We start from the raw sequence: 72,089 nt of genomic DNA, 5'->3' as shown, positions 1-72,089 counted from the left end.
TTTACCAAACAAAGTTATTCCTTCTAGTCTTTTTTTATTAAAAGACAACTTAGTCAACAAAAATTAATGTATTTGAATTATATTATAAACTAAATAAATCAATTTTCATTGATTTAATTGTCTTTTATACAAACCACTGGAGGTAGTATTTTTTAGTGGGATTGCCGAGGTTGGACCAGATTATCTCAATTCATATAAAAACTTAGGAAATAATGTTATTTAATTTCATTCCTCTATATATAATTGAGTTTGTCACGGTATAAATTTAGATATGGATCGTCTCCACTTTTTTTTATGTTCAATTCTCTTTTATTTTTTCAATTTAATGGTTAATTAAACTCAAAAAAAAAAAAGAGAAGAGAAGAAGAGACAATGTTCGATGAATGATTAAGATTAGTTAACCATATATGATAAGTCAATATACAACCCAATAAAAAACGCTATATCAAGACACTCCCTTCAAGTGCAGAAATTGCCCATCTCAAACACGATCATATAGCTCAAGAGAACTATTGATAATTCCCGTCATATGGTAAGCTCAAAAAAATGATTTGGGAATGTGATAATTGTAAAAGTCTCAGGCTTGACGGCGTCTCTTTTGAGTTCTTGAAAGATTTTTGGGAGGAGTTAGAGAGTGATTTTCTAAGATTTTTGTCTGAATTTCATGAAAACGGAAAGCTAGCAAAAGGGATCAACACCACATTCATCTCTCTAATTCCTAAAACGGACAAACCCGATTAAAGTGGATGATTATAGACCAATATCATTAGCGGGTGCATGTATACAATTCTTATCAAAGAGAGCTTGGTTGATTCAATTAAGACTTTTTAGTTGTTCATAATGAAACCCTAGCGGCCTTATGTTTTCTCCCTTTCTATGAAACCTCAATGTTAACGTGGTATCAGAGCCGGATTAAGGACTACAATGTGAGCATTTCACCTAGGCCCAAGCTAGGCGTGAGGGTGGGTGTTGAATATGTAGTTGTGATATTGGAGTTTGTTTGAAGTCTCACGTTAGTTATGTTCCCGGACTGTTGAATGTATAAATATGTTATATAAATATGTGAGGACAACTTTATCCTATGATCAGCTTTTGGGTTTCATTACTCTCCCACGTTAACATTGAGGTTTCATCACTCTACTTAGATGTTACAAATTATAAATTTAAAGGACCTATTTATTACTTAAAAAATCGTAAAAGACCTATTTATTACAAACGTAAAATACTTAAAACATATATGTTACAAAAGTAAAACTTAAATGACGTCATGTATTTTTCCTAAAGTTTTTTTTTATAGACGAAATCATAAAGCCATTGAAAATTCACACACACAAAGTGGAGTGAGGGGTTCGAACCTCGATCCTGACGTATGACACTAGCAATTTCAACATTTCTGCCGGTTGAGCTAGAATTGTGGACTTTTTCCTAAAGTTTTTAACAAGACATTTGATGTTGTTGTTCGTTTCTATTAAATTGGATTTTGAAAAAATCCGCACAATTTTTATTTGTTATGCTTTTTTATTTGAATAATAATATTAATTGATTAGATTACATGCTGCAAAATAATAAGAGGGAATTTAAAGTGCTAACATAATTAAGATGTTCGTTGAGTATGACTCATATGCAAGAAGAGGCTTTGGTTTGCCCCCTGCCCTTATGGGCTTGGTCCAAATGTTTTGGGGGGCGCTAAGATGTGGTATGGTAGGGGTATTATTGTTGTTATCTGGATCAAATTATTATTATTATTATTATTATTATTATTATTATTATTATTATTATTATTATAAATATAGCTTATAACACTAAAACCCTAATTCATTCATTCATCTAATAGAAACTAAACTATAGCGACTTCTACAGTCAGAGACGTATCCACTACTTAGGAAACTCCGTTATCAAACTTCTTGCATGTTCATTGTTTGCTTTATTCGTTATTCGTTTTGTTACTAGTTGATCCAATCTTGTCTTTCGTTTGATGTCTTTGCACTCTAATTTTTTATTTAAAAATGCCATGAAGAGAATAATATAGAAAATCTTGTATACTTTCTTCTCTCTCTATCTCCTTCATCTAGTTTCTTTTGGGGGGATTACCATTTTATAGCACCCTTAATCTCTATTCTTCTAATATAATCTTGTAGTTTTTGTTAACTTCATAACAAACAAATATTTTTAAAGTAAAAATGAGTTAATTAAAAATAGTCATTTAAAGAAGAAAAAAAAGAGTAAAAACAACATCAAACAAATTGCACTTCATTCAAAAGTTATGTAAAAAACACTTAAAAGTTATTTATCCAACTATAGCCTTGGAAGTTATTGAAATTCACTTGATCATTAAAAGGAATTGTTTGTTACTCTCTCCTGTTGTATTCACTCAAAGCCAATTGCTTGTGTTGATATTTTCAGTTCTAAAGTTTTTTTGGTTTGAGAAACTCTTCTAGTTTTGGTAATTTAAATATCAAGATTTGTGGTAAAAAGAAGCAAACAAAGGATTGCCATACCACATGGCAAGGACCTAACTTTGTGGGAAAGAGATGGCTGGCTAGGGAACTTGTCTTTAAAGGCAAGAGAAAATTGGTACACACATCTCAAAAGCAACCTCTCTTGGATGTTTCTTGTTTCCAAAAAAAACAAGAACAATAACTGGTTAGTTATTTTTCTACTTTGAAAGCAACTAATCCTAAAAGGGTTCAAATATATGAGTATTCATTTTTGTGTCCAATTTTTCATCACTTTTTAGTTTTTTTTTTATTATTACACCTTTTTAGTTTCCTAGTCATGATACGATCCTATATTCACGGTCCAATTAATAATAGGTGCACAAGTTTCAACTAAAGATTTCCATTGTAAATGTGTCTATTGAATAAGTAACTAGAATGTGGTCCTTCATAGTTACCATTTCTTTCCTTTTGTACTTGGTTGCCTCATTCACTTGTCAAAACAAAACAAAAAATTCAAAAAGAGAAGAAAGTAAGCAATTATAAACAAATAAATAAATAGTATTTTCTAAAGTAAAAAAAAATAGTGTTTTCTTGATAATTCTTCTCCCCTTGATTTAAAAGTTAAATGGTAACGTAGAAAATTTAGTCAATTAAATTTAAGAAATAATAAACTTTTTATTTTATTAAATCTTAACCACATACTTAAAGAATTCAAGATCCTTACATTCTAATCAATTCAGAAAAAAAAAACATAATCAATTTAGTCTTTCAATCAAATATATATATGGTAAAATCTATCAAATTGCAAACCATCCATTTTCTTTTTGTCAGGTAACATAGTGGTTAGAAACTCTATCTTTAAGGTGGATAAGTAGAGTGTCCGGAGTTCAACCCTGATCCTTACATATAAAGTGTGATATTCTTACCAACTGAGCTAAGCTCACAGGAATAACCATACAATTTTTTTAATTACCAGCAAAACATACTTAAATAATCTCTTATGCACGATGTCTATAAGTTGTAACTTAGTTGACACCGACAATAACAATACTATTAGGTTGTATGCTTTTATTCGAGTTCGATCCTGTAGTAACCTTACATGGTATGTTTGTTTGAGTGGTAGTTTACGATTTTGACTAATCTCTTATGCAAGATGCATCAAATTGAATAAACGTAAAATACTTAAAATTGTTGTACTAAATTTAGAGAAAAACATAAATTGATTGACATTGATCCCTTTTGGATTGAGCGAAGGACTTTCACGAGAAGAAGCCTTCCGTTAATGGGTTAATGTATGTATATGTCGTAGTGAACGGTTAAAACTCTAGAAAGACAAATACTGGCTAAAGGATTAAATTGGTATTTCATAATAATTTTTATTTTTGTTTTGTATAAAAAAACTTTGGAAACTCAACCGACTAATCTAAATGACCTGGACAAGGCCTTAGGCCCAAAAGCAGGGAGATCTTCCTCCTCAGACCGTGGAACACGACCCAATTGATGAAAAACCCAATATCGCCGCCCCTCCTCAACGGCTCAGGAAGCCTTGTCTTCGCCAACATTGGAATGATGGACATTTTCTTCCCTTCAAGGCTCAACCCTCACTCGTTTTTCGATAGTCGCTTGATGGAATTAATATGCACATCAAGGGCCATGGCCCAACGACGGGAACTATATATACCCCTCTGATGTAGAGGAGTCGGATACATTCTATTATATCTCTTACAACATCTGCTTCACGCATTTCACTAACTTGAACATCAGACCACCTGCAGATACAAAATCCTCCTCTTATTCACTAGAACAGAAGATAAGCACCACAGACAAATATCGACTCTAGTCCTGATAAGATTACTAAGAGACAATCTCATTGTCTATTACAAATGAGTTGACGTAGAAAGAGTCGAACTTGTGAAAACTAAAGAGGAGCACTTGGACTCTAAGCCTACACCAAATGTCAACCCTGTGTTGATATTTCACAAATTTTATTACTAAATTGACATCCTGATACAAAATTAAAGACAAAGAATGTTAAATAAATAAATTAACAGTATGAAAAAGATGTGTGCAAACAATCGTTGGTTTTTTGTGTATGATGACAACTAACATGTGCAGTGATGCCTACGTATGGAATTGGTGTCCCAAGCCACCGACCGAATCCAAAGCTTTATATATTCAAAATGTGCGGCGTCATTCATCATTAAGTACTTGGTTGCATGCAACTTGCAAGTTTCTTATTTCTCTATTGTAACAAAAAAAAAATAGCAAGTTTCTTCCATAATCTTTATAAATTACCAAGTAAAATGTTAACATGTGTCCTTTTTAAGAGTACTTTATGGTTTATAATTTCATATAAAAATATGGTAAAAATATATGTTTATTTTAACTTGTTAGTAAGAAGATGTGAGATTCTTGAAGTGAATCATTTTGATAAGAAGATGATAAAAGCTAGCTAGATATGACACTTTTCTGAAAAATATTGAAAACATTATTTTTTGTTTTTGTTTTCATTTTCATTGTTTTCAAAAAATGACTACAATTGTTCAATTTATGAGTCTATTTTCTCCTTGTTAATAAGTAAAGTCAACACAATTTTTCTTTTAAAAAAATAGAAAATATTATCACAAAGAAAATAAAAGCCAGCTTAAATTTCCTTACGTTTTGTTTCAGAAAACATTAATTTTAATTTTTTTTGGAACATCTAGAAAACTCAAATTGATTATTTTGAAATATAACTTGCACTAAAAACTCAGTTTTAAAAAAACAAATTTGAATTTCTTTTCAAAAGTGTGTTTTGTTTAGAAAATAATTAGACAACTAAATGTGTATTTTGGAAAACTGAAGTAATAGGGATGAATATTCAAAGAAATTATTAGAATATTTTAAAGTTAAGAAGGATTTGTTTAAGAAAAAAAAGTGTGGGGGTGAAGGGAATGCATGGGCGGGGAGGTATAGAAATTAGAAAGAGCTTTCCTTTTATTTGTTTATTTATTGGGTGTGCACCGTTTTAGAACAAAGCAAGGTTTTTTGGGTCAACAATAACCAACAATTGAGAATTTATCAATTCATCCTTTAAACGCTCATGTGAAATTCTCTTTCCACCTCCCACAGTTCTCGCATACCTCTCAAATTTATTTATTTCACCAAAATTTACTCCTCCTAACCAATCGTTAGTTGGTTCAGTTGTGATTAGCGCTGAACTTGGTAAGGAGGACCGCAGTTCGATCCCCCGTAACTGCGATTGGGAGGGGACTGAAACCACTTGATGCCAGAACTGACACCCGAATCAAATTAAACTGATGGTGAAAGGCAAAAAAAAAATATATACTCCTTCTAGATTCAAGATTTTTTTTTACTAAAGAGTGAATTTGGCACAAATTGTGGTAAGATTCACTACTCAAAGTCAAGTCTTGTACATGGGAACCACCATTACAAAAACAAAAAACTTCCCTTTTAGTGCTCTAAAACAAAACTAACAAAGGTCTAAGCTATCCAATCAAGAAAAATAGTTAAGCGTATAATAAGAAAAATAATATTAAATATTTTATCAGTAATGTAAAACGACTTATAATTTGGTATAATTTTTTTTTAAAGCGACTTATAATTTGGTACGGATGGAGTATCATTTTTTTCTAACTAATTATTTTTAAAAACAATCCAATATCAAACTATTTACTGTCAAATATATATATATATATATATATATATATATATATATATATATATATATATATATATATATATATATATATATATATATATATATATATATATATATATATATATATATATATATATAGGGGGCTGCTAATTTAGACCCAGTTGGGTCTAAATTAGCAAGGTGCACCTTTTGAGTTGGACAAAAATACCCTTTCTTTTTATAAAAAAAAAAAAAAAACATATTGGCGCTGATCCAGTGTCGCGCGCCTAACGCAGGACCACCGTTACAGACCGTTGATTTCCATCAGACGGCCAAGAGATGATCTCATCATGGCTGTCGGATCAATCAGACAGTCTAGATCATCCAGCTCCATGATAAGCCAGCGCGTGCACCACACTAGATCTGCGCCTGGAGAGAGAAAATTTTATTTTAAAAAAAGCAGGATACGTGTCAACTGCTGGGTGGTTGGCGTGTTTTTTTTTCATTTAATAATTTAAACTCAATTATTTCGTTGTAAATTAATTTTTTATTTTTTTATTTTTTTATTTTTATACCAAAATTCATAATTTTTTTTTGTCTACAAATAGAGACTTGGTTCGTTTGATTTGGACACAAAAAAAAAAACTCAATTTTTCACTACCTTTAATTATCTTTATATAATACTGTGAAACCATTTAGCTGGTAGAATGGTTTCACAGTATAACTCTCTGAAACCATTTTACTGGTAGAATGGTTTCAGTGAGTAATTTCTTAATTGTTTGCTTCTGAAACCATTCTGAAACCATTTAGCTGGTACAATGGTTTCAGAGCGTTGTACTTTGAAACCATTTCACTGATAGAATGGTTTCAGGGGAGTTGATTCTTAATTGTTTGCTTCTGAAACCATTTTACTGCTAGAATGGTTTCACAGTATAACTCTCTGAAACCATTCTTCCAGCTAAATGGTTTCATAGTAATATATAAACATAATTTTTCACTTCCTTAATCTCGTTATTTATATGTTCTATTGCATTTTAAATTATGTGTATCGTACTAAGTACGTTACTTGTGTGTTGTAATTTAACACGCACCACTCAATCAACTCACTGAAACCATTATACCAGCAAAATGGTTTCAGAATATAACTCTCTGAAACCATTCTACCGGCTAAATGGTTTCATAAGCAAATAACTAAGAATCAACTCAATGAAACCATTCTACCAGTAAAATGGTTTCAAAGTACAACTCTCTGAAACCATAGTACCAGCTAAATGGTTTCAGAAGCAAACAATAGTTTTTAATTACCGTTTTATCTCATTTAATTAACGAAAAATAGTTTCAGGTCTCCAAAAATTTCATAAAATATACCAAAAGTTCCAGAATATTATCTAATATTTTATTAGAAACAAATAAAAAAACAATTGGTTTCAGAGTACAAATCTATGAAATTATTATTATTATTTGTTAAATGGTTTTAAATAATCAGCGGAATTTGTGAAAATAATTTCATGACTTGAACTAGGGAGAGTGAGGTACACAAGAGGGTTCTAAATAATTCATAGTACTTTACATAAAATTTTGGAAATTTTTTATGGAATTATAATATTTTTAATTACCTTTTTAATCATTTAATTAACTAAAAATAGTTTCAGGTCTCCAAAAATTTCATACAATATACCAAAATTTCCAGAATATTATCTACTATTTTATTATGAAAAAATAAAAAAAAAAATAGAGCCTCCCTGAGGCCGCACGCGCCCCCACGCGCCTCCGGTGAGAGTGGGCGTGGGCGACGCGCACTGTTCATCGTCCCCCCACCCGTTTTATGCAGAAACGGGTCGCGCGACCCGGTTTTTGACCCGGTTCGATCTCCCTCAATACTCAACGAAACTCGACGTTCCTTATATGGATTTTGATCGTTTTTAAATTTTACAAAGGTTTCCGGTTTTAGTTTTTGAAATCGGCGTTCGATTCACACGTAAAATGAGGTCGAAATTTGGAAGAAATTTAAAAAATGTAATAGTTGTTGTTGTTGCATGGGGGGCGCGCTATTTTGGGGGGCGCGCTATTTTATGATGCAAATTACATACATGCCCCAGTTGCTCTATTGTTTCAAAAAAAAAAATGGGTATTTTTGTCCAACTCAAAAGGTGCACCTTGCTAACTTAGACTTAACTAGGGTCTAAGTTAGAAAACCCCATATATATATATATATATATATATATATATATATATATATATATATATATATATATATATATATATATATATATATATATATATATATATATATGAGTCAGGATCCGTTGACACCAACTAGTTTGACACCAAATATTACACCTCTCAATAACGTTTTAACCGATATAAATTTTATAAAATCCACCGTTGGATTGAAAGTTTACATCATATAGATCATTTGTGTAAAATTTCAAATAAATCCAAAATCATTTGATATGTTATTGAGATACATCAAAATTAACGGTTTTTTGTATTTTTTTAAATGCCGTTAATCTTTATGTAAACTTTCAATCCAACGGTGAATTTTATAAAATTTATATCGGTTAAAACAAGGGACGATAATGCCGCGACCATGTGCATCTCACACAAGTGTCTAACTAGTTATATATGAATTCTTTTTGCATTGCATCGAAATAGGAACATTATGTGTTAACATACTCGAAGGAACAACTGGTTAGGGAGTTTGGTATGAAAGACTTGGGACTAGTAAACAAGATTTTAGGGATGTAAATTCAGAGACAAAAAATAATAGGAAGATTTGGCTTTCTCAAAAGAATTATCTAAGGAAAGTCTTGCGTCACTTCACTACTAGAAAACTCGCCTTTAGCGACCGATTTAGAGACTGATTTTCATCAAAATCGGTCTCTAAATCCATTAGCGACCGATTTTGCGACCATCTAATATCAGTCTCAACGACCCTGGTCACTACTCTGTTGTGACCATGCCAGCGATGTATGCCAATATCTACCCTGTTTCCTGTCAATTTTTTTTTGGGTAGAGGTTTCCTGTCAATTTTAAATTATCCTCAACTATGAGTCCTACTAGCAATGAGGCGGAGAGCATAGAATCGAGTACTGTATGCATCGGCGGTGGGAAATCTTATGTATGACATGATATATATATGTACAATGACTAGACAGTGCACAGACAATGGGAATGGTTAATCGGTTTATGGAGGATCCGAGTAAAGAGCGTTGATTTTTTTAAAAGAATCCTAAGATACATTAAAGGGTCGAAATCAATTGTCAAGGGCTATGTTGATTCATACTTTGCATGTGATCATGGTAAAAGAAAATCTAATACTCACAATGTTGTGTCCCCTAAAGCTATAAATATTGTTTTTAAGAGAATTGATTTTATTTTACCATTAAAAAAGGATTAGCGATGTCTTATATTCGTACGTAATTATCCTATATTTATTAATGAATATATGTTATTTGGTCCTAAAAAAGATACTGGCTATGTTAAAAAGTATTGTAGCTTTGTCAGCCGAGTACATGGAAAGCTAACCAGACATGCAAGGAAGCTATTTGGAAAGAAAGGTTAATGGAGGAACTCCAACACAAGTAGTAGAAATTTCCTTGAACATTGCAAGGATTTCAGCCTTGTATTGTTCAGTCAATTTTCCTTTTCATGTCACTTACTTTCTATTTGTTCACGTCACTTTTATTTGTTTATTTGTTTCATATGTTTTATTTTTTTATCATATAAATGTTTCATTTGTTTCATACGTTGTTCACGTCAATTTGCTCTATATGTATATATGTTATGTTATTTTATTTCTGCCATGAAAAAAAAATAGTTATATAGAATTTACTTTTATAAATTGTTGGAACATGTGAAACTTGAAGTTTTTTTGGCGGTAATCAGATCGCGAACAAAATTATAATTTATAGGATCATTACATACGAATGAAAGATTGGGTTTGCACATAGATAGATGTTAGAGAGGAAGAGAGTGAGAGAATGAGAAAATAGTTTCATCAATGAGCATTAATTTTATTGATCATGAGATACAATTTATAGAGATACAAATTGTATAGATTACTTGGTTTAACAAGTAATCATGGTTAACCACTAACTAAGCTAACTACCAACTAACTCAATGTAGTTAGTAACTAACAAACAACTAACAAAGTAGTTACAACAAACTGTTATAACTAACAAACTAACAACTGACTTGCAAAGCAAGTAACTAACAAAACAGAGGGATAGGTGATAAACATCTGGTGCATCTGATTGAATTGTTCTTCAACACTCTCCTTCAATTCAATCTCTCTGCTTTCACAATACCCAATATGTTCCTTAGCTCTTTAAACCTGTCAGTCCTCAGTGGCATGGTTAAGATATATGTTACTTGAACATTGGTTCTGTAGTGAACCACAATTAGTTTCTCCTTGCTGACTTGATCTCTTAGGAAATGATACTTGATCTCTATGTGCTTTGACCTTCCATCTGCAATGGGATCTTGGCCAAACTCATTGCAGATTTGTTGTCAACATTTAACCTCATAGCCTTCGCATAATTGATCTTCAATTCATCAAACAATGATTCAAGCCAAACTACTTGACATGCTGCTTGTGCTGCAACTACATACTCTGCCTCACAACTAGACAATGCCACTATGTTATGCTTCTTTGAAGACCACGAATTAGGTGAATTTCTGAACCTGAACCAGTACCTTGGTGTGCTCCTTCTATCATCTTTGTCTCCACACCAGCCAGAGTCTGAAAAACCTTCAAGTTCTATTTGAGTTTCATTGTTGCTTGTTGGAAAAGCTAGCCCATAGTCCTGTGTACCCTTCAAGTATCTCAGGATCCTTTTTGCTGCAATCAAATGAGATGTTTTAGGCTTGCTCATAAACCTACTCACTGATCCCACTGCATAGTTAATGTCTGGTCTTATATTGCAAATGAACCTCAAGCTTCCAACTACTTGTTTGAACAAAGTAGCATCAACTGCTTGTTCATCTTCACTTTTTGACAACTTCATATGAAATCTTTTTAGTACATCTGCAATATACTTTCTCTGATGCAATACAATACCATCTGAAGCATAGTGAAATTCTAACCAAGGAAATAATTGAGTTTGCCCAAGTCACTCATCTCAAACTCATTTTTCAATCCGCCCTTGAATTTCTCAATGTTAGCTACATTATGTCCTGTAATAAGCAAATCATCTACATATAGGCAAATAATTATAGCATCTGAGATATCACTTCCCTTCATGTATACACCAAATTCAACAATGCATTTTACAAAACATTCCTTTTGCAGAAATTCATCAATCCTTTTATTCCAAGTTCTTGGAGCTTGTTTGAGGCCATATAAATCTTTATCAAGCTTGTACACTTTATTTTTCTCTGATTCAACCTAAAATCCAGGTGGTTGCAGCACATACACCTCTTCTTGCAATGGACCATTCAGAAAAGCAGATTTTACATCCATATGGTATAGTGACCAATTGTATGAGCTGCTATTGCAATCACTAACCTTATGGTTTCCATTCTTGCTACCGGTGCATACACCTCAGTGTAATCAATTCCTTCTTGCTGAAGAAATCCTCTTGCAACCAGCCTTGCCTTGTGTTTCACTATGTTACCATCTGGAGGTAGCTTAACCAGTTTCCATGTGTGATTCTTTTCAATTGAATGAAGTTCTTCTTTCATAGCTGCATTCCATTTTGAACTTGCTACTGCTTCTTTCTAGTTGATTGGCTCAGAATCTGCCATGAATGCAAGATGTACTAAGTCACCATCTTCATTTACTTCACTATCTGTGTTGATTTCATGATCATTGAGCCTGACAGAGGGAAATCTATTTCTAGTTGATCTTCTTGGAGCTTGAGCAGGCACTGATGATAATTGAATTCTATCATCATCATCATCACTTGATGTATTCATATCTTCTTCATGATTTGTGCCTTGATTTTGATTAACTATTGGTTGATATGTGATTGCAGCACCATTCACTCCATCTTCCAGTTGCATTGTAACTTGCTTATTTGTTTTTGAGCTCCATTTCCATTGTGATTTCTCATCAACAATCACATTTATGCTAATCACAACTTTCTTACTGGTTGGATTATACAGTTTGTAGGCTCTTGTGTCATTATAGCCAATAAGGATCAGTTTTTAACTCTTGTCATCTAGCTTTCTTCTGTTTTCATCTGGAATGTGTCTGTAACATAGTGAACCAAAAATTTCCAAGTGTTTCACACTTGGTTTGTGGCCTGTCCATAATTCTTCTGGTGTGTTGTCCTTCATTCTCTTTGTAGGGCATCTATTCTAGGCATGACAATAAAACCCATGCCCGTGGGTACCCGTCCAAACCCTACCCGCTTTGACAGGGAAAACCCGAGATGACTGGGTTTGGGTTCGGGTTTGGGTTTTCCCCGATTTCAAAAGATGGGTTTGGGGCGGGTAATGGGTACATTGATACCCACCCCGAACCCGTCCCCGAACCCGCCCCACTTATACTAAAATTATATTTTACCTATTTTACATTAGAAACTCTTCAACAATCTCTTAAATTACATTCATATGTTTATATTTATTTTTAATTTGAGTATTAAACAAACAATTTTCTCTATTTTTTATGTATTTAAAAAAATATTGTTGAAACAAAATAATTTTGGACATTTAACTTTTTTTTTTGATAAAAAAATACTAAAATAAAATTCAAATTCATGTGGAAAGATGCGTAACGGGGATACCCGATCCCCGTTGGGTATGGGTTTGGGGTTATACATTTTATCCCCGCTCGAAATTGGGATGGGTTTGGGGAAACCCAAACTTTTATGGGTTTGGGGAGGGCAATATCCGTCCCCGCCCCGCCCCATTGCCATGCCTAATCTATTCAACACATATGTTGCAGTGTTTACAGCTTTACCCCAATAACACTTTGGTAACCCTTTACCCTTCAACATACATCTAGCCATATTGAGCAGAGTTCTATTTCTTCTTTTTGCTAAACCATTATGTTGAGGTGTGTAGGGAGCTGTTACGTCATGAATTATACCTTTCTCAGTGCAATAAGCTTGAATTTCCTTAGAATTGTATTCTCCACCTCCATTAGTTCTAAGTATCTTTAGCTTATTTTCACATTGTCTTTCAGCTAATGCACATAAATTTTTGAATTTTGAAAATACTCCACTCTTCTCTTTCAACAGATAAATCCAAACTTTTCTAGTGAATTCATCAACACAAGTTATGAAATATCTATTACCTCCTAGAGTTGAAGTTTCTATTGGTCCACACACATCAGAATGAACTACATGAAGTGGATTCTTTGATCTAGAGTACACTGAATTCTTGAAAGAATTTATGGGCTGCTTGCTTACAAAGCATCCTTCACACAACTTGTCTGGTGTGTGAATCAGTGGTAACCCTACAACCATATTCTCTTTACTCAAATGATTCAAACTTTTGATGTTTAAATGTCCATACATGTAGTGCCATAACCATTTCTCATCTTTAGTGATCAAACTTGAAAAACATTGAACTTCAGATGCTTGAAAATTCACTTTGAATGTTCTATTCTTTGACAGTGGAGCTTTTATAATCAACTTGTTCTGAGAGTCAAAAACTTCAATGCAGTGATCTTTTGTGGAGTAATTGAACCCTTTCTCAAGCAATTGTCCAAGACTTAACATGTTATGCTTCATAGTTGGTACAAACAACACATCAGTGACAAAAGTATGATTACCATTCTTCCTTTGAACCATCACTTTGCCTTTGCCTTCTACTGAGATAGCGCTGTCATCTGCAAACTTCACTTTGCTTTTGAAATTATCATCAAATTCCAATAACCAATCTCTATGCCCTGTCATATGGTTTGAACATCTGGTGTCAAGATACCATAGCTTGGAGTTATCACTTTTAGAGTTTGTAGTCACCATAAGAAGGAAACCATCAAAATCTGACTCATCATGTCTTGCATGATGTGCCTCATTATCTTGCTTCTTATTTCCCTTGCTTCTGCACTCAGAAGCACACTGACCCCACTTTTCACAACTGTAGCATTGAATCTTGCTCTTGTCACTCTTCTTTCCACCATTCTTGCCCTTGAAGAAACTGTCTTTCTTTGAAGATTCAGATTGATCTTGGTCACCATTGTGATCATTAATGAACCCAGCTTTTCCCTTATTCTTATTCCATTTATTCTTTCCCTTTCCATTCTTATTCCATTGACCTCCATTCTTTGCATACAAGGCCTGTTCTTGATTGACTTTGTTGTCTTTCTTCTCTTTCCTTTCTTTCAACCTCTGTTCACGTGTGCCTCAAGTGAACTTTGCAACTGATTCACTGACATTGTAGACAAATCTTTTGATTTCTGAATTACTACTACTATGTGATCATATTCAGGGTTCAAAGTTCTAAGCACTTTTTCAATTATTTATTCATCGGAGATTACTTCACCATAATTTTTCATTGAATTTACCAAAGTCTACAATCTTGTAAAATACTCACCAATGGATTCCTTATCCATCATGCCCAGCAATTCATATTGCCTTCAAAGAGATTGAAACTTCACCTTCTTGACTTTATCTCCTCCACCATGAGCATTACTGAGAATATCCCAAACTGCCTTTGCAGTTATTGTCCTTGTTCTTCACTTCTCTGAAAGTTGTTTGTTGCGCTGCTGTTGCATTTTCTGCAAGAGGTTCATAACCAGTGGTGATGAGATCTTCAACATCTTGATAGCTGAAGATTACATTCATTTTCACACACCATTGGTCTCAATTCTTGCCATCAAGAATTGGAAGATTTGCATGGAAAGAGTTGTTGTTATTCATTTTGCAGAAACAAATGAATTGAGGAAAGAAAGAATCGTTGAATGCTATGTGAAAGGGAATTGGATCAAAACCTACAAGGCTAACTGATACCACTTGTTAGAGTGGAAGAGAGTGAGAGAGGGAGAGAATAGTTTCATCAATGAACATTGATTTTATTGATCATAGGGATACAATTTATAGAGATACAAATTGTATAGATTACTTGGTTAACAAGTAATCATGATTAACTATTAACTAAGCTAACTACGAACTAACTCAAGGTAGTTAGTAACTAACAAACAACTAACAAAGCAGTTACAACAAACTGTTATAACTAACAAACTAACAACTGACTTGCAAAGCAAGTAACTAACAAAAACGAGGGACAGGTGCTACAACATCTGGTGCATCTGATTGAATTGTTCTTCAACAATAGGTAGCTCTAATATTGTCGGAGAATATAGTTGAAGACTGGAATTCACATAGATCGGTAGCTCTAATGTTGTTAGAGAATATAGTTGGAGCAATTAGTTGAATTTGAATTAAATTTGATAGGAATATTATTTGATTTCAGGATGCCATGGAAAATTTGAGACGATGGATGACCTAGACGATTATGTCAACACAGAGATAGAGGAATGGAAGCAGTAGAGTAGGCATGAGGAGAGGTATGTCACTAACTTGTAGATATTGGAATGAAGACATGCTCTCGTGGTCAAATTTTTTACCTTAAAAAAAGAAGGGAAAAATTCAAGAGACATTGGTGAGGGCATATATTTAACGCAGAAGCTTGCATTTGTTGCGCAAATTTATTCGCAGGAAATTCTATGTCTAGACGTGTGATTCAGAGATAGCTCTGATACCATATAAAACAAGTATATTTGAATAATTTGTATTTAGGTAATTGAATTGATTTGTTTTTTGTCAAATAGTCTAATGACTAGAAGTTTCACCCTTAAAATAGATAAATATGACATATAAAATACGATATCCGTTACCAACTGAGCTAACCTCATGCGGACGGTAATCATATTTGACTTTACCATGTATATAAGACCATCTCCAATGGTAGTACATATTAGGTACTTATATAGGTACTTATTAGGTACTACCATTGGAGCAAAACTCATTGAGTACCTAATAGGTACCCTCTCTCTCTCTCTCTCCTTATTATAATATATTTTTGTGGGACCTACTAATAAAGATGTAGTATTATTGATGAGATGTAGAGTTATTAGTGGGACTGATTTATAATTTTTTAAGAGGTGTTGAGTTGGAGGGATTGAATACTTATTAGGTACTATTATTAAAAAATAATAAATGAGTGATGTGTACAGTGAAACCCAGTTAAGTACTCAAATTTGGAGAGCTCCATTGTGGGTGTTCTAAGACCATCTCCAATGGTGTAATACCTATTAGGTACTCATGATACTTATTAGGTACTACCATTGGAGCAATATCCATTTGAGTACCTAATAGGTACTAGTTATACAATAAGCATTAATACCTATTTTATTTTTGTGGGTCTCATTTATAATGATGTATAGTTATTGGTGAAATGTGTTATTGGTAGGGCCTAATTAGAACTTTTTAAGAGATGTTGGGTTGGAGAGATTGAGTACTTATTAAATACTATTATTAAAATATTATAAATAAGTGATATGTACACGTGAGGTTCAATTAAGTATGAGTATTTCCAATGTAGATGTTCTTTTTTTTTTTTTTTTTTTTGATAATAATGAGGGCAAAGCCCAAACAAAAAAAGAACTACAAAGAAATCAAACGCAGGGTGCTGATCCCCAACACATCAGCATGAATTAACTCTCGAATATTAATCGGACAAGTCTCAAAATAGACTATGTTGTAATTTAACGTGCAACCCATAGATGCCAGTGCATCCGCACTCCTATTAGCTTCCCGATAGGAATGAGAAACATCATGTCGGTACAAATGGAAAACGAATTATACTTTTGCTATGCTATATATAACAGGAAAGAATATCATTGAGAATTATGAGCGATGATATGGCTGAATGGTCTTTGAAATTTGAATGGCAATTTTGTAAAAGAAATATACGATTTTGATACTGCCCGAGAGAGTGGGGAGGTAAGTAGCAAGAACCAAATTTGCAACTGTTAATCTGCCACGTCATTACAATTCCACGTCACTACGATTCCTTTCATACAGTGTCCATTTCCCAAAATACCCTCCAAAAATCAAAACCAAGAAACCCAATATAATGGATCTGACCAATACCAATAGCTAGTTTCATTTCGTTTCCACTGAACAAATACAGAGCCGAATTTGCAGCGATTTTCTCACATCAATCAATCAAAAATGGCGGAACACTCATTCAAGTACATCATCGTTGGAGGAGGAGTCTCAGCTGTTAGTTTCACTTCTCTTAATCCTTTCAATTTTGTATTCGTGTTTGAATTTGTTGATTGATCTTTTGGAATTCTATCGTAGATCCTTATGAATTTGCAATCTGAATTGAGGATTTGATTTTTTTTAGAGTCATAAGAGAACTTAGATGATGTTTTTGTAATTGTTTTGTTGAGAGTTATAAGTTGAATTGTATTTCTTTGTGAAAACTGTGATGATCGTTATGAAGAATTATACTTAATTTTTGAACTTTGAGTTTGTTGTGCTTTGAATTTAAGCGAGATTAATTTAGATAACTGTATGTGTAAAACTTTTGACACTGTTTTCCATGTGACTTTTAAAGTAGATATGATATGATTAAAGTGAAATATTTGTAATGATCCAACAATTATGATTACTTGACTGTTTAAAAAATCTTTATACTGTCGTTGGTGGATATCGGTTAAATCTTGATTGAATGATTCAGATATTTTATCCAAATTGCAGGGTTATGCAGCAAAGGAGTTTGTGAACCAAGGAATTAAGCCTGGGGAGCTTGCAATCATTTCCAAAGAAGCAGTATGTGCCTCTTATGAACTGCACTTTGCATCATATTTAAACTGTGATTTTTGTTTTTCATTTAATTTCGTAGGGTTTATAAATTTTGTTCATTCCTAATTGATTTTTATGTTTTATTTGAATTTTTTTTTTGTTAATATACATTAAGTCTCTAGGAGACTATAAAAAAAGTATTTATTATTTTTATGTCCCTCCTTTCTCTTGGCTTTTTTATGAGTAAATGTCCATATTTGTCCTGAGAATTTAGTGATGAAACATATTAGTTCTTGAAAATGTAATTTTTACTCTGTAAGTATTGATTATGAGCCCAATATCCAGACGACAATTTTTTTTTTTTTTTTTTTTATATCCAGAGGACAATTATTTGTTCTTTAAAAAATGTAATGATCAATGTGACGAACATAGTTTTTGCATTTTTATGAATTCAAGTGTCTGTTGTATTTGTTTTTCCTTAGTTTCGTTTTTCTTTTCAAGCTTTGTTTTTGTATCATGTTTTTATCAGTTGAGCCTTGTGCAGTTATTATTGTGCTACAAATTTCCTGACCTATCTTACCTTTGTGCAGGTTGCACCTTATGAACGTCCTGCTCTTAGCAAGGCTTACCTTTTTCCAGAGTGTAAGTTACATGCTGTCTTTCGTCCTTAATTTTCCCCATTCTCTTGTGGGTTAATCTTGATAGCTACATGTTGTAATATTGTTAATTTGATTGCATTTCTTCAAATTTAGGGAAGGTTATGTTTATTTGCATTTGTCGTTAATCTTGGGCTTGTTATCTTTGATGAATTATCCTTTGAAGTTTAAATAGCAGCTTGCCTTGCTTGTTTCTCTGGATATTTAACTTAATGTTACAATTGAATTTTTGCAGCTCCTGCCAGACTTCCTGGATTCCATACCTGTGTTGGGAGTGGAGGAGAAAGATTACTTCCTGAGTGGTACAATGAGAAAGGTTAATTTGGCCTTGACCCCCCTTATTATAATTGGATGGTTTTCAGAATAAATTTTCGGTTTTGAGCTAAAGGAAGAGATAAGTAAATATTAGAATGGGATTTAACAACAGATATCTGATGTTAGATTGCAAATTAAACTGGTCATTGCAGGAGTACAGTTGCATCTCAGTACAGAAATTGTAAAAGCAGACCTTGCTGCAAAATCCCTGACAAGTGCTAAAGGAGAAACATTCACTTACCAGACTTTGGTTATTGCAACTGGCTCAACTGTAAGGCTCCTTGTTGATATTAGAGATGTTACATTCAGTGTTCATATTTCACATTCTTTTAGCACTTACTAATACTAAAAAATTAATTTTGCAGGTTATAAGGTTGACGGATTTCGGTGTAGAAGGAGCTGATGCCAAAAACATATTTTATTTAAGGGAGGTTGATGATGCTGACAAATTGTATGAGGCAATCAAAGCAAAGAAGAATGGGAAAGCTGTGGTTGTTGGGGGAGGGTACATTGGTCTGGAGTTGAGTGCAGTTTTGAGACTCAACAATATTGATGTTACCATGGTCTACCCAGAACCTTGGTGTAGTAAGTGGACATTTATAAACGTTTCTCGCTACCACTCCCACTCATATGAATGTGTGTGTACTCCTTTTCTAAACTTATATATTTTTAACCAATGTTGCAGTGCCAAGACTTTTTACTGCTGAAATAGCTGCATTCTATGAAGGATATTATGCAAATAAGGGGGTCAATATCATTAAAGGAACTGTTGCTACTGGATTCACTAGTAACTCCGATGGAGAGGTATGGTTGCATGTGATCTTGGAATACCGTCATATTATGGGATTTTAAAACTCCTAATCAAATTTAGCTTGACTTTCATCCATATGTTACTCTGTCAGGTAAAAGAAGTCAAACTAAAGGATGGTAGGGTACTGGAAGCAGATATTGTTGTTGTTGGTGTTGGAGGAAGGCCTCAAATATCCTTATTCAAAGGGCAGGTTGAAGAGGAGAAGGGTGGAATCAAGGTTAGTGAGACCATATTCTGAGGCTTGTGTCAAGCTTTAAAAAATCTTAGTTGTGATTAATAAATCTTGATATCAATATCATTGATAGCATTTGTTGTGGTTGTAGACTGATTCCTTCTTCAAAACAAATGTTTCCGATGTATATGCTGTTGGTGATGTTGCCACATTCCCTTTGAAATTGTACAACGAGGATAGAAGAGTTGAACATGTTGACCATGCTCGCAAATCAGCTGAGCAGGCTGCAAAGGTAAGCAACTTCCTTACATATTTATGCTTCTCCAGTTATGCACAAAACACATGTATCGTTTTCCCCGAGTGCCTCCTTAATCCCAAGTTCCCAACACATGTATCATTTTCATGCAGGCCATCATTGCAGCAGAGGCAGGAAAAACAGTTGAAGAGTATGATTACCTTCCATACTTCTATTCCCGTTCATTTGACCTGTCTTGGCAATTCTATGGCGACAATGTTGGTGAAACAGTGCTATTTGGAGACAACAATCCTGCATCACCAAAGCCTAATTTTGGGACATACTGGATTAAAGACGGGAAAGTTATTGGGGCCTTTTTGGAAGGCGGAAGTCCCGATGACAACAAAGCTATTGCCAAAGTTGCTAGAGTCAAACCTGCGGTAGAGGATGTGAATCAACTTGCAAAGGAAGGCATTTCTTTTGCCAGTAAAATTTAATGATGTTTCTTCGGATGGACAAATTGCTTGGTGATTGCATAGAATATAATGGTATTGGCTTCATTTTACTCTAGGTTATATCTTAGGGCATTTGTATTGCGTTTCTTTGTTTTATATATGATATGATTATGTGGGATATGCGTTATGGTGTTTTCTACTCCATAACTCTTGTAATTTTTGTTTGTTCTGTTTACACAGACTTGATAGAGCATCTCTCTCTTTCCACTGCAAGTCAAATACCAAAAAATAAACCCCTTGCAATTAAGATATTAATGGAATTTAGTTTGCTTATTGTTTTTTAATTGTGTGTCAATTACTAGTTATTGTTTTAGCTAATTATAATTTTATCTCATGATTATTATTGTTTTTGTTTTTGCTTCTGTTGTCTGCTTAAGCAGATTGGTTTTCCTTGTATCTTGGGGTACATTATAGTACTTGTATTTTGATCATCTTTTCAGCAATATTAGTCATTTTTTAAAAACAAAAGTAAGCAACCTCTTTATGTTGATCTTCCACTTTTCTTTTTTACTTTTTCAGTTGATCTATTTCAAAGGATTTTCTGAAATTGCTTTTAATCGAACAATTTCTAATCAAAATCCAAATCCCAGTTTTTTGTGTTTTACAGTACGTTCAATTTGATTAAGAATTATTAGTATACTTAATTGAGTACCAATAATATATTAAGAGCTCTTTCATAAGTGCACAAGAATTAAAAAAAAGTAGTTTTTGTATTAAATTTGTCATTAATATACCTTCTCTTTTCAATGCACCTTGAACTTTAAAAATGTTCTTATAAAATGGGATAGAGGTAGTAGAGCTGTCAAAATAGGCTCGCCTGAATGGGCCGGTCTGCCAAGCCCGATTTTTTCCCGGACTCGGGCCTTGAAAATTCTAGTCCGAATTATTTCCGGCCTTTTTAGTCCGGCCCGATAAAGCCCGATTAAAATATAGGTTACCCCGAATGGGCCACGGGCGGCCCGCAAGCCCGAAAAAATTAAAATAAAAAAAATTAAAATTAAAAAAAAATATAAATAATTTGTTTTGGATGATTTGAACTTAGTTCGTAATATGTGAGGGTCCTGAGAAAAAAGGCACCTGAGAAACTTGTAGGTAGCGGATAAGTTAAAATAGGGCGTGCGAGAAACTCGTATATGGTGGTTGAGTAAAAATTGGGCGCGCAAGAAACTTATAAGTAGCGGATGACTAAAAATAGGGCGCGCGAGAAAGTCGTAGGTAGCGGATGAGTAAAAATATGACGCGCAAGAAACTCGTAAGTAGCGAATGAGTAAAAATATAGGGTGCGAGAAACTCATAGGTAGCGGATGAGTAACAATAAGGTGCGCGAGAAACTCGTAGGTAGCAGATGAGTAAAATTAGGGCGCGCGAGAAACTCGTAGATAGCGGATGAGTAAAAATATGGCGCGCGAGAATATATATATATATATATATATATATATATATATATATATATATATATATCGGATGAGGAAAAATAGGACGCGCGAAAATTATTGATCATATTTAAAATGTTGAGATTGAGCACTAAATGTAAAAAAAAAATAAAAAAATAAACCAGGCGGCCCGAAAGCCCGACAACCCGTACCGGGACGGGCTTGGGCACTAATTTTGATAGCCCATTTTTTATCCGGGTTTTTAAGCCCGGCCCGATGAAGCCGGAAGCCCGACCGGGCCGGCCCAAATTTGGCCGGGCCGCAGTTTTGACAACTCTAGATAGAGGGAGTACAAATATTATTCTGCTTAATCTAAAGTGTTGTTGTTGGGGCATTTGATACTAGATATGAGATTTAGGTTTTACTCGCTCCATCCCAAATGATAAGGGAAAAACAAAAATTACGATAATTTGAAATAGGTTTAATTGTCCCATAAAGACATTTTTGGTTTCAGATTGCTCCCTTAAAGAAAAAAAAAATCCAAATAGGTCCCTTAAAGGAAAAAATGTCCGAATAGGTCTCTTAAAGAAATTTCTGTTAATCAGTTTGGTCCCTAAAAAAAGGTCCGAATAGGACCAAACTGATTAACGAATATGTCTTTAAGGGACCTATTCGGACATTTTTTTTCTTCTTTAATGGACCAATCTGAAACCAAAAATGTCTTTAAAGGACAATTTTACTAATTAAGCTTTTAAAATATGTTTTTGTGGTTTTCCCTGGAATAAGTTGCATGGGAAGATGTAAAAATTGATTGTTGTTTATTGAGAAAAATGGGGGAGAAAGGAAATTAAATGCAATTTGCATTTAATTTTATGAGATTAAGGAAAAAAAATATTCTTGAAAATAGTTTTTCCCTTATAATTTGGGATAAAATTTTTTGGGATTTTTCCCTTATAATTTGGTACGGAGAGAGTACATTTGAATTGAAATGAATGTGTTTTTCTTAATAAAAGCGAGTGTAGTCAAACTATATGCTTGATTCATATACCCTTACATAGGGTAGTAATTTTGTAAGGGAGAATTGTGTTGCTGATGAGATGTTTTAAATTGAATGTAATCCACTTATGCATCAATCTCGGTTTGATTTAATGGTTGAATTTTTATTTTGTTTCTCTAGTAGGGAGGTCGTTAGGCCAAATTACAAAAGGACTCTACGATTAAAATAAATACCGGCAATATCCTATAATAAGAGATTAATACATCCCGGGGGAGGGTGGGGAAGTAGCAAAGAACCCGTAGGTATGGAGAGAGTGTGGGTTGCAATCCAGTCTGCGACATGGTTTGTCTGCCTGTATATGTGGCTTATTTGAACTTTTCAATCTCTCATCATCATAAGACGATTAATGAGAGAGACAATAGTAGCACACGGGTGCGATGGAGAGCACCCTTTAGTGATCAAAGACACTGCTAATTGATGAACTTTTTGCAAGTGAACAAAAGTCGACAAGTAGTATTTTAAGATTATCGTTTCCTCAGGGATTGTATTAAACTCGTATCGCGGTCATTGTATTAAGAACACTATTTTTAAACATTTTGATTGTGGAAAGTTTCGGAAAGTCTTTCGATTCTTGTTTCAAAAAGGTTTTCAAGCGATTGAGAGTTTGTCGGATCGAAGTATTTCGCATGCAACTCGTGAACTTATGCACAATTGAATCAGTTAACTCACTCAATGATGAATTGATAGCAATTAGATTCAATCTCTTGCAATCCAATACTCTCAATCAATCACAAATCCCTAATCTCTTAGGTGATTTGTGATTCATTGAGGCTTTTAACACAGAATTCATAAGTCATAATCAATTAGTGTTTAATCTCTTGAACAACAATCAATTACTCAAACTTCTTAAATCCATAACAAAATCCTATTCTCATAGACATTCAATTACTAACAACATTTATGTGATAAGCTACAAAACATAAAAGCCTTACAAGCAAAGAAGTTTGAATTGAGTTAATTACACCGATTACAAAAGATTCAAAGATCACTCGAACGCATGCTCCATACTCTTCACCTCGAACTCTCAACCGAGAAGCTTAATGTGCCATCATCTTCTTGCGCATCATCATGCTCCTGTGTCGTTCTTGCATCATCTTCATGACTCTCAGCTAAGAAAAGTAGAAAGAATTGCGAGATTGAGTGGAAATATCAATTTTAGATCCAAAAAGTCGAACCCCTGCACTGGAAACTCTGTTTCTATTTATAATTTCACGAACCTGCGCCATGCGCAGGCCCTTGCGCCCTGGCACAGCTCCAGTTATGGGTTCATTTTCCAGATGTTCATCTTGCGCCATGCGCAGCTCCTCTGCGCCATGGTGCAACTTACAGGGTTTAACACTTCTATAACAAGCTTTAATTGCGCCATGCACAGCTTCTCTGCGCCATGGCGCAGAACCCATTGAAGTTCTCCAACAACTGTATCCTTAAATGCGCCATGCGCAGCCCTGTGGCGCCATGGCGCAACCTACAGAGAACTTGAGCCTCCAATTTGTGCTCAATTGCGCCATGCGCAACACTCCTGCGCCCTGGCGCAGCCTGAGTTCAAAATTTCCCTGTTTTGCTTGCGCAACACTCAACATTTGATTCGGCTCCTTTTCACTCATTATGATCAACTTCTTTACATTATTACCTAAAAATTGCCTTAAATATGCTCAGATAACATGTCATGATGAGGATTCATCACTAATTCCGAGTCGGATTCCATTTATTTTGTCAAGAATAGTTTTTTTTTTTGTTTTGTTTATAACCATCTGGTTCCTAAGGGAAATGGCCCCTAGTAGTCAAGAGTTCGGCATCGAGGTAAGTAAAGTCTGTAACATCCCCCGAGCCCCATCTTGGCGATCCCGGTGCTTTACCTCACGACCTTCTCCACCCCCCTCTCTAGTGGAGTTTTTGCCTTTCGTGTGAATCGAACCACGTACCCTGGGGTTCAAATACGTGTTCAATCCATTCCCACTACCAACCCCCTCTCTAGTGGAGTTTTTGCCTTTCGTGTGAATCGAACCACGTACCCTGGGGTTCAAATACGTGTTCAATCCATTCCCACTACCAATTGGTAGTGGGAATGGATTGAACACGTATTTGAACCCCAGGGTACGTGGTTCGATTCACACGAAAGGCAAAAAATCCACTAGAGAGGGGGGTGGAGAAGGTCGTGAGGTAAAGCACCGGGATCGCCAAGATGGGGCTCGGGGGCTGTTACAAAAAAAGGCGTCTTTTTTTGTAACAGCCCGAGCCCCTTTTCTACGTATTTAGTAGGCAATCCCGGCTGTCACCTCACTATCTTCTCCACCCCCTCTCTAGTGGAGTTTTTGCCTTCCGTGGGAATCGAACCACGTACCCTGGGGTTCAAATACGTGTTCAATCCATTCCCACTACCAATTCTCGGAATGGATTGAACACGTATTTGAACCCCAGGGTACGTGGTTCGATTCCCACGGAAGGCAAAAACTCCACTAGAGAGGGGGTGGAGAAGATCGTGAGGTGACAGCCGGGATTGCCTACTAAATACGTAGAAAAGGGGCTCGGGCTGTTACAAAGTCTGGCCAATAAATTGTTCCACCCAGGAATTGAACTCAGGTTCTCCCAAAATCCGTCCTTTTTGGTGAAGCTCATTAACCATTTGAGCTCAATGACTTGGTTATTTTGTCAAGAATAGTTGAATTAAACATAACGATTTTTTTGTCGAGTAGTCTAGCAGTTAGACTCACACTATGCCCTATTAATACAACATGCATCATTTGTCCTTGTGAGCTTAGCTGAGTTGGTAGGGACACTATATGTGTAAGAGCTCGGATTCGAACTCAGAACACTTCACTTATTCATCTTTAAGTTGGATTTTCTAGCCACTAGACTACTTGACAAAAAAAATAATATGAAAAAATTGTTAAAGCGAATGACTTGATGTGAAAATTTTATTTTTTCTTTTAATTTTTTGCCACATTCTCTCTTTTCTTCTCGAAACCAAACATGTCGTTGCCACAAGCACTCTTTCAAAGAGATGGAGCAATCTTTGGTTTTCAGTTCCCACTCTATACTTTGACACATAAGTTACAGACCAAAACTCCAATCTTCACTTTAACGATTTCGTATCCTCAGTTTTACTCTCCCGAGATGCTGAATTACCTATTCACACTTTCCACTTTGATGTTGAATATGATTCTATATTCTTCACTCTTCAGTGTCCCATTAAGAGTATCACCAAATGGGTTAACTTTGTTCTACAACGTGGAGTTGAAAATCTTCATCTTGGTCTCTTTGTGGGAACAAATTCTTTACCAAAAATACCCGTTAGGATTCTCACTTGCACAACCCTTGTGAATCTCCAGCTTTCAGGTTTGACTATGGATAAAGGTTATTCTTCTGGTCTACTTCCTTCTCTCAAAACACTTCAATTGGGATTTATTTGCTTCCCAAAACTTCGAGATTTAATGTTGTTTCTATCTGGTTGTCCAATTCTTCAGTGATGGTGTGATTCACTATGAGGAATGGAAAACATGGAGGACTTTTTCTGCAGCCACGTTGAGTTTTCGGACTTTTCAACTTGTAATCCGACAAACAGTTTAGGGTTAATTTAGACATTTTATCAAAAATATAAATTTAAGAGAGTGGCCCATCACGATGTCTAGTCATTCGCGGGATTTTCACGATAGTAGTCTCGTGTCCTTTAGCATTTTTCTTTTTAGATACGGACAGTAGGTACAAGTCTCGTGTGTGTGTGTGTGTGTGTGTATATATATATATATATATATATATATATATATATATATATATAAAGTTAAATTTATTTGGATTTGTTATTTTGTTCCATTTTTTATTAGGGCACATTTGTTGGGGTACCAACATGGGTTTGGTTGAAGTAGAAGTTTGTACTTTGAAGGTGTGAAAAACACAAGAAGAGAGGTTGAATTGTGTTTATAATTTTTAAACAAGATAAAAAAAAAAACAATAACAAGATGAAGAGGAGGCAGAGACAGTGAGAGAGAGAGTGAGAGAAAATTACATAGAGAATTTATACTGATTCTCCTCACAAATCGAGAGTATTTCATCCCCCTTGCACTTCCAAAGAAGTTCACTATAATCACTAAAGATTACAACTTGCTCAAGAACAAAGCAAGAGACTTTCGATGCTCAAGTTACACTTAACAAGAGACTTCTAACTTAAAATGAATTTAAGATAGAGTTGTTGATAATACAAAGCACTTAAGACTAGAACACTTATTTCTAAGATACAAAGAATTGAAACAGAATTCAAAGTGTTCAAACAAATGAATGTTTCAGATGTTCAGAGTTTATAGTCTTGTGTGTGTATATCAATGAATTGCAGTGGTCATTCTTCAACAAAGAGGTCTTTTATATATAGGAAATGTAGAGAGACATGTGTAGATGACCATTAGAGAAGATAAGGTTGCCGGCTTGCATTGGACTATTGATATAGTGAAATTTTGAATGTTTTTCCTTAAGTAATAATAATTCCACTACATTGTCCTTGAAGAATAGTACTCTACCATTTAGAGTAAACTATTACAATAGTACAGTACGCTCCTTTCTATAAGGATAAGAATAATGTACTATGATTATTCTCCAATCATACAGTACGCTCATTTAGAGTAAACTATTACAATAGTTCACAAAAGATTATTCTTCATAAATGACGTCCTCTGATCAATTTTGCCAACTAGAACATACTTCAGAGTCTAAGTGTCATTGCCTCTGAAGTCTTTTAGCTTCTGAAGAATTGCTAGCCTCTGAAAGTCTTCAGAACTTTAGTTAGCTGGGTTGCCTCTGAGAGTCTTCAGATCTTATTTTCAATATGACTTTACTAATGTTCTAAGAGATCATAAGATTTGTTTTGTGATTCTGCACACTTAGAACAATTTTTAGTACACCCAATTATGCATTTAATATTTTATTATCATCAAAACCTTTAAAATAAATTAGAGATCTTATTAGAACCAATTTTATTCCAACATTGTTGGCCTGTTTGATTTATGATAAAGACAATGCGAACGATTATCATTTTTTGTTTGAATATGTTGACAACAAAGTTGTGTGGACACCAAATGGGCTGCAGACGATTCTTATGCCATATAGTCAATGTTTCCACATGCCAAAGGAGGTTCTCATTGACATTTGTAGTATTGATGAATGAAAAGTTATGCGGCTAGTAAAGTTGCAATGACGTGTTTGGGTGCTCTGGAACAACCACAATAATTATGTTTAAGGGGAAGCAATTTCCTTGCTAGAGGCTATTAAGGAATTGGATTGAAGAGGGTTCACTAATGTCGTATTTAAATCCGACACTAAAATTGTAATAGATGAAATTCATCATAGTCGTGCCAAAGTGTATGAATGTATAGCTCTGTAGTTTTTAGTATTAAGTCTGTGTTGTCTTTACATTCAAATTTAGAGGTGAAGTTTCAAAATAATATGATTGCTCATACGCTTGTTAGGCGCGACCATTGTTTGGTCTAATCACTATCTATTTGAGTTGTTACCTCCATGTATTGAAGCTATATAACATTGCTATTGTAAAAAAAATATAATTAGTGAATATCCCAAAACCATGAAGTGTATGTTTGCTTTCAATTCTGGAGCAGCCATAATTGATTCTAGACGTATAGAATTGATTCTGGCTTGTTTGGTTTCTCAAAATTAGAATTGATTCTGCCTCCAGAATTGATTCTACTTGAAGCTAGAAATCGTAGCTTCTGATTCTAGAATTGATTTGTACACTCAAATTCTTTGTTCAACTCACTTTTGTATGATTATATCCAAACATAAATCAATTTTGTCAAACTCAATTCTATCAAAATCAATTATGTCAAACTCAATTCTGTCAAAATCAATTATGTCCATCGCAAAACCAAACACATACGAAAATAATGACAATTTTGGTTTGTAGAAATTTAAATTCTAATTCAATTAAAACCTAAAAAATATCCTTTTTTATTTTCTTGTGATTTTTTCCTTTTTCTCCTCTCTTAAACTAAAAATGCAAAATCAACTCCAAATATTTTAATAAAAAAGAAAATAGGGTGAAACTGACCCCATTATATATTCTCAACCCTACTACTTATTTTACATTTTATGTCGTCTATCTGCTCTATTCATTAGCCGCATAACACAAAAACCCTACCTTTGCCGCACTTGTCCACTATGACTTCGTTGTGTGCTCCTATACGATTATCGTCGTCAGGTATTTATTTGTTTCGCTCTTTATGTTTTATTTCTAACCTTCATTTTCTCGTGTCTCTTTTCCATTTGTTTTTCCTTTTCAGATCTGGTGTATTATTGTTGAAATTTAAGAACTTTGAAACTCTATCTTACTTTTTGTGTGGAATGTTATTTATCGACTCAATTTGAATCATACATTGTTACAAAACTTGGTGCAATTAAATGATTTGAAGGGTTAAATGGGGAAAAATAACAGTTCAAACTTGGAGTTTTCTTGCATTTTAGAATATTTATCGTTTATAAAATAAAATTAAAATCTAATCCAACAAAATTTTAAAAAATTTGTTGTATTAACGAGTGGAGAATCTGAGCAAAGATTAATAAAACCATAAATTGGGAAAGAAGAAAAAATGTTTATTGTCTTGCAAAAGTTATCTATTAATATTTCAATATTTTGCTTTGAAGTGGTTCATTGTCATTGTTGTGGTCTCAGGGTAAAGATGTGTCTACAATCAGTAAGGGTCTAATACTAAAAAGTTTTTTAATAGGTTGTTCAGTAATTTGATGTTTCGCTTTGGAAAAAGTAATTTCTTTACATGATAGACAATTTTGATTCCCTCTTATTTTAGTGTGTTTTCAAATTAACCCTAGCCTTAATTTCCAGTGATACCGTCATTCCTGTGAAGGGAAAATTTAAAGAGAAATAAATGAAGAAACATCCACTTCTTCACACAACACTATAATCTCATGCGGTACAATTAGATGAATAATGTATGTTAATGAATCAACATCTTTGTAATATTGAGTACATATGGATATCAAAAAATTATATGTATTCCACGTAAATTTTGTTGACTCATTTAAAATTAAACCAATAAAAAAAAACAAAGGTAGGATCTTTTTGGGTTTTAAGAACTAACTTCATTGCTTCGAAAAGACAAAGATATGATCTTTTTCATTTTCACTTATTTCAAATCGAAGATGTTGGGATTGATTGTCAAGTCCCACATCGCATAGTTTCTTAAATAAAGAAGGAGGTTAAAAAATAGCTATTGAAAGTCCCACATTGCTTAGAATTGTGAAGCAAGAGGGAAATCAAAGCTATATAATGGACCTAAGTTCTTTGTTTGTAATTGCACCAAGCAGTAACACTTGTAAACACTTTAAGTTTATATATTTGTGTCTTTTTGCTTTTCTCTTATGCTCTTGTTTAAGAGTATTTGAGATGTAGTTCAAATATTTACTTTGGAGAGTGTGGGTGTATTGGGGCATGGGGTGATTGAGAGTGAAGTCTATGTGTTGTAACAATTTTCACATAGTGTTTATTCTCTGGTTGTCGGTTTTGACAACGGCCGTGGTTTTTTCTCCGGTTTTGGAGTTTCCACGTTATATTCTTGTGTTGTTGATTGCGTTCTTTTATTTTCTCTATGCCGGTTATTCCCAACAACTGGTATCAGAGCTCTTGGTTTGATTCAGGAGGAGGGAGTTCCGCTGTGAAGTTTAGGCTAGAGACAATTGATGTTTGGCTTGTAGAAAATCAAGTCAAAGATGTGTTGATGCAATCAGGGTTACACAACGTCAGCTTGGAGAGGCGGTGATAATAATACTCAACATCAGTCTGGAGAGGCGGTGATAAGAATACTCGGGTTACGTCTGAAACAACAACTTATTATGATGCAGAGGTGCTAGTGGAAGTTGGGAATTGGTGGAGTGTTGAGTCATGGACTTTGGAAGCTCCTATCATATGTGTTTGAAGAAGAAATACTTTTGAATCCCTAGAGCTAGTTGAAGGTGGAGTTGTTCATCTCGGTGACGGAAAGCTTGTAAGGTTCAAGGTATGGGTGAGTTTCTTTTAACAAAATGCGAGGTATTTTCTTGAACTTTGATGCATAGATAGTAGGTAGATTACTTGTTAGATAGTTTTACTATTATTGGTTATGCATCACTAGTGGTGATTCTCATGCTTTGGTTAAGTTGTGGATCTTCGGGTGGGTACTTGTTAGTGACATAAGTTTGGTTGGACTAGTGAAACAAGGTTTACTAGGTGATGTAACTAAACTGAAATTGTTGGAGCCTAACAATGGCCTGAAGGTGGTTTCAGAGCAGTTTGAATTTGTTCAAGTGGCACATGGGCATCAGTTGACATGGATGCAAGGTGTGTGATGATAGCGTGCGGGCATTGGTTGGCATTGATGCAAGGTACGCGGTTATCTCGATGGTTGATGAACTTCCGGAGAAAGCCAACATGGAAGTTGCACCATAAATTTTCAGCAAGGTTTCGAGATGAAATTCTTGGGATGGCTTGGTTCCAAGTGAAGCAAAACCTTGGGATGGTTTAGTTCCAAGTGAATAAAATTCTTGGGATGGTTTAGTACCAAGTGAAGTATACTTTTTTATGGTGGAGTATGATATGATTGTCGGTATAGACAATGGAAGCGGAAGATGGAACTCTTGCAATCAAGGTGGAGATTGTTGGGATTGATTGTCAAGTCCCACATCGCATAGTTTCTTAAATAAAGAAGGAGGTTAAAAAATAGCTATTGAAAGTCCCACATTGCTTAGAATTGTGAAGCAAGAGGGAAATCAAAGCTATATAATGGACCTAAGTTCTTTGTTTGTAATTGCACCAAGCAGTAACACTTGTAAACACTTTAAGTTTATATATTTGTGTCTTTTTGCTTTTCTCTTATGCTCTTGTTTAAGAGTATTTGAGATGTAGTTCAAATATTTACTTTGGAGAGTGTGGGTGTATTGGGGCATAGGGTGATTGAGAGTGAAGTCTATGTGTTGTAACAATTTTCACATAGTGTTTATTCTCTGGTTGTCGGTTTTGACAACGGCCGTGGTTTTTTCTCCGGTTTTGGAGTTTCCACGTTATATTCTTGTGTTGTTGATTGCGTTCTTTTATTTTCTCTATGCCGGTTATTCCCAACAGAAGATATGTCTGGTGTCTAAAATGCATAAAATGTCTAAGATTTTTTGTGTTTTGATTTATTTTCTTAAACTATTACATGTGTTTATGAATTAGTGTTGTGTCTGATGTCTATATTATTATCATTGCTTCATAATTAGAGTTCGAATTTTGATGATTTTTTTATTTGATTAATGTAGATTCATCAAAGAATATGGAAGAAGTTTTGATGGATATGGATGAGCAGCAGATTATACCAAATCCTCTTCCATTTGCTAGAATGTTAGTTTTTTTTTAAACAAATCTCTTTCCATTGTAATGTTGTTTGATTGTATGGATTGATGATTTAGGTTGTTTGATTTTGTGTGTGTAGATTGAAGCAATAGAGAAATCATTTCGGGAAAATACGATAGTGTACTGGGAGACTGGATCTGAAAAGACGTTGATAACTACCATGCTTCTCTGAAGCTATGCTTCTCTACTCCGGAAGATTTCTCCGTACGTTGTTGTCTCTTTAGTTTCAAAAGTTGTGTCGATTTCTCAGGTATCCTACTTTAATTCCTTTTATGATAACCATCACGCTAAATGATTTATATGCCATGATTGAGGTGTTAGATAATAAAATAATAGGCTATTTATTGGGTCTGTTAGTTTAGAGTCCATTAGGTTTTATATATATATATATATATATATATATATATATATATATATATATATATATATATATATATATATATATATATATATATATATATATATATATATATTCTCTTGTAACCTTTTTTAATGTTAAGCTAATGCAATGATATTCTATTGAAACTCTAGCCGTCTTTCTCTTTTCCTATTTGTATATCTCTGATTCTAACATGGTATCGAGAGCTTGTTTCGATCCGCCTTGAACAATTGTTGGCTTCCGCTGTCGAATTCCCAAAAGATTGGGAAACATGTTTTTTTTTTTTTTTTTATTATTATGGTGATTTATGGAGATACGTTTGTTCTTAATATTTCGTTTCGGTGAATTTGATTTGTTGGGGTGAAGTAGATGAAAGAGGAACATTTGAATGAATGGATGAGACTAGATTGGTTGGTCAGTTTTTGAAGTTTGTGAATTTTGTATCAAATCATTGCGTCCGAGCACTTGAGATTTGGTGAAGTTCTAGTGTTCTACTAATATAAATATGGTTTGTGTCCCAGATTACACGATTGGCATATTTAAATAAAAGAAAGCAAATATTTTTGAAGTAATTTCTTTGGTTCATCGGCTAATTGTTAGTATTGGTTCTTCTGATTGCACTACATTTCTCCCCCTGTTGCACTTCTCTTATGACTGCACTTCTCCCTATTGCACTTCTATTTTATTGCACTTCTCTTCTGATTGTATTGCACTTCTCCCCCTATTGCATTTCTCCCCCTATTGCACTTCTCTTCTTATTGCATGACACTTCTCTTCTGATTGCATTACACTTCTCCCCTATTGCACTTATCTTCTGATTGCATGGCACTTCTCTTCTGATTGCATTGCACTTATCTCCCTATTGCACTTCTCTTCTGATTGCATTGCACTTCTCCCCCAATTGCACTTCTATTCTGATTGCATCACACTTCTCCCTATTGCACTTCTTTTGATTGCATTGCACTTCTCCTTGTTGCACTTCTCCCTATTGATTGCACTTTTTGATTGCATCTCTCTCTATTGGTTGATTCTTCTGTTTGGTCCGATTTTGTTTGATTTGGTACGATTTGGATTGGATGTTGGAATAATTTGATTTGGTTATCCTCTCTTTGATGGTTTCTCTGTTGACTGCGAATTGCTGCTTTCCGTTGGTTGTGATTTTAATTGGTTTGATTTATTTTTGGGGCTAATTTGTAATAAGCTAAAGCTTACTAAGCTTTAGATTGAGGGGTAGTATTAGGATAAGAAGTTTTAAGTTTATTTTATTAGGTAGATGTTTTTCGTATTTTGTTTGACAAACTCATAATGCTTCTTGTTGATGCATCATGAGTTTGAGAGTAGATAATAAAATAATAGGTTATTTATTGGGTCTGTTAGTTTAGAGTCCATTAGGTTTTATATATATATATATATATATATATATATATATATATATATATATATATATATATATATATATATATATATATTCTCTTGTAACCTTTTGTAATGTTAAGCTAATGCAATGATATTCTATTGAAACCTTAGCCTACTTTCTCTTTTCTCTATTTGTGTATCTCTGATTCTAACATGAGGATTCACTTTACTTGTTTGTTATGTTCACTTGTCTAGCAAGCTAAAGCTTTGAGAAAACACACAAATAAATATTGAAATGTATTGGGAAACATGTGTCGTGACTTTTGGGATTGAGATATTTGGAAAGAAGAGATGTAGAAATATGAGGTGAGGCTCTTTGAATTTGTATTGTGACTAATAGATATGTCTTGTTAATTATTTTCTATATTAATATTAATCCTGTTTGCAAAATTATAATCTATTTGTTAGTGTCAAATAGCGGTTATAGAGGTGTAGCATGTTGCGTAGCCACGAGCTTCCTCGAATTTTTGGGATGAAATCACCAATTATGTCAAAAGGTATACAATCCTATCAAAAATTTATTTACAGTTCTTGTTTTTTCCTGTTTATTGTTCAGGTCGTCACGTGTAAGTTATTCTTTCATCTTCAAATTCTTTTATCTTCACTTTTATTTTTTAATACAATTGTGAATTCTGAGTCGACCCTATCAAAAATATTTGGGAACTAATGACTCTAATGAATTCAAAAGTTGTTTTATTTTCTTCTCTTTATATACATTTTCTCTTACTTTGTTCTTTATATGCATTTATTGTGTTGAGCGGTAATACTTATCCCCCTCTGTCTTCTTCGTGAATGTTTCTCTTTTATTTTGAAATACAGCTCAATATTACTATTCGGCCTTGTTATACTTTATTTTTGTGATATAAATTTTTAAATTGAAGCTTCATTTTTGTGGAAAAAAATATATAAAAAAACTTATACACAATCCACTACTAGAAAAATTAAATATAGAGAGGGAAGGAATCCGTCGCTAATGTGTTAAATTTTCGTCACAAACAATAGAGAGAAGCGGCAGCGGCATTACCGTGACTGAGGCATGAGGGAGAGAATAGAGCTACATGGAGAAGATGAAGCAACGGCGTCGTTGCCGAGATTGAGGCGCGTGAGGAAGATGAATCTGTTGCTCAACACTATACGCTTTCTCTTCAAAAACCTAAAAACCAAACGAATCAAATCGAATCAAAGAAAGTGAAATTGAAAATTGAGAAGTATGATTTATGAACGTCTCTTCCGTTACAGAGCTCGAAACGATTATCGAAGTTGCTACTATTGTTATCGTCGTTTTATTGGAGAGAACAAGCGGAGTTGAAGGTGGCGCTTCTTCGTTGTGCGGCGGTGATTGTGGTGGTTGAAACTCAATCGGAGAGTTGCGACTGTGCAACAGTATTGTTGGAGGAAGATGAAGACGCGAGAGGACGAATCGATGAATCTGGGAAAGGAAATTGAGAGCGTGCAAAATGAAATTGGAGACGAATTTATATAATTAAAAACTTTAAAATTCATATTAATAACGTTTTTAGGAATGAAATAGGTAAACACTCATCAAGTTTGTGAGGAATATTTTCCTCATAAACTCCTAAATCTACATTAGTGATGGAAATTTGTGACGGAATATTTGTGAGGGAAATTAGTTGTCACAAATTCCGTCACACTAACATTAAGTAATTTATTTTAATAAAAAAATTCACTTTCCGTCACTAATTCCCTCACAATTTGTGAGAGATTTTGTTCTCTCCCTAAATTCCGTCACTAATTCCCTTATTTCTAGTAGTGATCATAACTAAAACATCAATTTTTTTTTATAATTTAAAACAAAGAGACTCAACCACACTTATCCTGTAAATATCACTATTGTAATAAAAGAGTGGAAGATCAGACAAAACCGAGATTGTCCAATCAACTTGTTTTTAGTTTGTCTTCCTCTTTTCTTCTCCTTCACATATATAAGAAACACCATCATATATTATATATAAGTCATACCACATATTACAAGTATAATTTTGGGACATGTGGAAGAAAAACCATTACTAAAAATGTATCTTAGTATAGGTTGATAAATCTAGTTAATTCTTTAAATACAACAACATATTAAAATTAACAAACCCAAAAATTAAACCACAAGAAAAATTATAGAATTTTGAGTTAGTAATTACTTTTTGAGAAGTAAATAATAAGTCAAAATTCAATAATTTCTTGTGTGGTTTAATTTTTGTGAAGTATCATATTGTGAATGATGATTCACATGAGGCACCTACTAACAATGATAAAGTTACGCTCGTCGCTCTAGTGCAAAAATGACTTTGAAATTATTAATATTATACCCATTTAAATAAAAAGGAGTATAAAATATAAATTTGGTGCCAGATTTGGAAAAAATATATTTGAAAACCCGAGACTTTAAAGAGGAGAACACTCCCATTTATGCATGGCAATGGGGCGGGGACGGATTTTGTCCTCCCCAAACTCAAACCCATAAGGTTCGAGTTTTCCCCAAACTCATCCCAATTCCAAACGGGGATAAAAAATATAACCACAACCCCATACCCAACAGGGATTGGGTATCCCCGACGGGTTCGGGTATCCCCGTTACACCTCTTTCCACATGAATTTTGATTGTTTTTTAGAATTTTTTTTAATAAATAAAAAGTTAAAGTCCCAAATTATTTTGTTTAAAAAATATTTTCTTAAATAAAGAAAAGAAATAGAGAAAACAATTTATCTATTACTCAAATTAAAAATTAAAAATAAACATATTAATATAATTTAAGATATTGTTTAAGGGTTTTTAATTTAAAAGATGTAAAATATAGTTTTAATATAATCGGGACGAGTTTGGGGACGGATTCGAGGTGGGTATCAATGTCGCCATTACCCGCCCCAACCCCGTCTTTTGAAATCAGGGAAAACCCAAACCTGAACCCAAAACCCAGTCAACTCGGGTTTTCCTCGTCAGAGCGGGTAGGGTTTGGGCGGGTACCCGCAGGTATGAGTTTTATTGTCATGCCTACTCTCAGCTCCCAAGCCAATACCACCAGACCAACCCAAGTGAGTTTCAGATTTAGAGATTTTGATTTTAAAATGTAACCTTTTTACACCAAAAGCCGAACCAACCGAGAGTTCAGTGGTTCAGACATTAAATTCATTAAAAACCAATCCACATCGGTCCAATTACACCATATGGTCCAGGGTTTGAGGGCATGGAGAAATTGAATTTAGGCCAGTTTAAGCATTTGAAGCAGTATTGAATGCCACATGGGAACCTGTGCAGCTCATAAAAATTGAGGGGGAAAAATTACATTACATTTCGTGGATAATCAACAAATTGAAAGCAATTTGTCCTCTGATATTCAGATCAAATCAAGGAAAGCTAATTCAACTGATTGCATCAACTTCTTAAGACCTGGAATTGATATATCTTTGCTTTTAGGCTACCGAAGCAATGATAATGGTTCGGGTCAATTTAATCCTATTCCATCAGTAAGTTAAATTGTTTTAATTATATATTGTAGTTTTTATTAAACTTAATCTCTTTTGTATGAATTTATTTGTTAATCTTTAATTTCTTGAAATTTATTTATATTTATTGTAGTCTTGGGTTGATGCAAAAATACACTCCATTCAAAGAAAACCTCACAAATCTGATGAATGTTCATGTGACTTTTATTTACACACAATATTTGGAGAATAGGCTATTGCATTTGGATTTGATCAAATTTACATCCTACAAAGGCTTCAACACAATACTATGGGTTGTGGGGAAAAATAAAATCTCAAAAATTAAGCCTTATAGGTGGGGTGCATTAGAGGATTGTTCTACATTATCAGAATCTAGATTAATGTTGGGGAAATTTTATTCTGATCTTTTGTGGTTAGTTAACACGTCTCATTTAAAGAATGTTTCATTCATTATAAGATCTGCTCAAAAACAATATTGTTTATCAAGTTAATGCAAATGATAATGATATTGTAAGTCAAATTGCGGCGGAGAACAAGACTGTGGGTGTCGAGGTTCCGTGGTATAGCACTGAAATTGTTGGCGGCCCCCAACATAATGATGACGTTGTTTCCTGCTTTTCTGACATTCTCCGCCTATTGGATTTTGCACCATCGGCCAAATTTGGTGCCTCGTCATTGATGGTTGTAATTGTGGCCCCTGACAGTCAAGGGGTGATGACCCTTTTTAGAGAGTTGAAAGAAATATTCTCCATGTCTGCTGGTGTGGATTCTTTCGATCAAGCCACCATTACCAAAGCACAATCTCTGGTAGAACAACTTCGACCCCTTCTTTTTCAAAACTGGATTGCTCTGTTGTACCCCAACTTTGACCCTTCTTCAACAGACAAGCTAACCCAAGGGGTACAACAGAGCAACCCAGTTTTGAAGAAGAAGGGGTTGAAGTCATTCTACAAAGATTGCGCCTTGGTAATGGTGGCTTGATCGAAAGAATCCACACCAGCAGACATGGAGAATATTTCCTTTAGCTGTCTAAAAAGGTTCATCACCCCTTGACTGTTAGGGGCCACAATTTCAACCATCGATGACGAGGCACCAAATTTGACCGATGTTGCATAATCCAACAGGCGGAGAATGTCAGAAAAGCAGGAAACAATGTCGTCATCATGTTGGGGGCCGCCGACAATTTCAGTGTTGTACCCTGAAACCTCGACATTCAAAGTCTTGTTCTCCACCGCAATTTGACTTACAGTATGATTATCATTTCCATTAACTTGATAAACAATATTGTTTTGAGCATATCTTATAATGAATGAAGCTTTCTTTAAATGAGACGTGGTAATAAACCACGAAAGATCAGAATAAAATTTCCCCAACATTAATCTAGATTATGATAATGTAGAACAATCCTCTAATGCACCCCACCTATAAGGCTTAATTTCAGAGATATTATTTTTTTCCAACATCCCATCACAAGTATTGTGTTGAAGCCTTTGTAGGATGTAAATTTGATCAATTTCATATGCAATAGCCTCTTCTTCAAGTATTGTGTTTAAATAAAAGTCACATGAACATTCATCAGATTTGTGAGGTTTTCTTTGAATGGAGTGTATTTTTGCATCAACCCAAGACTACAATAAATATAAAGTAAAATAAATATCAAGAAATTAAAGATTAACAAATAAATTAAAGATTAAAAACTACTATATATAATTAACACAATTTAACTTACCGATGGAATAGGATTAAATTGATTTGAATCATTATCATTGCTTCGCTAGCCTAAAAGCAAAGATATATCAATTCCAGGTCTTAAGAAGTTGATGCAATCAGTTGAATTAGCTTTCCTTGATTTGATATGAATATCAGAGGACAAAGTGCTTTCAATTTGTTGATTATCCACGAAATGTAATGTAATTTTTCCACCCTCAATTTTTATGAGTTGCACAGGTTCCCATGTGCCATTCAATACTGCTTCAAATGCTTAAACTGGCCTAAATTCAATTTCTCCATGCCCTCAAACCTTGGACCATATGGTATAATTTGACCGATTTGGATTGGTTTTTAATGAATTTAATGTCCGAACCAATGAACTTTCGATTGGTTCGGTTTTTGGTGTTTTTCAAAAATGAAACTGAATCAAACTAATCGGTTTGGTTCGAATACTTTAATTGGTTTGCAACTTTTTTTTTCTCCTGGTGTATTCCATGCTATTATTTGTTTTCCGATGTATCTATTATTTTTACAATCACACGTAACACTTAATGTAATCAATTATCACTATACAAAAAAGAAAAGACAATGACATGGTCTTCAAATACCTATTTCAATTCAAACAAAGTTGACAATAATAAATTCATAGGCTTTAAAATACAAAATAAGATCCACAGGTTTTCAAATACAAAGTAAAATCCATAGGTGAAGTTCACCATCAAATACAAAATACAACCATATATAAAATTAAATTCATATGTTCAACATCAAATAACAAAGTACAACTAAAATAAAGTTTCAATTCTTTTCCTAATTGAATCGCCAATGCATCATCTTGTAATAACAAATTGAAATATATACATAGTTAGAGTAGTTAGAATATAGAATATTGAACTTATTTTCAATTTGAAAGGGGAGGAATGTAAAACTTATTTTCAATTCATTTAGGCGTGGCCTTGCTTGATGAACTAAACTCAATAAATGGTTAATAATAATGTAATCCTCAGTTCGATTTATCGGTTCTTCGGTTTCTAAAAACAGAAACCGAGAACTAAACCAAACCAAATCGGTTTTTAATTGATTTAGTTCAGTTTTTTATCCGAACCATAAAAATAACTTTTTTGTTTGTTTGGATCGTCGGTTTAATCGGTTTTTTCTGATCGACTTACGCCCCTATTCGACCTCCTTCGATTTCGATTTAGATTAAACAACAAAGAAGAAGAAATAACGCGGGGGAAGAAGAAAGCACACAATTCAAGAGTTAGAAGAAGAAAACATGCAACCCCTTTCTCCGGTTGAGGTTTGTCAAATCAAAATTTCGTCAAATATTTTTGTTTTTGTTCTTTGTCTTAATTACAGTTTTGATCCCATATTTTCACTTATTTACTAAATTGGTCTCCTTATTTTAAAATCACCCAGTTTTGGTCCCTCCACCGGATTTTTATACTTAAAAATTATGATTTAGTATATTTTGAATGATATGGCATGATGTCGATTCATCCAGATGTATTAATTATTTAAATTTAATTAATTAAATTTGAAAAATGAATAACTTCTGAAATTGAAATCGAAGAAAGCCACTAGATTTGGTCTAGTGGTGAGGGATTTGAGTATTATGCATGAGGTCTTAGGTTCAATTCTCATTGGCAACATTTGTAAACCAAAAGAAATTGAGATCGAAGTTTTTATTGAGTTTTCTTGCAATTTCATGACTTTTTATCATTTGTTGGATATTTGTATGTTGGCCTCATTTTGCTAAAACAAATATACAAGCAAGATGTTGGACCAAATGTTTCAACATGTTAGGTACAAAAGATGTTGGACCAAATGTTGTAACATGTTTGGGTACGACAGTCAGATTGCCCAAATCTCGCGCATTTATTACACGTATCTGCTATATATGGAAATCCACTCTACAAACGTGTATATCAATATTTGATCTGATCAAGATGTTTATAGTGAAGATATGATCTTATCAAGACTTAATGGAATGATTCAACACATTGTTTATTTCCTAAAGAGGATCAACCATTTTAGGAAAGTTTTTATTAAGGTCTGATTTGCTTAGCTGGACGTGACTCAAAGACCAGCTGTCTTCAGAAGCTTATCTTGAAAGATCAGGAGCGTGCTAGCTCTGTCTATATAAAGAAGACTCAAGACCAATAGTTTATCAACCGAAACCATTGTTCATCAAAGATGTAGTCTTTAGGGTTTCGTGTCTTTAAGTCACTCTCTAGGAGAGTTGGTGTAAGTGAACCACTCGGGTTGTGAGATGGTCACTATGTCCTCACTCAGAAACCTTTAGGTAATGAGTAGAGTTTTGTAATATCTCTGAAGCTTTTAAGCAAAGAGATAGTGTTTGTGAGCCTCTCACGTATTGGTTTAATACTTGAGTAGGACAGTGTTTAATTGAGTTGTAATGTTTTAAAGTTACTCCTAAGTTTTGAAGTACGGAGTTAACTATGTGTGATTTACTCGAAGCTTTTAAGCAAGAGTAAAGTATGTCACGGAGATTGTCACCACATTGTATTCAACATTATATGAACAACACAGGTTGTGTTGGTTGTGTGGAAGTGAGATGGGATCTCATGTCTAGGAGTTCCTAGGCATAAGTTGCATGAGTAGTGTCGAGGTCATAAGGCGTAAACCTAGGATTTGCTGGAGGTCTTAGTGTAAGACGTAAATTCAAAGGGTTTGCTGGAGGTCTTAATGACTAGAGCTATTAGTGGATTTCCTTCCTGGATTGGTATCTCCCAGAGTAGGCAGGTTGGCTGAACTGGGTTAACAATTTCCTGTGCAGTTTATTTACTTGTTGATTTAATTATGTTGCGTAAGATGTTCCAACATTAAGTACGACATTCTCTTTAAATTGAATGTTGGAACATCTGATCGAACATTATTCCTCAGTATCTGTTTTTTTAATGTTATATGTCTTGCCGTGTTATTCATGTCAGACCAGATGTCTCGACATTCTACCAACATCTGGTTCTGCTATACCAGAATTTCAATTGGTATCAGAGCAGGCATCCTGTTCTGTTTTCTGGATGAGATCCTATGGAAGATACTTTCTGGTCATGGGCAAGTAAGGAATACTGAAGACTTGTTTGAACTTGGAGAAGTTCATATTGATTGAATGGTCCCTAGAAGTGGAGGATGGACTATTCATGACAGGGTGTGTATTAGACCTGTTTATTGTTGTTCAGGCGTGTAGATCTTGTGATGAGTTGCTGTATGGTTTGATTTCAAACCTGTGTTATTGTGTTATACCTGAAGTTTGTTTAGGAGTTTTGTGGTTTGAATTCCGCTGCATATATATCCGATGGAAAACTCCTGGTGGTTTTGTTTGTTGAGGATGCACCACTCTGTTCTATGATGTAAGCCCTGGTGTGGTGATGCTCGAGGAGAGTTTTTTTTAATAATTTGTTAGAGATGCCAAAGATACTTGGGGGTGATCTTAAGTCCACTCATAAAGGCACTCATGTATGAGTTGTTGAAAAGGGATCTGAAGGAAGTCATGAGCAATTTATTTTTGCTTCCAACTCTAAAAAGCTAACCTCCATTGGCTTTGATAAAGGATTTCTTGGTGTGTTCCGTTAGAAGGGAACTGATGTCTTACCAGATGTTGGAACATCTGACGAGCAGATTTTGCAGAATTTTGTTGGATGACAGTAGGGCATGGCAGATGCTTGGGTGCTAAACAAGTGTGTGTTGGTTACATATGTTTGGAACCTTCTCCTGACCTGGAAGAGGAGGCATCTGTGTCTAAGATGGTTTCTACGCTAGAAACATGTCTTAGATAAGTTTGTTGGGACACGATCAACATATGGTTGACCTCTTGGGCTAGTTCATGTCTGATCCAAGTAAGTGGTAGTTGAAGTTGTGTGCAGTGTTGATGTGTTATCTGATGTTTTAACCATGCATGTTATATTCAGTTGTATGAATGCATGATTAAGCAAGGAGGATTTATTATTGTTGGGACCAAAGGATTATGGTTCTCTGGTATTTTTGGTGAAGTTAATTCTTTACCTTGTGCGTTAAAGATATCTTTTGAATTAAGAATGACGAAGTTTTTACTTCCTTTCAAGATGTGTGTTTGTGTTGAAGTGAAAGAAAGTATTTGTTGTATCCCTCTCCTTTGTTTGGTGCACGCTAATCAAGGGAAATCCATCTACTGTAGTGAATGCTTCCACTAAGGTCACAAGTGAGTTTGTTGATGAGTCTCTCAAGGATCTGTCTATGAGAATGATGTTGTGTCGAATGTTGGCACATCTTTAGCACTTAAGACTGATGTTGTGCTAAGTACTGTCACATTTGTGGTACCTGATATTGTGTTGGATCAAAATATTCCATATACCTGTTAGAGGGAATCTCCTCTATAGGTTCAGTAGAATGGCATCAAACATCTCAAAGTAAGACAAGAGGTTTGAACATTAGAAGAAGTTTTTGAGATGTATAATATGCATGTCCCTGCATGTGTAGATGATTTGATATTGAAGGTTGATCAACTACTGATGGTTGATTCTCCTGTGTTCCCTTGCGAGAGTTATGGACTACTATGGTATCTCCAAACCATAGTTCATGATGAAACCGATGGGATTGAGATTGATGTCAGAATTAATGTTGAAACATCTTCTCCAACATCTGCTTCTTCAACCAAGGAAGCTAGTTCTACTCAGGATGGAGTATAAGGTCAAGCAGCTGACCTAATCTGAAATGATTTTTTTTGTAAGAATAACTGTCATGAGTGGATGTCATCTGTTGGTGCCATATATGTGCAGAAGAATGATGTCACATCTAATGTCCTACCTTGTGTGAGAAGGTAATCCTATCTGACAAATGATAAATACTTTAATGGGAGCTAAGTATCTGTATATCCTATATTGAAGTTATGCACAAAACTGATGTATTTGTCTGAAGAGTTATGCAATTATGCAGTCTGAACTTTATGGTTCAGAGAATATATGAGAGTCTATTTCTCTTCATGGTATTCAGGTGTTTTGAAAAACCTGGATGATCTGCATTGATGGTACTCTATTGGGAGCTTCTTGAAGGATGTCTATGCACAATGAGTCCTTTTGAATGATTATTCATGAACCAATGTAATTGGGTTCCAAAATCAGAAGATGATGTCCCAAATGATGTTGTGACATCATATTTACTGATGGCTGTTCTGTGGAAGGTGCTTGAGATTGTGCATGGGAGTGCTCAAGCTGTATGGTTAGAAGACGCGTTTCTGACTATGTGAATCAGAATGTGGAGGTTCTGATCTTGTTTTAATAGTATGCTCTGGCAATGCATGACTATTTATTCCACTAGTATCAACAACTACTAGTGAATGTAAGGGTAGAAGAATATTGTCAAATACTGAGGTTTGATAATTGTCTTTGGTTTTCTTCTGTTGCAAGTCACTCTAGAAAAGAGTTGATAATCAGGATCTTAGTCAAGCTTTTAAGCAAACTAAGATGTTTTGGAGTTTGTGAGTGACTTTAAACCTTGTATGCATGACGTCCTGCCTATTCAAAAGGTCATGATACATAGTGTGGTTCTGCTAGGACATTGATCAGATGTGTCCTTGTTAAGTGAAGAGGTCAGAATGCTTGTATGTATTCTCAAAAAGTGAGAGTATCTAACTCAGAATCGACTCTACTGAGGGAGTTGGTGTTGCCCTTCAACATGAAAGCATGAAGTCTTTCACATGTTTTCATTTAGTGCTCGAGTTTTCATCTTCAGCTGGAGCCCTGATTATCTATGACAAGTAGAGTCATGTGTTTATTTGTGGATTGCATTGGTACATATATATTGTCTAGAGTGTTGTACAAGCTTCTGGAGATATTTGCCTCATATGAGAATATGATGTCAGACAATATGTTGTGACATTATGAAATTATTAACAAGGCATGGTTGATTCTAGTCATGTAAAGCTGAATAATTATATCAGTTATTCACATATCTCTCGAGTGGTTAAATGGTTGAGTCTGAGAGAATTTATTTTTCTCTACAGATTTTTTGGAAGCAATTTCCAAGAGCCTTCCTTATTGAGAGATGTCACAAATGTGATATTCAGATGTATTGATATGTGTCACTAAGTCTAAGTGAAAGGAGAACACTTAGAATCAAGTGGAAGACAGAATATTTGAAGATGTGTTGATCAATGCAAGTAAAAGAAGACAATGTCTGACTGAATGTTAGAACATTATTCGAGACATGTTTCCTGTAAGATCAACAAAGAAGTGAAATGGACAGTGTGATCAACCATGTGTCAGAAGGGAATGCATAAAAGGTCTGTGAATACTTTGAATCCATCTGAAACTACTTCTATTTTGCTTGGTGAACAAAATGTGCATCATCTAGGAAACCTATTTCTAAATCCATTATTCAGGTTAATCTTATCTCTCAAAAGGTCCTAGAAAGGTCTATTTATGTTTGTTGATGATGTTAATAAACCTACCAAACTCGTTTTGATAACCTCATTAATTCAGTTGTCACCCCTAATGCGGAGTCAAATGTTGTTACATCTGTTAAAGGTTTTTCGTCAGTTCAAATGTTATGGGTAGTGTTAAAACATCTGTCAGACCTGTCTCTGAAATTGTAATTCTAGATAAACCTAGATCTCTTAAAACCATAGGTCAGTCTAGTATGAATGTTGTGGTTGTTGATGACAATTCTTTTAAAAAATTTCCATGTTTCATCTTTCAAGGTTGTTGAGTCTGTCACTTTGTTATCCCCCACTAAAGTTGTGGTTGTGTCCCCCAAAGAAACCTCACCTGAGTCTGATGTCACATCAGATGTTGAAACATCTTGGACCAACCTGTTGGTGTTGTTGAAACCTGTTCTACAATTCCCAAACTGATGCTGATATGGTTCTGAGAGTCTTAAACCTGATGGTGGTTTGGAGTATTGAAGTTTAGACTGTGGTGGAAGAAACTGATCTTGATGATCTTCCACGTGACCAAGCTATTGCTCAAAGTATGATTGAAAGAGAACTAGTCATGCTATGACTGTTTGTGTGGATGTGCATTCTGCTGAGAAGTACTATACGTGTTCAGATGTGTTGTGATCAGATGCGATAATGCTCAGATATGTGATACTTAAATGTGATTATGTGACAGTTTCAGATCTGCTTCTGAAACCTCTAGCTTTATGTTCTCATGAGATATGTTATGCTATGATATCACTAATGTTGTCTACACATCCTGATCTGATTTTTGAGAATTTATTTTTCTCTGATGTGTGAGAATTTATTTTCCTCAGTATATGGGAGTTTATTTCTCCCTTTGTGCTTTAAAGGAGAAAGAAGCTATGAGAAGTATTGCTAGTTCCTGACATTATTATCTCTGCTGGTATGAATGTTGCTGATTCCACAGACACAATTATAGATGTTCTTGTTGCTGGTGTATCTCGGACAAAAGATGCTATTGGTTATGTTGTTGATAAACCAAAACAATTTGTTCCTGAAAAGGATGTTGTGCCAGACGTTGACACATCTGTGGTCCAACCTAAGGCTGATGTTACTATTGTCCAGAAACCTGTTCAAGAAATTGCTGTGGTGAAAGATGTTGGGACATCTGTTGACCCATCTGACTCATCTGATGAAGAAACAGGATCTGATGAAGAGAATTCTACTGAGGTTGAAGAAGGGTCTCTCAGTCTAAAGAAAGTCATCAAACTGTGCCACTTAATGAAGAAGTGGTTGATTATGAAGAGAACATGTATAAAGTTACTGTGTCTGCTAGTAAGAAGAGATAGAGTATGAAAAGAAATGAAGCACCTTCAAGTGACTCTAAGTATAATGTTGAGGAGGATGTACCAGACATCACACCCTCTGCCTCAAAGAAAAAGTTTGGTGGGAAAAACATCCCTCAGAATGTGCCTGTTGCTCCCTGTGACAATGTTTCCTTTCATCGTGCTTCCTTTGCACAAAGATGGGATCATGTGTACAAGGAGAGTTTTTGCTAGATGGATGCTCCATGCCCTGATTGGAAGACCACGTGCTTTGATACGATGCTGGAAGAACCTGTGCTAGAAGTTGTGCTACTATATGTTGCAACATCTTTGCTAACATGTGGCGTATTTTGTGATTGCTCCTATTCGCTCTGATACCACGCTAGATAAACATGTTGAAACATCTTTGCTAACATGTGCTATGTGTTGAAATATCTTTGTTGTCAATGCTCTGATACCATACCGGAGGAACTTGTGCTATCTGATGTGCTACTAGATGGTGAAACATCTTGGTCATCATGTTGAAAATTTTGTGCTGGTGAAGTGTGATCTGTTTTAGGCTATTTGATGATGACTCCACTGCTGATTTATATCCGATGAGGTATGTATCCCATGGTGTTGTCTTCGTTTGTAGTAACTATGTTCACTATGTTCCTGGATATCTCTACTATTGTACTCTTTGATTAATGCATGAAGACCCTATTTTGTCTAAACTTCTGACTAAAAAGGGAAGTGGTTTAGTAGTTGGTAGGCATGATATGTTTTGCTGCTAATGTCTGTTGTGCTACCTGATGTTGAAACATATGCATGTTCTTTTAGTAGTTTGATGTGTTCAACTATATGATATGGTGTCTGATGCTTAGACATCTGCTAATCTGAGTGATGTAGTATTGAATTTGTGCTGTTGTATGCTTATGTGCTGATATGGATGATAAAATTGAGGGGGAGTAAGAATTGTTTTCTGATGATCATTCTGATAAGCATGTGTCAATGTATTTGGAGGGAGTGAAATTAATTTTTGCTCTGATTCTGATTTTGAGGGGAAGTAGCATAATGCAGTAAGTAGTTACTATTCTGTTGTGCAAAGCTCTATTTGTTAGCTCTGGATGATGTCCTGCCATATGTTGGAACATCCTGGATGCATGAGAACTTATTTTTCTCAGCTATGTGGGAATTTACTCTTCCCAACTGCTATTTTGTGGTTTGCTTAAGGAGTGGTGATCTGTGATGTCCCTATAGTAAGAAAGTCTGCCCTTACACTCCATCACAAGTTGTTTGGTGAAACACATGTGTCAGACATTGTTGGAATATCTAGCAAGTCTGCTTCTGCTGCTCCTACAACCAGGAAAGATGTTGCTAATAAGGGTGAGCAAAATGATGAGGATGATTTCACTAGTAGCAGCGATGAAGAATGATTGTGTAATAACTTTATTTGTTTGCATGCACTTTTATTTGGTTTTGTGGGTTCCTTGTCCTACAAAGATTGATGCATATGCAAAATGCTCTGATACAACACGTAAGCAACTGTGTGCATGGTCTTTAATTTGTTATTTTGTACTCTGGATTTCTATTTTACTGATTTGGCACATCTTGTGGCTAAAAAGGGGGAGTAGTATGTTTGTGTTTGTCTGCTACTTTACAATGTTGTATCTGATGTTGTGACATGCTAGTCTAGCCTGTCTATGAAGAAGTAGTAGTGTGTGTTGTGACATGCATGAATTCAGGGGGAGTAAGAACCATTTTTTTTTCTGATGGCTTGATGAGATGCATGAGCTGATGTATTCAGGGGGAGCAAAAGTAAAGTTTCTCTGATCTGATATTAAGGGGGAGAGTAATGCAATATCAATTTCTCTGCCTATGTGTGCTTAATGTATGGATGTTATGATGCGCTACAAAATGTTGAAACATCTTGATGCTGATGTGGGAATTTATTTTTCCCAAGTGTGCTTGTGAGAGTTTATTTCTCTCTGGTGAAGGATAAAGCTAAGTTGGTTATGATTCCGCTGCTGTGTATGCCTTTGATGGTTTATGGTAAAGTTTATTTCTTTACCCTGTGCGTTATTTTCATTTGAGGAATTCTTTTGGAAGTAACATAAAAGATGTTCTACCTTCCTTCATATTTGTGTGCTCACGTTGACTTGAAGCATTGTATGGCTTTAATTCTCTCTATGATAATTAATGGGCTGAAGTTGTTTTAGCCAAAAATTGCCAAAGGGGGAGATTGTTGGATATTTGTGTGTTGGCCTCATTTTGCTAAAACAAATATACAAGCAAGATGTTGGACCAAATGTTTCAACATGTTAGGTACAAAAGATGTTGGACCAAATGTTGTAACATGTTTGGGTACGACAGTCAGATTGCCCAAATCTCGCGCATTTATTACACGTATCTGCTATATATGGAAATCCACTCTACAAACGTGTATATCAATATTTGATCTGATCAAGACGTTTATAGTGAAGATATGATCTTATCAAGACTTAATGGAATGATTCAACACATTGTTTATTTCCTAAAGAGGATCAACCATTTTAGGAAAGTTTTTATTAAGGTCTGATTTGCTTAGCTGGACGTGACTCAAAGACCAGCTGTCTTCAGAAGCTTATCTTGAAAGATCAGGAGCGTGCTAGCTCTGTCTATATAAAGAAGACTCAAGACCAATAGTTTATCAACCGAAACCATTGTTCATCAAAGATGTAGTCTTTAGGGTTTCGTGTCTTTAAGCCACTCTCTAGGAGAGTTGGTGTAAGTGAACCACTCGGGTTGTGAGATGGTCACTATGTCCTCACTCAGAAACCTTTAGGTAATGAGTAGAGTTTTGTAATATCTCTGAAGCTTTTAAGCAAGGAGATAGTGTTTGTGAGCCTCTCACGTATTGGTTTAATACTTGAGTAGGACAGTGTTTAATTGAGTTGTAATGTTTTAAAGTTACTCCTAAGCTTTGAAGTACGGAGTTAACTTTGTGTGATTTACTCGAAGCTTTTAAGCAAGAGTAAAGTATGTCACCACATTGTATTCAAGATTATATGAACAACACAGGTTGTGTTGGTTGTGTGGAAGTGAGATGGGATCATAAGGCGTAAACCTAGGATTTGCAGGAGGTCTTAGTGTAAGACGTAAACTGAGGGTTTGCTGGAGGTCTTAGTGTAAGACGTAAATTCAAAGGGTTTGCTGGAGGTCTTAATGACTAGAGCTATTAGTGGATTTCCTTCCTAGATTGGTATCCCCCAGAGTAGGCAGGTTGGCTGAACTGGGTTAACAATTTCCTGTGCAGTTTATTTACTTGTTGATTTTATTATGTTGCGTAAGATGTTCCAACATTAAGTACGACATTCTCTTTAAATTGAATGTTGGAACATCTGATCGAACATTATTCCTCAGTATCCGTTTTTTTAATGTTATATGCCTTGCCGTGTTATTCATGTCAGACCAGATGTCTCGACATTCTACCAACATCTGGTTCTGCTATACCATAATTTCATCATTTATTATTATCAGGTTGTATGTCGCATCGTTTAAAATATGTAAATCACCATTTTTAATTACAAATTTTTTTATAGAATGACCAAAACCGTATGATTTTAAAATAAGGGGATCAATTTCGTGAAAGAGTGAAAATAGAAACCAAAATGTAATTAAGTCAAAAACTTGTATTTCTTATTTAGTAAAATGAATATTTCTTATTGTCAAAAACTTTGATAGGATTGTATAGCAAGTGAACTATCTCGACGTCAAGTAGTAAAATTATCGTTCTGCATGGATTGTTTATGATTTGATAAACACAATTGAATCTAACGCTATTTGTAAACAAGTAAACATGATTGGGGGGAAAGTTATCACAAACATTTGATGGTACTTTACGCAAAAGCACTTAAAGAAATTGTTCAAAGATTAAGGGAAAATGGATTGGAAATCTTTCGGATCTTTCGATTACGCATGACAATCTAACATTCATACTCAAATAAATTGATCAATTCTTCTCAAGATAGAATTAACAAAGTAATCGAGTCCAATTTCTTGGATCACAATTCTCTCAATTGATCACAAATCCCTAATCTCTTAGGATGATTTGTGATTAATTGAGATTTTTAGCACTTAATCCTGTAGATTGATTTTGTGTAAATTGAAGTTTGTTACTTGTTGATTTTAAGGTAACATGAATGTTGGGTTATTTGTTGGAAATTGTTTTATTAGTGTTCTTTATGTTCTTGAAGGTTACTAGTTTATGGTTTCTACGATACACACTAATATGAGTGTTGTTTTGATAATGAAAAGTCTATGATCGGTAATGAGTGCATGGCAGAAGGAGAGAAATTGTGGTGGATATATGTTTGCATACTAATCTATATTCTCAATTTTTCATATTGTGGTGAATTTGTTAAAATCATACTAATAATAATACTTGATGTGTGGAACAAATTAATCAAGTAACCAATATCAATCGAGAATGACAATTATAATCATAAGTAAAAGATAAAACAGCGAAAAAGGAAAGAAACAAGCACACGCAATATTTTTTATCCAGTTCGGTCCAGACCTACATCTGGGGAGAAAGCAGTCATTCGTTCCACTAATCACAGAGATTAACTTTACAAAGAGACGAATCAAACTAACTCTAGTGTTTATTGACTAAGGTTACAAGAATCAACCTTCAAACTAACTCTACTCGTATCCTGAATCTCTTCCCGTGACCAAGAGATTCAATTTAATATAGTGTTTCTTCAAGGTGAATCAATGGTGATTAAATCTTAACCCTAGTGTTTGTTGTTAAGAGAATTCTCTATAGAATCTAGTTTGTAAGTTGGCCTCAAATCCTTATTTTTCTATGCATAAAAAAATTAATATATTTTGTAAAAAAATTAAAAAATAATTCCTATATATAGAAAAACAAAACCCTTAAAAGTAGGTACATATATACTCTAATTCGAAACATAATTAGAATATTTTTCATCAAATATGCCCACATGCACCGGTGCATACTGGCTATGAACCGGATCAAGTTAAGTAGTATTAACTTTTTTATATCGTCTGCATGGCTAATAGAGTAGCATACTGGACAACTTAGAAGAGTATCACGTGAAAGTTTTAGATAAAAGTAACTCAAAATTAATGGGAATGACGAATTTTTGTTGACATTAGTAACATAATAGATCAATATGAAACTTTTTAAACATAGAGGACCAACTTAAAACTTAAAACAAAATTAAAGAACCAAAATTAATCAACCATATTACATCCTTTAACCTCAAATCACAAATATCAAATCAATGCCAAGGTATTCAAAACAATTAGGTTCATTGAATAATCGATACATCTGATATATATTATATAGATCAAGTACATCAATTATTCAATCATCCAAGAAAGTGGATTTTTATTTTTCATAGGGAACAAAATAACGGAGGGAGTACATTAATAATTATAGAGATAACAATTTTTGGTACTCGTGTGTTTTCATCAATGTCTCTTATTTTATTTACATGTGCAAAAACAAGAAAGAAATAAAGAATGAGAAAAAAAGTACAAAAGAACAAATGAAAATAAGTGATTGAGAGACAAAATAAGTAATTATATTTTGATAAAATAATAGAATATTACAAAATTTTATGTCATTATTTAAATATAATAATTTATTTGATAAATAAATAAATACATAAATGTAATAGGGTTTTTCAAATATAAAATAAAATAATAAGGGTTGAATTTTGTTCTTAATAGGCATAACTGATTACTCCAATGGCAAAAATAGGTGGTTGATATGGTGGCTTTGGCATCAAGTATGGAGGGGAAAGGGTACCTACAAACATGTTAGCACTATGACGCTCAAGTCAGTATTTCAATGAGGTAAATGCTAAAAAAATTGGGTGAATATTGTATACCTTAGGGGTTTAGAGCTATGTGTAAATTTAACTATTTATAGGCCCACCTTGCACGAGTATGCATGTAGAGTGACGATTCAACTACGTTAGTGGAGGCAGAAATAGTACTAAATTAGTATTATGTTGAATCCTTATTTGCTAATGTCATATGCTATGGCGAACGTGGTTGTTCTTGCCTTGAGTAATTATCTCATACTTGATAACATGTATTAGAGCTTTACCCCTCGATCTGGCGTTCAATTGGTTATGGGTTGCTGAGACAAGATTTAATTCGTCAGAGGTTGTTACAGAGATCTCACTTTACCGCGTCTATCTCAATATCCGTATCTTCCATGATTTCGGACTGTTTAGCTTGAAAAAGTCATCATCACATGCTGCTTGCTGTAGGGACTAGTGGGTACGTGGGTCGTTCCGTGCTGGCGGTCGGTTCATTCGCCTTCAGTTATTAGGAACTTCTATTTTGTCTTTTAGGATTAAATAGGAGTTTGTACTTCATTGTTCTACGTTTATTTCCTTGGGGTAAGGCATAGTCTCCCCTTTGTAATTATCTTATTTTTCTCTTTATAATAATAATATGAGCTGTAGGTGGAAGACGGGAAAGAATAGAGATATCAATTTAGTTGGAATATCTATTTCTACATGACATCTAGATGCTCTTAATTTATTTAAAATATTAGAGCTTTACCCCTCATTGTATTATTGGGCCCTTGTCATATTAGGCTTCAGTCTAGTCCGGAACTTCTTTTTTTTTTTTGTGACTAAAATATGTAGTCATTAAATTGTCATGCTTTTAAGGGTACAAATCTTATCTAATTGTATTTCACTTTTATATAATATTCATTCTCATGACATGTATGATTTACAAATTCATATTCAATACATGAAAAATGAGAGATATTATTCTTTACAATATATATTTATTGGTATATAGTTGTTGGTGTTATTGAAATGCATGAATATAGTAATATTTAATTGAACAAAATGCGAGAAAATAAATTGAGTGTAAATTATATAATATTCAAAATTCATATCTTGAATTTAAAATTATCCATATATTAATTTTATAAAATATTTTCTTTAATTAATATTCATAACACTTAAATTTCTCAATTAAAAATAAAATTCTTACAAATTCAGGTTACATTTAAAATTAAATTATTGATTACGAGTATATAAGTTTGATCACTAACTAGTTTAGAGACTTGTGCATTTGCACCGGTCTATTGATTTTTGTTCGATGCTATTTTTTTGGTAAACCAAAGGTGTCCTCCGCGAGCAATTACTGAGATATTTTTGTTCGATACCTAACTTTGTCATTATATATCAACGTTAAATTTATTTTGAAAAAAATATTTAAAAATTGTTTTTTTTTAACAAAATATTTAAAAATTATTATAAAATATTGTTCAAATATAAGTGAAATTATTGCGATATTTTTTGTAAAACTTATTAAATTAATAAATTGTTAACGGTGATAAATATTTGTTATATGTTTTTAATGCGTATATTTTATATTTTATTTTTTTTTTGACAAAATATTTTATCTTTTTTGTTCCTATTCTCTTTTTTTTTAATATAGTATTCTTCATAATTTTATTTTGGATTGTAATCTTCATAATGTTGATTGCATAATCTTTTATTATTTTTTTCCCCAATTTTTATGCCTATTATTTTTCATGTTGTTTATTTGTTAGTAGATTTTTTACCCAACTTTATAAATCACCTGACCCAGTTATCAAGTTTGACCGCCTATTCAAAGCATCACTTAATTGCAATAATCAAATTACTCAATCCCTTATTTACCTATAAATTGAAGAAGAAAGGTATGGGAATAATACCGTATAACTAAGGAATCACATGTGTTCTTGTTGGTAGTATGGCAACTTGCGTGCAATCGTGGTTATTGGTTAAACTTTTATTCTATTTGTATAGGATTATAAAGATCAAAAATTCAAGACAAATATTAGTTAGGCAATCCAAACCTCACTGGTTTTTTTTTTATTCAAATAAAAGTGAAGATGAATATCAATGGGACGAATTCAGAAAAATTATTAGATGAGATCGCACAAAAATTATTACATGGAACATTAATACGCGTGTTATATTTTTATTGGGCAACAGGATGAACGGTACCTAAAGTATTGTTCCTAAATTTTCTCCTATTATTAAAACTAATAAGTAAAATTAGTAAATTTGGTAGTAATCAATTTTATTATACTTCCTCTAGTCCTTAGCATAAGAAGTTATATAGTCTAGATACATCAATTTTTTAATGTATCTAAAAAGTGAATTTTTTCTTATATTAAGGACCGGAGGGGTATTATATTATAAGTGGATTTGAACATTATTTGATATATTTTCTTGTCTCCCGACTGACTTTCAAATTACTAAAGATCTTTTCTTTAAGAATTGGACGGATAAGCTTTTTATTCCAAATCATTGACAATTTCATGATAACGTAATTTAGTTACAAAAAAAAAAAAAAAACTAGTATAGAGTTTTTTTTTGACCGACTAGTATAGAGTTTGTTATTAGTTTTCTTGTCAAAAGAATTGGATTTTTAATTTCTTATTTATAATTTTAGTTTAATAACTTTCATTCGACTATTATTCAAATGTAGACATAAAATAACTAGTAATTAACGGTGAAAAGAAATCATTTAGAATTGCGGATTACATAAAAACCACATATAAGTAACTAACCATGAAAAAATCATTTACTTGAAAATGTTTAGGGTCTTTTATGGGAGAATTTTCTCGAACATAAACGGCTGTATTAGTAGAACTTTTAGAATTGCCATATGCATAAACATGCATGATTGAACATACAAACATAACTTTCAGCTGTATTTTATACGCAATAACATACAAATAATTTTATAAATAAAGAAAACGTACACTTTCAGCGGTTGAAATTTTTCCCAATCTTGGTTTGTCATTCTCCATTGTAGAGTTATGGTGATGAATTTACTGCGATTGGAAAACCAACAATGTGTTTGATATCTAAGTAATGATAAAATGAAAATCAGCAAACTGTTAGATGGGTGAATGAAGGGACGGTTTTTTATATCTGAAAAAGTTTAATAAAATTTGTTGTTTGCCTGTTGCCCTTCATTGTACTAGTATGTTAGTCTGGATCATGCAAAAGTTGGAGCATATTTTCTTTTAAGAAAAAAAAAATACTTACATGGTCACAAATATTATGAAGATCTTCATCCTATTTCCAGATTTTTTATTTTTAATAAAAATATATTTAAAAATAAATAAAATTATCTGATGTGGCACGCATGGTTGTCAGGATCGAGTTTTTACCTCAACTCGTTTTGTCTAGGTAAACTCGACACGTAGGCTCGACTCGTAAAATGGTACGAGTTTACCAAAAATTAAAATAATACTAAAGTTATTATGTACATGACATATATACTAGTATAATACTATAAAAATATCAATATTTCAAAATATAAACTTAATTATAAAGGAAAAATATACCAAATCACGATATAAATAGCATTATGTCCATAAACTTGTATTAAAATATATAATTATCCCACCAAATCATATAAACGTCCAAATTAAATAACAATCTAGATAAGAAGCTTCATAAATTTCTAAAATCGTTAAAAAGTTAAAGTATAAAAAAAAACTAGAATTACTTTTTCCAAAAGTTCAATTCTACTAGAATTACTCTTTTCAAAAGCTCAATTCTACTATAAGACTACACCATCATCTTCATCGATGTATTTATTTCCAAAATCATCAAATTCTTCTTCATATGATAAAGAATTTTCAATATTAGAACTAAAGATCAAATTCATTGAAGGTGGAGCCGAGGAAAGTTGCTTATTTTGCCGGTTAGACAAAAAAAAAGGCAAAATTACACTGCAGGTCCTTTATCTTATTTTTTTGTAACATTTTGGTCCTTTATCTTTTTTTTGTAACACTTTAGTCCTTTATCTTTTTTTTGTAACACTATGGTCCTTTATTATTTTTTATGTGTAACATTTAGGTCCTTTATTTTTTATAAATAAATAAGATAAGGACCAAAGTGTTACAAAAAAAGGGACTAAAGTGTTACAAATAAAAAAGATAAAAGACCAAAGTGTTACAAATAAAAGATAAAGGACCAAAATGTTACAAAAAAAAAAGATAAAAGACCAAAATGTTACAGAAAAATAAGATAAAGGACCTGCAGTGTAATTTTGCCAAAAAAAAGATTGAGCCAACAATGAAAATGGGTCTTTAAAGGTAAAATCGCAATCACAAGTAAACTCTGAAACGAGTTTACACAATTCCATCGAGTTTGACCGAGTTAACTCGGTGTAAACTCGGTGTAAACTCGTGTTTTTCCTGAGTTTACCAGAAAATGAGTTTACATCCGATTTAACACGTTTTTCAAACCTAAAAACGTAAAATCAAACGAGTTTACGCATTAAAACGCGATTTTGACAACAATGGTGACACACCACGTCAATATTTTTTTAATGAAAAATGAGAAAATGACTGAAGTGTTACAAATATACAAGATAAAGAATTTATATGTTACAAATAAAAGATAAATGAAATATTAAAAATAAATAAGATAAATGACTCCCGATGTGTTTTTGACAAAAAGAAGTCAGATAATTAGATAATGAAGGGGTAAAATTAAAATTTTAGATTGGCCATAGGGGTGAAGGGATAATGTAGAAGTGGAAGGAAATTTTTTTCTTGTCGATTGATTTATAACTTACAAATAAAATGGAATATTTTTTCGTACCAAAAAAAAACCAACCCCCATTTTTATTTGTATGACAATTTCATTGACTTGTCAATAAAATTGTTTAGTTTTAAAAAATTATCTAATAAAGTTTATTTCTTAAGAAACGTGATCAATTGCTAGAGATTCTAGAGAGTGATGGTTCTTCCAAGATTAAGAGAGGCCAGTGGTTAGTCTACCTAATGCTTGGAAGAAGCTAAATTGCAATGAGGCCTCCAAGCTCTTAATAAGTTAATACACTGTGACAATGTTCGGCAAGTGCAGATTTTTAGTGGTTTCAAACTGTACAACATTCACACATACAACTTCATGTGTTTCCTATGCCACCTATCCGTAATAAATTTTAATTAGGTAAATATATCAATATCAATTTATAATGTTTTTGCACATCGAATAAAAAGAAATTCTACTGAAAAAGTAAAACAAAAAAAAAAGTACACTGATAACCAAAACATTACTCCATAACATTAACAAACTAAAAATATCTCAAACTGAATTCATCCAACTTAGTTTTTTTATCATCCAAATGAAATCACACCACATTACTCTTTTGAACAAAACTTCAACAGACTCAGCAACTGTAGACTTAATCAAAAAGACTGAAACCCATATCCTGCATCACAAGATAAAAGTTGAAGAATAAAAACAATCAGAAACATTTCAGATTACCCAAATACGTAATATTTGCAATTTTCACAGAAAAATCAAGAATTTGCATAACTACTCAAAAATAACAAAAAGTAATTAGCAAGGTGCAATGAACCATATTCGGATCACTCCTACCTATGTAGTCATTGGCAGATAGTTGACTAAGGCAGCCAACCACCAAAACATAATAGTGGTATAACAGGCATTAAAAGTTTTACAAACAATACAGGAAACATATACCAGAGTCCCATAGACATTATGACATAAAGAGCTCAAAGATAGAAAAATAAACAAAATTAATGACAAATTCATAGCTAATAATCATGTTCAATTTTATCAATACTCATACCCAATATAAAGCAAATAAAATTTAAGGTGAAACAACCAATAAGTCCAAAAAATTAGAGGGAACAACTAAAATCTGAAGGCACATCATAGTAGCGGCCGCTATTTAGCAATAGAAAAACGTAAAGCTACTGCAGTAGCTCTACTATTTAGCGGCCAATGCTGCTGCTAAAAAATGAACATGAGGGTTTTGCATAACCCCTGGGTGGCTGCAATAGCGGCTGCTACAGCTACTATAAACAACAGAGGATAAGTCAAAACCCAACTAACTAGAAAGTAAGAACCTTTTCCAGTGCAAAACAAGCAATTCTAATTAAAATATACTTCTAGTGCATACATAGAACGGCATAATTAGAATTGCTAAATGATTTAAGAAGCAAAGAGATTAAGACCCAAAAGAAAAATACTTACATCATCAGATTCCTCTTTCTCCTCCACCTTCTCCTCTTTCTTTGCCTCGGCAGCTGCAGGAGCAGCACCACCACCACTTGCAGGTGCAGCGGCAACAGCAACACCACCACCAGAAGGCACTGATGCCAACTTTTCCCTACCAGATGCAATAACCTCAGCTAAATCTTTGCCCTTAATTTCAGACAAAAACAATTCAATTCTATCATCTTCTGCTTCTGCTCCAACTGCACAAAAATCACACTTTCACTGTCAGTTAAGCTTCAAATCAAGTGGTTAAAACCACTCTACGTCTCATCTCAATTTCACTGATTTTGTAACCTAAATCGACCGAGTTCAAATCGCCTCGGATACAGTCATAAAAATAGACATTAGTAACAATTTAATTGATAATAATTTCCCCTTCCCATAAAAAAAAACTCAAATCAAGCAACCCTAAATGATAAAAACCCTAATTGATGAATACATTTTGAGATTCATGTTACTGCATAAACAAACAACTAAACAAACTCATTTACCAAATTCCAAAAATCATTACAAATCAATTGATACAAACATAACTATATCTTAATCTTTATAGACAACATTCAACAAAAATTTCACTAAAAAAAAACAATTGACGATACGTACCTGAACCAAGGATGTCCTTGATGGTTTTGGCGGAGGGGGTGTCGTTGCCTCCAAGAACGGCAAGCAAATAGGCAGCAACAACCTTCATGTTTACGGCGACGGCGACGGCGTCTTCAGATCAAATCAAATGCAAAACGAATGAAACGAGACAAAGAGGGAGTTATATTGAAGTTTCGAGATTTCAAGGGTTTTGGTTTTGGGTATAGATTTTAGGGCTTTGATATATTCGGGTCTTTGGATGGACCAAATGTTGGGCCTAAAGTTATGGGTTACCCTTTTCCATTTAAATTTTACTTTTCGCACCCCCGATATTCCGAAATTACCCCTCTCGCTACTTAGAAAGCGAGTGTGTAAATAGCAAAAATTGGGGGGGGGAAGAGTTCGCTTTCTAGATAGCAAACTGCAAACCGAGTTCGCTTTCTAGGATGCAAACCTTATAAAAATCAAATTTTGTTGTTGTCAAGACTCATGTTCTGTTTTTTATATACCTGGCGGACTTGTTGGTGTTGCTGGTTTTTCATTTGGTGTTAGTGCTCTAAGATGCGTTGATGGATTGTCTTCGTTGTAATCTCTCATATTCGGTGCCCAATATTGAAATGGATGTGATATTTTTGTTGGTTATTGAATTGTTATTGTATTGGCTGTCAAATTTATTCACCATTCTTTAAATTTAGATTTGGTGCTTTTCAATTTACACATCATATTTTTTACAATTTAATTTCACGTCCATACATAGGTTCACTAGACATGTGTACATGATGCATTTGTTTATGTTTTGTTTTCTTAACCCATTGGGTTTGGTGTTATATCCTGCTGTGTTGTTCGTTTTTTATTTTCACTAAATTAGGCTCTATATTTCTTCTCAATTATTTGTAACATTTCTTTTTATCTAATTTGTCTCCATTTGCTTTTAAAAAAAGACTATTACGTCTCTTGAATATTTGTATTGCTCGATAATTACTAGTTTAGTGTACTTATTTAGCTGAGAATCTTATCCAATAGTACATATTAAATTCTAACCAAGTACAATATTGCTTCCAAACTAAATTATTGAGCTAAACAAGGCATCAAATCAATTATAGTAGCAATGCTTAATTTATTGGCATATTGATCCAAAACTCATAGCGACATGTTAAAAGAAACCAAAATAAAAAAGTCTTGAGAACGATAGATACCTCTTTTCCTAATTTTTTTTTCTTTCTTTTTTCCATAACTCTTATAAAGATGCTTAGGGGTCCGTCCGTTTAGTATATTATGGTGAGTTTCACTGAATGATAACGAGCCACACACACCATGAAATTACAAAGTGTTGTTTTTATGAAAATCAAGGTTATTAATTTACTATGATATTAATTTATTTTTTTTCTTGACAGTTTTTTTTTTGTTTATTATAGGTTCCTTTTTTTTTAATCGTCATGTTTTAAGAGTCTACTATTTTCAACTGAATCCAACCTGGATATACTAAATTGACTTATTATTTCCTCTAATTATCAGGTCATATATATAATTATTTTTCTTAGGTTAGTTGATTAAAACTACAATTTAAGTGTAGCCAACTCTCTGGATCCTAACCTACTCTCTTTGTTTTTTAATGAGTGGAAAAATTCTACTAGCCGTCATGAATGGATGGGGAAGGAAAACAGTGAGGTAGGTACCTTCACAAGTAGACAATGTGAATATGGGACCATATATAAATTTTCCAATTGAAATTACTAAATTATTTACACATGTTTTTGTGGAAGAAGAAGGTGCAAGGTAATGACGAATGTAATAAAATTGGTAAAATATAATGTAGCACAAATTTGACTCAAACTCCACGGAATGCACATGCTACTTTATAAATATAAGGTACGTAATCAAATGATGTGTTGTTTTTCCTTTATGTCCATTTTTGCTTGGCATCTTTATAGCCCCCACACCTGCTGTATAATTTGATTCAACTATTCTTTGCACTCTCTATTAATCTAACTTTATGCTAAAAAATAAAAATAAAACGCAATGAATCATATCTCAAACTTTAAGATTTATGACTGTTTAGATTGATTTATTTCTGAACTTATGTAAATACACTAACAGAGCTTGAATCATCCTTGAATATATGGGGTAGTATTTTTTTTTATGGTACAACAAACCTTGAATAGCTTTATATTTTCAACTCATTTAACAAAATCCTATATTTAGGTATAAATGGAATATTACTAGTCTTTCCTAAATCACCATCAATATTTTTTTTTTTACTGTCATGACTTGCTAAATGTATATAGCAAGAAACAAAAAGACCTTATCCTTCCTTTCAAATCTCTCATCTCATGAGTCATGAGTCTATTCCCAAAAGAAAAAGAAAACAAATGCATTAAAGGGTGTTAATTAAAGTTGGGACAAATTGTTGTGTAGTATAAAAACAGCTCGGACACATTGAATATGTGACTTTCTCAGTCAACAACAATAAATAAATAAATAGGCCGATGAAATATAAATTGCACTCTGTTGCTATTGATCCGCGTGTATTTCCGTAGTTAAATAATTATTTTTTTTAATTATTTCAAAAATAAATAATCAAAAATTATGGAGTGTGACTATTGTTAAAGTTCAGAGAGAAACACAAAGTGACGGCTAGGGTTTCAATAATATTATAATAGCATTACTTAACAAAATAAGGATTACAAAATAATTTATAATAATTCCTAATGGACTACTAAACTACTAACATATAAAGCCCAATACTTAAAGCCCTAATAATATTATTATCTAACACTTCCCCTCAAACTCACGATGCATTATCAGATAATCATCGAGAGTTTGTCAAACAAAAAACGAAAATCAAACTACTCTAACTAAATATTTTATTTCTAATACTACCCCTCAAGCTAAAGCGTACTAAGCTTTGAGCTTGGTACAAATCAACCCGAAAATAAACTAAATTAACTAATAACTTCAAATTCAACTTCTTCAGATTTCAGACTTCGAATTGTGAGTATTCCCTCACCGGATTCAAATTTCAGATTGTGAGTATTCGCTCACCAGACAGACAGATTGCGAGCTTTCGCTCACCAGACATATTGTGAGTATTCCCTCACCGGATTCAATGTGAGTATTCCCTCACCGGATTCAATGTGAGTATTCCCTCACCGGATTCAAATTTCAGATTGTGAGTATTCGCTCACCAGACAGACAGATTGCGAGCTTTCGCTCACCAGACAGACAGATTGCGAGCTTTCGCTCACCAGACATATTGTGAGTATTCCCTCACCGGATTCAATATGAGTATTCCCTCACCGGATTCAAATTTCAAATTGTGAGTATTCGCTCACCGGATTCAAATTTCAGATTGTGAGCTTTCGCTCAGCAGACAGACAAATTGTGAGTACATCTTAACTCACTAGACATAACCAAATCAAACCTAACAAAACCAAATATTCCATTTTTTTTTCTTTTCTCAACAAACTGATAGAGAACAAGACCAACATGCTTATTGAAATCAAGAATGAAGAACCAACAACAAATTTCAGAGCCAACCAACGAGGAACAAACTGAGAATAACAAAGCAGATCAAAGAAGCCAATTCAAATCAATAGAGAGCATGACCAAACAAAACATAACAAGCTACTAACAGATAAAATCGGAGTTCAAGAGCAAACGAAAAACAAAACCAATGATCTTTTCAATTCCTCCACTAAAAGAAATATTGCAGGATCACAAACAAACAAATTTCACCGTCAGCAAACAATGCCAAGAAAGAAAAAAAAATCCAACTCTAAGAAAACACAAATACAAAACCAATAAAATCAAAAAGAGCAACAAACCCAAGATCATATTCAGACACTCACATCTCCTTGTAGAACACACGTCAAAATCTATCAGCAACAGAAAATCACACCAAGAGACTCAAAACGCATAGGCACGAACTCAACAAAACAAACACATTCCCAAATTTGGGAATTCAACGGCGGAAGCGATGAGTAGTTCAAGGCGGATCGAACCTTGCTCTAATACCATGTTAAATATGTTTGGATCTCATCCTAAAAGCTAGCTCAAAGGGTGAGGTTGCCCTCACATATTTATACACTTCACATCCCGGGAACCTAAGCAATGTGGGACTTCAAACAATCTCCAACAACACAACAACATATTCAACACCCACCCTCACGCCTGGCTATATGGTCACATGATCATGAAAGTCTTGCTCGTAACAAGTATATAAGAACGATTTTTTCTACGAAAACGAAAAATAAAAGAGATAGAAAGATACAGAAATGTCTAGCGGCGCAGTTTGTTGCATGTATAAAAACATTTTCAGTCTGTCTATATAAAAACATGAAAGTCTAAATTAGCAAGGTGTACATTTTCACTTTGGACAAAAAAATCATTGACATTTAGTTATTTTACACTAGAAAATTAATGTTTAATTAGGTAAATTTTGTTAAATATTGTGCACTAATTTGATAATTTAGGCTCACGTAATTATAAATATATACAACCTAAATATACAATCTAGAAAATAAAAAAATAATAATTTGAAATATACAATCCAAACATAATAGCTAAAGTATGTGAAAGTGATTCAAAGTGAAACAACTTTAAAATTCATGTTTATGAATGTAATAATAGCATAATCTTAAGTATGAATTACTAAGCTTAATCCACTGAACTATTTTGTTGCCACTATCTTGTCGTTTTTTTTTTAATTATCACTATCATGTTGTGTTTTTATTGTGATCAATGCGTTCAAGCTTTTATAAAGTCTGAAGGATGAATCTCTACCAAAAGAGAAAAGAAAAAGTTACGAAGCCTATGTTGTTTTTCAACAAACAAAAAAGAACATGTTGTTTTATGTGTTTATAAATAGAGTAGGTATTCGTTGACTCCAGGAGTAAGTCTTCATTGACTTACTCCGCTTAATAACTCGATATCAGCATTATATTTCTTCAATTCAACCGTTGAATTCAAAGATCTTATTGAGTAGAATCAACTCCACAAATTTTTATAAAAATTCAAAACTGTTTGATATTTTTTCTGATAACTTCAATTGAACGTACGAAAAACTTTTTAAAAAACCGTTAAATTTCAATAGTCTGAATACATAACTCAATAAGATCTTTGAATTTTTCTGATAACATTTTTTGAATTTTTATAAAAATTTGTGAAGTTGATCTACTCAATAAGATCTTTGAATTCAACGGTTGGATTGAAGAAATATAATGTCGATATCGAGTTATTAAGCGGAGTAAATCAATGAAGACTTACTCCTGGAGTCAACGGATCCCTCCTCTTATAAATAAAGTAAGTGTAAATTAGCAAAGTGAGTGCAAATTAAGAAACATTTTAAATAAAAGTTACAAAGTTATACCTCAAGTTACTAATTTTAAATAATAAATATGAATGATTTTTTGTCCAAAGTAAAAAAATGCAATTTGCTAATTTAGACCTTCTTATGTTTAGATGAGTGTAAATTAGCAAATCTCATATATATATATATATATATATATATATATATATATATATATATATATATATATATATATATATATATATATATATATATAGGAGGGATCAAATTACACCGGCGTAACATTTGAGTAATGTTATACTGCTCAATAACGCTTTAACGAATACAAATTTTACAAAATCCATCGTTGGATTGAAAGCTTATATCGTATAGATCATCCATGTTAAATTTTACAAAAATCTAAAATCGTTTGATATGTTATTGAGACCGATGAAGATTAATGGTTTATGTGTTTTTATTGAATACCGTTAATCTTGATCTATCTCAAAAACATATCAAACGATTTTAGATTTTTATACAATTCAACATAGATGATCTATACGATATAAGCTTTCAATCCAACGGTGGATTTTGTAAAATTTGTATTCGTTATTGAGCAGTGTAACATTACTCAAATGTTACACCGGTGTAATTTGATCCCTCCCCATATATATAGTCTAGATTTTATAGAGTGATTGGTAAGTATTGTACTACGGACCATGATTTCCTGCATTTACAACACCCTTCTGTAATTGATTTTGACCGTCCAATCTGTGATCGATCGACGGTTGACATCATTTTCCAGTATAAAACTGTATTTTAAATTCGAACCGTCTAATTTCAAATTAATGATCACAATTGATTACTACATGTAGCTGCGTCATTATTGGACAACAGTAAATCTGAATCCTTGTACTACTCTATCTATCCCAAATACATGAAAGTTTTGCAAAAAGAATTTGTCTAAGAAAATGTTTTTAAACTCTATTAAAATATTTTACTTATTTCTTTTAATTTATTAAATTAAATCTAAAAAAAACTAAATTAGTATCATCATAATTGTATGAGTAACCAAAAAAATCATCATAATTGTATGCATCCTTTTACATTCCTCCAAATATAACTTATAAAATGAGAAAGTTTAGTAACTAATAGGTTCACTCTCACTCTTTATAACCACCACCCCACATTCTTTTTCTACTCATTTCTAAATCTTAATATTTGACATTTTCACTCAATTTTTGAGCGTATTTCTACCATGGTGCTATGTATTGATATCCAACAATATTCATTTGTACTGATGTTTAGTTTTTGTTCTTCATTTGTAGGTTGAAGGAAATAATTTTTCACTACAAATAGAATGTTAACGGATGAAAAGGCCGGTATTCTCAATTACTCTTATTAAATTATATTGTTCATTTAAAAGTTATCTTTAAAATATTTTTTTATCATAACAATGATCGTAAGTAAACAATCTTATTTTTTTCATTTATTTATTGATATTGGTTGTTCATTTGTTATCAAGAACATAGAACCGCTATATTATTTTAGTCTACTTACTCCAAATCCATGTGATAGAACCAGAGGAAGAAAAAGGTATTTACTAATTTATAGATTTTTTGTTTGAGTCATCATTTATTTTCTCCAAAATAACTCTTGGGTACGTATTCTTCAACTTTTAATAATGTCTTATGTTCTTTTCATGTATGTCTTCACTAATTTATTAATTTCTATGGCAGAATATTGACTAAAGTATCTATTGATTTTCATGCATTCTTACGAGAAATTTGTAAAACAAATGGTCACTCATATATATTTCAACCGAGTAAGTAGCCTTGATATATATTTCAACCGACTTCAGAGACTTTTAATTCTAATCCACTTTCACCTCTAAATCAATTTCACCTCATCGAAAAGTGAAACCAAACATACACTTATATAACTTAAAAGCTAATCCAAACATACACTTTTATTGCACTAAAATCAATTCAACACCTATATAGAATCAATTTTAACTCATCCAAAAGTGAAACCAAACATACACTTTTATAACTTAAAAAGCTAATCTAAACAACACCACAATCAAAATCTAAATTCCATGTAAGTTTTTTGAGATAAAGTAGAGTTAGAAAATTATCCACCTTACTGTCCTTACAGTGCTGATGAGCTATCCCTTCCCGACTCAATTTCCATCATCTTCACAATCTTCTTACAATAATATGTAATAAAATATTTTAATAGATGAATCGTCGACTTGTGCGTAGTAATGTTATAAACTGACAAACTTAGCAAAGGATGATCAATGATTTCTTTAACTCTGCAGAGTACTTGTTTTGAACTAATGTTTGCAGAGCACTGGTGTAATTGTTAATTCAGTATTCCTTATGATCACAAAATATTGTGATTATTTCATTTTACATTTAATTACATCCACCATAAATATTCTCTTCCATTTCAGAGAACAAGCTAACATTTATGTGATTATTAGAAATACACAAAGATTGATTCAGCCAGGGTTAGAACTTGTATACACCCGATCGATTCGGACTAAAAGCTTATTAACCAATTGAGCTAAATCACTTAAACTTGTATTGGAAAATTAAAGTGAAACTCTGATATATACCTACTTAATCAAACACAACAATGACTTAATCAAACCATATTTGCAAAAATCACTTAATCAAATATCACTTAATCAAACACAACAATGACTTAATCAAACAACTTTGACTTCAGAGTTTTTACTAATATCTCAAACCACATTTGCAAAAATCACTTAATCAAACACAACAATGACTTCATAATTTTCAATGCAGAAAAATCTATATTCCACAAATCGAACATGCAATTAGACAATAGAACAAAAAATGAAAACAAACACTATATTCCATAAATTGAACTTCATGATTTTCAACAGAACAAAAATTGAAAACGAACTATATTCCAGAAAAATAGAAACGAGAGAGAGAGAGAGAGAGATTTTCACTTACAAGCTTCGAAGAAGAAGAAGGAGTGAAGCAAAACCTAGAAACGAAAATTGTAGCTCCGGCGTGATTCAGAGAGTTCCGATTTAGCTCCGGCGTAGATTTAGACTTCCGATTGTTGCTTCGTGTTGTTGGTTTTGCGAAACGATTCAGAGAGAGGTTTACGAAACGATGGTGGTTTTGCGATTGTGAAACGATGGTGTTTTTTTGATGATGGAGTTTTTCAATTGTGAAACGATGGTGGTTTTGCGATTCTGAGAGAGAGTTTTGCGAAAGGATTCTGCGATTTTGAGAGAGTTTTGCGAACCATGGTGGAGAGAAAGGGTTTGCGATTCTAAGAGAGTTTTGATGGAGAAAGGGTTTAATAAAATATATGTATTTTAAATAATTAAAAAATGATTTGTTTGTGATGGAAAAAATCCCTCACAAACTTTATAATTCAAATTGTTTAATAAAATTAACATCTTTATGACGGATTCTGTGACGGAATATTTATGAGGGAAAAAAATTGTCACAAATTCCGTCACTAACATTAAGAAATTTGATTTTAAAAAAAAACATGACTTTCCATCACTAAAAATTAAAATTCCGTGGCAATTTGTGAGGGATTTGTTTCTCTCCCTAAATTCCCTCACTAATTCGCGAATTTCTAGTAGTGTATATAAGAATATCTTATCATCTATTGTATATTCAGTTTCACCCTTTTATTATTTATCCATTTTGTATTTCATATTCTTCATATATGTTAATCCATAATTTTTATGGTTGCATATCTATTATATTGATCGGCCAAATTATATCTTGAAAATTGATATAACATCTTTTACTATTAAAAGGAAGCTTGAATTGCTCTTAGGCCTTCTTTGTGATGATGTGGCACCTCTAAGAGAATTTCTTACAAAAGAATATATCAATAATGAAAAATGAAAAATTTAATTAAAAGTGACAAACTAATATTATAAGACCTACAAATTTATATCTCGGTTATGGTTTAGAGAGAGACATAAATGATACTATGACCATCAAATTATCATGATTGTTGGAATTCTAAAATGAAATTCTCACAAGAAGATATATCAACAAACAATTATATATTCTTATATTATTTGTCTCAACTTTCTACTAAATTTGGACTTATAATGATAAATGATAGTATATAATGTAATTGAGAAAAAACTGAATTGTGTCATATTGACATTTTTGCGTCCAACTTTACTAAAGAAAAAAAAAATCTTCCTTAGAAAAAAAAAATTAATAATATGTAATTTTACTAAAGTTATTGTATAACTATGAATATAATTTTATATTTGATACCGGACTTTTTAGAAAAGAGAATTGATAAATACGAGAACAATAACATGTCTATTATTAGTCCATAGAAGAAAAATAATTGAAATTGGTTATGAGATTTATTTTATGCTTAATTGTAAATAATTGGAAACACCAATTAATAGTGTGACTTTTGATTATCTGCAAAAGAAACGGCACACTAAAATGAAAAGAATAAAACTCCATGTGTTATTGTGTTTTTGCATAAAGAGTTCTAATTTCTTATGCTATAAATTAACCTTTGCATAGTTAATTTGTAAAAATATAATGCAATGATAACTAAACACTCATTACAATTAAATCTTATGACTGTTAAAATGTTTCTCAATGTAACCATGGTCCTTATATAACTAATATCTATTCACCTGTATCACATACTTTTGGTTTAGTCATGCTCTCTCATTTTTTGTATTTAAATTATTTTGTATGTTTTCTATTTATAGATATTTTAGCAAATTATGTCTATATATATTCTCAACAAGTAAGTCAGCCACTATATATCTTTATCTTTTTAAGTATATTCTATTTTCAATATCCATTTTTCACCTTTTTAAGGACTGAAGTTTAAAGATTGCTTTGTGGAATAAATGTGGTCATTGCAGTGTGATGATTGTGGAACACGTCAATTTGATCAGAAGTTTCCCTTCTATTTAAACCATGGATTTGGTATGTTTTGTAAAAAAAAAAAACTATGTCTCAACTACATTAGAAATAATTTGAATGTATATGACATATGCAAAAGTTTAGAAGTTAAAGGTTATAATTTATTTTACGACATCTCTATAAGCGAACTTTAAATTGCTCTTATGTCTCATATTTTCTTATTCTTTTTTTACCAATAATACATTGAAGATGAGTTAAATAAGCTATTTTAATATCTATCATTTAACTATATGATATTATTATATTTATAACAATTATTATTTTTCATTTAAAAAAATATTTTAATTATATATTTAATCGAACTCGTGCAACGCACGGGTTTACCCCTAGTTCTATCCTAATTAATGTTACTTAGATCACTCAATACAATATCTTTCACTTAATATTTATTATAGTTGTAAATACCAAGTTTTTTTAAAAATAAAAAAAAATAAAAAACAATCTTTCACTTATTATTTATTAGGCTTAAATGCACTTTTGGTCCCCCTATTTTTAAAAAAATGAAATTGTTATCCCTCTATTTTAAAAATCAATTTTTTGATCCCCAATTTTAATTTTTTGTTAGTTTTGGTCCCCCACTCCATTTTAGAGTCATTTTTGCTGATGTGGCCTATTACTAATGACGTGGCAGCACCTACTGCACAATTTATTACATGTTATTACTAAAATTTTAAATTGAATAATTTATTTTTTAAAAATAATAAACATTTATGTGTTCATCATGATCTTCAATATTGTTCATCGTGTTTGTCATCTTCTTTGTCAATAAACACAAAATTTTTAAATACCACCTTCATCAAAATCAATAAACTCAAACAAATCAAGATTATCTTCAAGAAACCTAAAACATCTTTATCAACTCAAAAAATCTAAATCCCCACATCTATACCTTAAATTTTTCAAATCTTGAAAATTCCCAAAATTCCCTCATTCACAATCTGATTATCAACTCTTTTGGGGATGAATGTTAGTTTTATGTGGTTATATATCAATTTTAGATCACCTTTGCAAGCTCCATAAGTATTCTTCGACCTAACCCAACCCAGGGGTCGACACCTCACGCAGTTGGGAACCTGCATATACCCCCACACTTTTAGGTTCAATTTTTCAGCATATACCCACAAGTTGGTTGTTTGATTATAATGCATACTTCTTTAATTTGGGTGCTCTATCTACTATACTGTGCTTACTTCTTTTTTTCCTCAAAGATCAATTGTATGTTTGATGGTATATTAAAAATTTGTATGTTTTAAGTTTCTAGATGATGATTTTGTTTTGTTTGAGATTGATTTTGATGAAGGTGTTTTCTAAAAATTTGGGTTTATTGTTAAAGATGATGATGAACAATGAAGATCATGATAAACACATTAGATGTTTATTATTTTTTAAAATAAATTATTTAATTTAAAATTTTAATAATGACATGTAAAAGAAATTTGTCCACTAGGCGCTGCCACATCATTAGTAATAGGGTCACATCAGCGAAATTGACTCCAAAATGGAGTGGGGGACCAAAACTAACAAAAAATTAAAATTGGGGGATCAAAAAGTTGATTTTTAAAATAGGGGATCAAAATTTTATTTTTTTAAAAATAGGGGGACCAAAAGTGTATTTAAGCATATTTATTATAATTGTAAATACGCAAATACTTATTAAAATTAGTTAAAATACTATTCTCTCTTTTCATTTATCCACTTTTCTTATGTCAAAATGATTAAATATGTCAACTATTTTGGGATAGAAAGAGTATTATATAATTTTAAGCACAATATATATGTTTTATGAGGAGATTTTGTTTATTATTAGTAGTTGAAATGTGGCTCGAGTAAAGTTCATACAGTAAAGAATTGCAAAATATTTGTTTTGTTAGAGCACTTGAATCGGCAATTATATGAATTTTGTCACAAAATTTTAAACAGCGTAACAACGGAAGTCGAAGCATGGACGTTCATGAAGGAAGCTAATAGAGGTTTAAATAAAGTTCAATTTGAAAGTGACTTGCGGATGTTGACTTTCGAACCAGATGTAGTGGTAATTTGGATTTAGTTTAATTGTTGCTGACATTATCTAAATTATGTCATCATGCATAAACTTTGAAGTGAAATTTGTTAGGAGACAAGCGGATATATTGCTCATACTATTGCTCATGCGATTAATTTTTGGGTTAGTTTCCGTAGATTTGAGATTACTCCCTTA

The 72,089-nt window shown here is 33.2% G+C and overlaps 2 protein-coding genes across 2 annotated transcripts; one reads left to right on the top strand and one right to left on the bottom strand.

Moving 5' to 3' along the window:
- The first annotated feature begins 16,887 nt into the window (after positions 1–16,887).
- LOC123906961 (monodehydroascorbate reductase-like) lies at positions 16,888–20,774 on the top strand. Its single transcript, XM_045956998.1, has 10 exons — positions 16,888–17,258; positions 17,742–17,813; positions 18,377–18,428; positions 18,678–18,758; positions 18,910–19,028; positions 19,123–19,342; positions 19,443–19,561; positions 19,660–19,785; positions 19,892–20,032; positions 20,149–20,774. The coding sequence occupies exons 1-10, from the start codon at positions 17,208–17,210 to the stop codon at positions 20,470–20,472; spliced, it is 1,305 nt and encodes a 434-aa protein (XP_045812954.1). The 5' UTR covers positions 16,888–17,207; the 3' UTR covers positions 20,473–20,774.
- A 37,285-nt stretch (positions 20,775–58,059) lies between these two features.
- On the bottom strand, positions 58,060–59,828 carry LOC123902955 (60S acidic ribosomal protein P2-4-like). Its single transcript, XM_045952793.1, has 3 exons — positions 59,651–59,828; positions 59,024–59,247; positions 58,060–58,232 (listed from the first exon to the last, which is right to left on the bottom strand). The coding sequence occupies exons 1-3, from the start codon at positions 59,736–59,738 to the stop codon at positions 58,206–58,208; spliced, it is 339 nt and encodes a 112-aa protein (XP_045808749.1). The 5' UTR covers positions 59,739–59,828; the 3' UTR covers positions 58,060–58,205.
- Between the last annotated feature and the right edge of the window lie 12,261 nt (positions 59,829–72,089).

This window comes from Trifolium pratense, linkage group LG1 (genome assembly GCF_020283565.1).
Source record: "Trifolium pratense cultivar HEN17-A07 linkage group LG1, ARS_RC_1.1, whole genome shotgun sequence".
Classification (NCBI taxonomy): domain Eukaryota; kingdom Viridiplantae; phylum Streptophyta; class Magnoliopsida; order Fabales; family Fabaceae; genus Trifolium; species Trifolium pratense.
The sequence above is the reverse complement of the archived record's forward strand: the minus strand, read 5'-3'. Positions and strand labels throughout refer to the sequence as shown.

Excerpts from the sequence above, each read along its gene's own strand:
- LOC123902955 (XM_045952793.1), bottom strand. The coding sequence starts at position 59,738 with ATGAAGGTTGTTGCTGCCTATTTGCTTGCCGTTCTTGGAGGCAACGAC. Across the intron at positions 59,248-59,650 it reads CAAGGACATCCTTGGTTCAG|TTGGAGCAGAAGCAGAAGAT; the intron begins GTACGTATCGTC and ends ATTTTTGTGCAG. Across the intron at positions 58,233-59,023 it reads AGAAAGAGGAATCTGATGAT|GATATGGGTTTCAGTCTTTT; the intron begins GTAAGTATTTTT and ends CTTGTGATGCAG.
- LOC123906961 (XM_045956998.1), top strand. The coding sequence starts at position 17,208 with ATGGCGGAACACTCATTCAAGTACATCATCGTTGGAGGAGGAGTCTCA. Across the intron at positions 17,814-18,376 it reads CAATCATTTCCAAAGAAGCA|GTTGCACCTTATGAACGTCC; the intron begins GTATGTGCCTCT and ends ACCTTTGTGCAG. Across the intron at positions 20,033-20,148 it reads CAGCTGAGCAGGCTGCAAAG|GCCATCATTGCAGCAGAGGC; the intron begins GTAAGCAACTTC and ends ATTTTCATGCAG.